Here is a 72,089-nt window from a genome sequence, read left to right as displayed (position 1 = left end):
TTGATCGGCGAGGTCCGTCTGTGAGTGCTAGGGCTGGATTCTGGAGACCTTTAATCTCTCTTTTTCTTATTTCCTTTTCTATTTTTATTTCCAATTTTTCTTTTTAATTCAACTGGTCATGCTCAAGTTGGTACCTTATTTTTTTTATATGCTAAACAACTGCAAGAATATTTATTAGGAGGCTGCACTCTACAAGCTCCGCTTTTTAGCAGCCTCCTCCATTCTCAACCTGATTTGTAATAATCTTGAATATAATTTTCTGTACAGGAATAATTGAAATATGTTTCGTTATTTATATATGTCAACATGTACAGAAGAAACTGTAATTGTTGAAAATGGAAATAAACGAATAAATGAATGAACTAACGTTGATATACAGTGCGTCCCAGAAAAAAAACCCCGGGATTTATCGATGATTTATCATAGCTTAAAGCCTGTGTATAGCTTTGGTAAAGGGTCAATAATGTGATTGATAATCGAATATCATCTAATATGACAGTCTTATTGAAGCGTAGAGACCGTTGGATATTTATCCAACTGCACTTCTCTGAGGAAATTTCAAATATTCAAATCTTTGATATATAGCGCCCTCTCTCGGCGATGCTTGTTTTAGATTAAAAAAATTGGCATTAGAGATAAATGGTTTATTAATAAAAATCAAGACATCATCGCGGCTAAGGCCGAATTGCGATGTATTTACAAGGTAATAAAGACACAAAAAATATTCAAACAATAACGCAGATAATTATAAAATAAATAATAGGATAAAGTATGGTATTGTGGAATTTGGAAAGGTAAGAGAGACTTGGGAAGGAGGAGAGGCAGATAGAGAGAGAGGGGGGTGGATGAGGATAGAGAGAGAGAGGGGGGGGAGAGGGGGTGAAGGGAAGGAGTAGAGTAGAAAGTCAGAAGAAAAGAAGGTACAAACATTATGAAAGAGGTAAAGACATGAAGTTATAAGGCTGTACATAAGAATAAACAAAGTTAGAAGAATTCGAAAGTAAAATATTATCCTTAACACGTATTGGTATAGTGGTCCATTATCATTTACCGAATTGTACATTAAAAGCAGTAGTATTTACAATTCAACATTTCGAAGAAAGAGAGGAAGAGGGATGGATAAAAAAGAGAGGGAGAAATATGGATAGAGAAAGACAAACAACAGGAAGAAAAGAGTCGCAAGGAAAGGAAAGGAATACAACAGAGATCATGCGAGTAGATCATTTGGTAAGTATATTGGAATGAAAGTGTCAAATTTAAGAGTTATGGATTTATATCCGCACATGTACATGTACATATGCGGAAGAAAAATTACCTTTAAAAAAACTTTCAATTCTTGTGCAATACAATAATACCTGACTTTCAAAGATCATACATTTTTAAGTGATAATTATGTATAAATTTGCTAATTCTAAAGCATTTCAAACAGTATATTTATGTTATCTACAATACTTAAAAACATAATGATTGTATACATGTACAAGTGGTGAAAATAACTGACTAATGTTCGTAATTCCAAGTAGAAATAGAGAACATATTATATGAATAATGTGACATACTAATGATTAAAAAAAAAAACCCATTGACAAAAGAAGCAGTCAGAGAAATACCATACTATGGATGTGGGTTATTTATGAGTCATGATTGAGAATTTAGGAGGTCAATCAAGTACGGGATGGGACTGTTCCGAAATCTATTAGTTCTACATTTTAATTGTTCTCTTGTGTTTGATTTGCGCAAAGTTCTGGTGTTCTTAAGAGGGGGTATAAGATATGATACCCTCTCATTTGAAATCAGTCTTTCGGCAAAAGTCAAACACAGTGCCTTTCTTCTGTCTGCAAGAGAGGGGAGGTCCAATACATTCAGAGCAGAATCATATGACTGAAAATTGTGTCCCAAGATTATTTTCAGGGATCTTTTCTGCACCCTCTCTAGACGAGTCACTTGTTGTTTAGTTAGTCCTCCATTCCACACTGGGCAGGCGTACTCTAATAGGGGTCTGAGGAAGCCCATGTAGATAGTACAAAGGTCCTCAGTTGGCAATCCGTGTCCTTTTAGGATTCTAATAATATGTATCCTTCCATTGGCACGTTTTATCATGAAGTCGACATGATCATTCCACTTCAAATCACTACGAATATGAACTCCCAGTAATTTGACAGACACAGATTGCTTCAATGGCTGGCCGTGTATTGCTAGTAAAGCTGGTTCGGGTGGCTTTTTCATAAAGCACACCTGCATACTTTCACATTTGGAAGGATTTAGAGACATTCCATTAGATGTGGACCATTCAGCAAAATTGTGCAGTGTCCTTTCCAAGACATCTGGAAGATCTCCTGCAAATCTTGTATCAACCACAGTCACATCATCAACATATTTCCAATATGCATTATCACTGTCATGTAGGGCATTATTGATAACGATTAGGAACACAATGGGCCCAAGTTTAGTTCCTTGAGGTACTCCTGCATTAAGGGTCACCCACTCTGACTTAACGCCCCTGTACCGAACACACTGAGTCCGTTCTGCAAGAAAATCGGCTATCCAGCGGATCAGTGTGGGTTTGATACCAAGTGAGATCATCTTTTGAATGGCAACCGTGTGATCTATGCGGTCAAAAGCCTTGCGGAAATCTGTCATCACAAGAGTAGACACTGCTTTACCCTTTTCTGCATGATGGAAGAGGCAGTGCAGCATATCTACTAAACAGTGTGTCGTTGATAACCCCTTTATATTACCAAATTGCTTACTGTCGAGTTCCTTTCCAATTGCTTGCATCAGCCATCTCGACACAAAACCTTCAAACACCTTAGCGAAGGTGTCAGTCAAGGAGATTGGACGGAGCTTGTCGATAGTAGCAGGGGATGTTTTAGGCACAGGGACAACTACAGCTCTCTTCCACAGCTTCGGAACGGCACCTTCAGCGAGTGAGGTATTGAAGATATGGGCCAAGGGGATACTGAGTTCACACGAAAATTCTCTGATGATCCGAGAAGGCATCATGTCGGGGCCAACAGCTTTACCAATCTTCACCTTCTTCAGCTGCTGGTAGACATGCCAAGGTTGGATGCTAGGTGGTGGAGAGGGATCAGGTAAGTATGCAGGTAGGTTCCCAACATTCAATGCCGGAACATCTTCAGACACAGACCTGAAGAAGTCATTGATCCTGTTCGCTATTGCGGGGATATCATCCTTATCGACACCAGGAACAGTGATAAAAGTATTACTATCCTTCATATTAGTCATGATTTTGATTTCCTTATACCACTCCGCGGGATTTGCTTTCTTATGCTTCCTGACACGATCATTGTAATAATCATGTTTGGCTTTTCGTATTTCCCTTTTGACACAATTTGCAAGCTTCCTTGCCATTTCCCGATTATTATCATTGAATGCAGCTTGTCTGTCCTTAATCAAGGATTTAATGTAAGGGGTAATCCATTTCTTGTCACGACAGTGCATTCTAATGGTCTTCGTTGCTAAGAAATTGTCAATTTGGGAATTCAATATGGTGTAGAAAGATTCTGTCTGTTCATCTGATGAAGTCCCAGTGATCACTGAACTCCAGTCATACTTAGTGATCCAGGACCCAAAACGTCTCATGTCGGAATCTCTCAGTGGCCTTGTTGTTCGTTTCAAAGTAGAATTTTTTAAACGAGTAGGGGCAACGGGTGACCAGATAACTGTATTGTGATCACTTGCTCCCAAAGGACAGCATATCAGTGGCCGATGGTAAAGATTAGAGAAGTTAGTCACAATTTTGTCTAGGATCCGATTCTCTCTTGTCGGCGAATCGACGACCTGTTTGATTAAAGTTGATTAAAGTCCCCCATGATTGCAATACCGACGTCTGGATGCTGACCCATGATTTGATCCATGGTGTCCTGCAGATGGTCTATCAGCATGTCTGTAAGCAGGCTGTCGGGTGGATGGTACACTACTGCTACAACCACATGTGATATTTCTCTAGGAAGCCGATCCGGTCGCATTTTAACCCAGAGAACTTCTAGCTGCGTAGGAACTTCAACTTTCATCTCCACTGGGTTGAATGCGTTCCGTACATAGAGTGCCACACCGCCACCTTGTCTAAGTAGACGCGACTTTGTGAACAGATTATAGTCAGTCATTGCTACAAGGTGTGTTGGCATATCAGATCTGAACCAAGTTTCTGTTACAGCTGCAACATCGATTTTCCTTTCTCTCAGAATGATTTCCATTTCATCTAATTTGTTGTTGAGGGATCTTGCGTTGCAAAGTAAAACAGATGGAAGATTCATACGTCTGTGTTGGCTATTTTGTCCACGATGGCTCTTAGTAATATTTACACTCACAAGATTGGCATGATTTGACATTTTCCTGTGTCCAGAGGGGTGCTGATCTCGCACACGCCTCACGACTTCAATTTCTGAATAATTCCACACCTCAAGATTTCTATCAGGAGAAACCGTTATGTGGCGAAGGTTGTTCATATTTGGTCCAGTTTGTCCAGGCATTGGCATCCGTTTGTTGACACATGGTGTAGTTAAAATTTGTATCTTCCTTTGTTTTCTCCTTCCACCTCTCTTTGTCCTCTTCTGATAAAAAGGACGAGATGGACAGATACCAAGTGCAGTAATATTCTTCCATGTCTGTTCTGTAATACTTCCTTTCTTTCCGGTCTTCCAAATTGGGTTGCATCTCAATAGGAAGGATCGGTCATACACTATCCGTTTAATTTCTCCATTCAACTGGCTGCCACTGTTTGAAGAATAATTACCATAGTTGGTTGGTCCTGGGTTTGGGTTCACATCTCCAGACACCAATAGTTGAGACTGAAATGTTGCACTAGAATTAGCATAGTAGGCTATCCTTGTATGTAGATATCTGCCTCCTTTCAAGGTATTAAAAGGTAGTACATGGTGTCTAGATAATGGTCCTGGTAGAACATGAAGAGGTATACTTGGGCTTTCAACATTCCCAGCATGATTCAAGCACTTATCTTATAAATTTAGTGATTAGATATCCAAAAGTTACAGACAAAGAACATATCTTGAAAGTTTCAGCCCATTCCATGATTTGGAATAGGATTTAATTGAAAGACAAAAACACACAGATATTTTAATTTGATCGGGTGACCCGATCAAGTTAAATTTCCATGTAAAATCGCAAAATTTATCCTGTAAAACACATTTTCATTTCATATCCTCCACATCATAACTGTTATAGGGCATATCCATTCATATTAGCTAGCAATGAATTGGAATAGTAATAGGTGCATTTTGGTGGATTTACCAAAACTATACACAAGCTTTAATAAAAAAAAAAAAAAATGGACAAATGACCTAGCATTGTGAAGCTTAGAATCTCCTCTTTCATTTAAAATTAGTTAGATTATTTCGCATTCACGCATGAGTGAGCAAGAACAATTTGAAGAGGGATACCAACAAGTCAGTTTGAATTTCAAACTCACTTGACACTCCGTTTGTTAACAATCAGTCATGCATAAAATCTTTTGTTAACCGTGGGATAGCTTCTGAGGAAAACCAGAGAAAACACATTTATTTAATAAAAGTATGGAAATACAAGCATTGTTTCGAGTGAACAAAACTTTTTTACTTCTTGACCATTTTTGGCGATTAAGGTATCAAATTAAAGAGCAAATATTGAACGTTTTAGACATTTGGTTTCCTTTTTGAAATTTAGATACCCCTGCCAAATGAGTTTTTGCTATCCTTTCTTCAAATTGGTTTTTCTCACTCATGCGTGAATGGGGAATAACAAAAGTGATATCACATGAAAGAGGAGATTCAACGCTTTAAACTGATAGGTAATTTGTCCATTGTTTTGGTGATTGAGTTATGATAAATCATAGCTAAATCTCGGGTTCGTTTTTTTGTGGGACGCACTGTATAAGGATGATGGTGACGGTCAATAAAATGTTCAATATAGCGATGATAATGATGATGGAGATGACACTTATGTTGATAAGGAAGGTGCAGCGGGTTTGCAATTGGGAAAATGCCCTTTTTATCACAATGAAAGGTTTTGGTCAAAAACTGGTTTTCCCGGGCCCCGTCTTACAAAGAGTTACGATTGATCCAATCAATCGTAACTCTATGGAAATCCATCGGTATCTTAATATTTTTTCTACAGAAAATGTGCAAATGTCCTTTGTAAACAAAGGAGATCCTCCCAATCTGTCAAGAAATCAACTAATTTATGGATATACATTCATATCTAGCACAAAAAATGAGCAAACATGCAATTTACATGTTGACGTTGCTGGCCGTCCATAGTTGTGATTTATTGGATCGATCGTAACTCTTTGTAAGACAGGGCCCTGGACAGCTTATCGCCGTGAGTTTCCTAGATGATAAAAAAATGCAAATGCGTCGCTTGTCCAAAGTTCAGGACGAAACCTTATTCATTGTTTTTTTGGCAAAGACAGGGCCTTTGACAATATAACTTCTATGTTGTAGCATCCGTCCCCGGATCGCGATTGCGAAGACTACCTGAAGATGTCGATGATGTGAAAGAATGAGTAATTCCTACATTAATAATGCGAACACAAAGTTGTTTATATTTTGATCTGAAGCTGGATAATGATTTATATGGAGAACAAGTTGAATATCTGAATAAATATGCGCGCACGCGTTTTATATTTAGACCTAGAATCTAGGCAACTATTTGATATTCCGATCTGAAAACAAGAGTCAATTTCAGCTCTATATTTTAAGCACTTTGTAAGAAAATTATAAGGTGGATATAGATCCCACTTAATAAAGAGCCAGTGGCGTAACTACGGGGGGGGGGGCATGGGGGGCACGTGCCCCCCCCAATCGGCTGACCAAAAAGAGGGGGGGGGGGAGGAGAAAAAGAGGGAGAAAGGAAGAGGAACGTAGTGGGAAAGAAGAAATTATTATTTATAATAATGGTATATTACATTATAATCATGTTATGTTACATTACATAGGATACATTTTTATCATAAGTTTATGAAACATAATTTGCTCAGGGTCTATGTTGTCATTGTTCCTGGTGCTCGCATTGTCTGTTTAAAGAGATATATAAACCTGAAAAACTCCCGTTTCAAGTCAATATACACCAAATATATTGTTTTATGTAGTGACATACGCTTCTTTTTTCATGACTTCTTAAAATGATTGCCCAAGGCCCATGTTAAGGTCTTAATATGAAACATTTCCTGTCCGTGATTACGTTCATCCTTGTTGGAGTGGTGAGATAATTCCTAAAATCAGTCTTTAAAATGTTCCCTTTTCTGATCTGAATATCAAAAATTTTCAGCTCGCGCTTCGCGCTCGCATCATTTGGTTAGTGAAATACGTATGGTCTTAGTGAATTCCTACTAGTAAGCCTTAGAATTCCCGCTTCATGTCTGAATTATCTAAATTTTCAGCTCGCGCTTCGCACTCGCAATATTTTGGTAGTGAGATGCGTATAGTAATCATGATTAAGATGACTTTAAAAAGTGCTTCATGTCTTCAGATGTAATTCTAACAAAATCAGCAAGCGCTTGGCACTCGCATTAGATGACTATGGTGAGATATGTATACTGTTAAGGGATTCCTAAAATATAGTCCTTAAGATCTCCCTGTTTGGGGTCAATATATACAAAAATTTCGGCTCGCGCTTCGCGCTCGCATTGTTTAGCGAGACAAGTACGTATCATGATTACAAAATCGATTATAATATCCCTATTTAGGTCTGAATATCAAATTTTCATTCATGATTACAATGACTATAAGTGCTTCCTTAAAATGTCTCTATTAGGTCAGCATACCTGACAACTGAGCGCGCTTCGCGCGCTCACTAAGTGACTCAAAATTTTTGCTGGTGCCCCCCCAATGCCGTGACCCACGGTACGCCTCTGTAAAGAGCTGTTTTTTTCATTATAATTACTTTGAGTTTGACATAGGACAAGTACATCCTTAGGACATGTAGGACATGTCATCATATGAAAATAATGACTGTCTTCGTATTCCTCTTGCTAGCGCGAGATGAAACAAAAGGGACTTTTCAATTATCAAATTAATATTTTATTCATTAATACCTAATGAGGGCGCGAAGTCTGATGATATTATGGCCTGAAAAGTGGATATTTCAAGAAGTTTATAATTGCATTTTAATAGCCACAGGCTTAAATTATTTACCAAACACGTTTAGGTTTATTCTATAAAGTGTCACTTTCTGTCATGATCACTTATAGGCCACATATATGTGGAAAGTGGGCATGGTTCGCGACGTCAGAAATAGAAATTACCAAAGGGAGAGGAGGTGGAACTCGTCAAATCCTTAATATACACACCCTCAACCAAACATGAGATATTCCACATTATATGTTGCATTACTCACATTTATGGCCCAGTTTGACCTTTTACAATCATTAAATTACCTCTAATTTTCCTGGAAAAGTTTGAAGGCCTATATAGTGATTGATATGTGTGGATTTATTTTGAATTTGATTTAATTCGATATTAGGAACTTAGGGCCTAATACTTTAGTAATAATAGGTCTATAATAATTGGTTTGTGTATATAATGTAGTTATTGCTGTCACTGGCTAGGTATAGGGTGTAAATTGCTTTAAACGAGCTATATTTCTAAATGCGAAACATTCCACCCTAACGTAGCTGCCGCCACTACGTGTGGCTGCCTTTGTCTTGTTTGAATAACCAATTGAATTCGGGCGTGACACACATGATTTGAACCTCGCGCCAGTGGTAAAAAAAACGCGGCTCGAATGATAGTTGTTGCCAATTTACAACTGGAGGCGAAGTTTAAATCTACTAAAAAAATTGCCCTTCCTCATATTAGCATCCTTTTAAATAAAATTCAATATTGGTCGAGTTATTTTAAATAACTTTCCCTTACTGTTGTCTATAAGTAAAAATAAAGGAGAACCCGTAGTTTAAATTTCTTATGCTTATTTAGGTACTTTGCTATCACAGGCGGTCCCATTTAGCATTTAATGTATTTTTAATTGTTGTATTTTTGCAATTAAATTTTGTGACCTAATTATTGTTTCCATTTACCAGTTAATGATATTTGCTCTTATTTTTTTAAATCAAATATTGTTGGATATATGATGTGAGAGTGAGGCACTTACTGAATAAATGCCCCTCCAAGGTGGATAATATCCCTCGGTAGTGCATGGTGTCCAGCGACGGTCTGAAGGTCCTGCCTGTTGCTGCTGAACACGTACTTGACTTGACCTTAACTCTCCAGACACACAACTCTCACTGATTAGCCTTGACACTGACTGACTCTTGGTCATCGGGGGTACATATTAGGGGGTATTGCGGGCGCGGCTATTGTCTAAATCGCCGGTTAAGTCCAGGCGACAATGTCTAATGACCCTTTATGCAACAATACAATATGTAGTTTAAGCCCCTTTTTACACCTTCACGGATGCAACACGGATCATCACGGATCTCAGTCCGTGATGATCCGGGGTGCCAAATTTGTATTTTCCGAGCATTCCCGGAGTGAGTACGGAGTTAACTGGTTATTAACACGGATATGTACGGAAAAGTAAGCAGTCTACAAGGATAGGCAAGGTAGCAGTAGGGATCCTGTTTGATATGCTCCCGCAGCCAACACGGAATACCCGGATGATCACGGATGTTACTGGGTCTTTACACGGACCTTCACGGTTGCTCACATTCTGTACTGGCTAGAATGAAGTTTCGTCCCTTTTTGCAGCATCTGGAGCATGCTCGTGATTGGTTATGAATACGGACTATTGTTCATGTACGCAAACAATACAAACATTTGACCCCGGATAAAGCCGGTATCAACAAGGATCACCCGGTTCTTACAAGGAGCCTCCCGGGTGCATTCGGTAGCTACACGGATGTACAAGGAGGCTACAAGGATGAACACGGATGATTATCAGTCCGTGTACTCCGGGATGAAAAATTGAACATGTTCAATTTTTCTCCCGGACATGCCGGTACATCAAGGATGGCGCCGGATGAGTAGCAGGAGTGTACACGGTAGTCCCGGACTGTACACGGATGACCCCGGATTAACAATCCGGGATGATCCGTGTTGCTTCCGTGAAGGTGTAAAAGGGGCTTAACAAAATGACATTGGCCGTAGAGGTAAAGCCACTTTTACACCTTCACGGAAGCAACACGGATCATCCCGGATTGTCAATCCGGGGTCATCCGTGTACAGTCCGGGACTACCGTGTACACTCCGGCTACTCATCCGGCGCCATCCTTGATGTACCGGCATGTCCGGGAGAAAAATTGAACATGTTCAATTTTTCATCCCGGAGTAAACGGACCGATAATCATCCGTGTTCATCCTTGTAGCCTCCTTGTACATCCGTGTAGCTACCGAATGCATCCGGGAGGCTCCTTGTAAGAACCGGGTGATCCTTGTTGATACCGGCTTTATCCGGGGTCAAATGTTTGTATTGTTTGCGTACATGAACAATAGTCCGTATTCATAACCAAGCACGAGCATGCTCCAGATGCTGCAAAAAGGGACGAAACTTCATTCTAGCCAGTACAGAATGTGAGCAACCGTGAAGGTCCGTGTAAAGACCCAGTAACATCCGTGATCATCCGGGTATTCCGTGTTGGCTGCGGGAGCATATCAAACAGGATCCCTATTGCTACCTTGCCTATCCTTGTAGACTCCGTACTTTTCCGTACATATCCGTGTTAATAACCAGTTAACTCCGTACTCACTCCGGGAATGCTAGGAAAATACAAATTTGGCACCCCGGATCATCACGGATCTCAGTCCGTGATGATCCGTGTTGCATCCGTGAAGGTGTAAAAGGGGCTTAACCCATAGCTCCCCCATACACACACAGGTAAATGCCTCTGACGAATCGAGGCTTTCTTCTCCCTAACGAGAAATAGCCACGCCTTACTATAGCGACGGCCATCTGTGAGAAACATGTAATGACATTAAACAATTATTTTATTATATATCTTTAGCAGTGCCCGACACCCCTCCCCCCAAAAAGAAAATCTTCTTCATCTTCTTCATCTACTGTGAGAAACATACACAGCAAAAACTGTGGTGTTAACCGGTGTATAGAAGACCACACCAGTTATTTTACACCGGTGTTAAATTGGTGGTGTTAGTTTTACACCTATAGGTGTTATTACAACACATTTTGTTGTTACATTTAAACTCTGTGGTGTTATGTTTAATGTCTAGGGTGTAATTTTAACACTTCAGGGTGTGGTCCTCTCAACGCCAATTGGTGTCAGTTTTAACACCGCAGTTTTACAGTGTATATAACGGCTGGAACCCTCAGAAGAACAGCCTGTGGCTGAACAGGGCCATCCAGCCTACGAGTGGAAAATAAATGAACAAATAAAATAAATGAATAAATGACATTAAACATTTCCTTTATTTTATTTTAAGCAGTGTCCGACACTCTAAAAAAAAAGAAAATCTTGTTCAGGTCTAACCCAACATCATCAATCTTCTTCTTTTCTTATTTTTACATTGGTTGTTACCAAAATGTGCAATTATCCAAATTGCGCCGGCACATCACCAATGATCACGTTATAACTGCACAATTTCGACAAAAAAAAATCCGATTAAGAGTTGGTGAACTATCGGCACGTTTTGGTAATTTATTAAATGTGCCGTAACACCTTTTTCGGTTTAATTCCAGTAAACTATTGTTTTCTTCCAATTGACGTTACAAAGATTACATCCACTTCATATGAGATAAACAAATCAATTGTTTAAGTTCAAGTTCGAGTTTTATTTTCGTTTTTATCATTAACGTAACAAATAAATACATCAGGCATACATCTTACAATGATTACAAATCAACTACGAATTCCAAAACATTTGAAAAATACATGTAGCTTTAACAAAAGATTGTATGTATTATGGCAATGAGTGTAAATACAATACATTTAAGTAATTTATGTTCATGGAAGAAGGCGTAAAAACCCAGAAAGCAACGTGTGCTTGTGTTGAGATACGCCTGTAAAGTATACAGCTAAACAACAAATATAAAGAGAAAGTAATAAGAGAAGGGGAAAGAAATGAAGAAAGGAGCCAAAGAGGCAAGAAAGTAGAAGAAAAGAGGGTATTAATTACCTCGCATGATACAAGATGTAAATACATGGTTAATTAGTACAACAGGCCTTTTTATTTTGATTATTATCATAAATGTCAATTTCATCCATTCATTCTATTCTTTTATTTTTTTTTATTATCTTTTTCTTTATTTTCTTATTTCATAAGGAATTAAGTCGAATCGATAAATTAACGTAAATGTGTAAGTTTTTTTATATACACACTAATGGAATTAAGACTTTATTCACGTTTCTTTTCATTTTTTCTTACCTTTTTGAATACATTAGTTGCATATTTGCTACTTATTCCGATATATCGGTGCCTTCGTTGCCTTGTTGCTTTTGCCTTTTCTTCATCATCATCATCTACTTCTCCTTCTACATACTTCTTCTTATCCGTCTTCTTGTTTCTTCTTTGTAGATATGAAGAGCTCAGTTGGAAAAGGGGTTGAATCCATCTATCATCAAATTAGATTTTTTGTCTTAATGTGTAGATTTTTAGTAGCTCTATTAAATGAAGTTGAATATGCCATTAAACAGTGAACAAAAATGGCAAAGAAAAATCACCTTTTTTTCAAAAAGGGTTAGGTCCACAAATATTCTGTATGCGAATATCAAAAAAAAATATGAAGACAGGTAGATTTCTTTTATACCCAAAGGTTATGTTCACATTCCTTTAGGGTATCATGAAAACTTAGTTTCGCATAAGAATATATTGGAAAACAAAATAAATTATTTTCTTGGAGTGGACTTAAGCCATTTTGCAACGAAACTTTTCTGCATAGCTTATTTCTCAAAAGGGGTTAGATCATTTTTTTAAAATAAATTTTATTGTTTTCTGTTTCAAACCCCATGGAATATTTGTCGCTCTAATGAAACCAAAGAAAATTTGAAATTCACATTAAATTGTGAATGAAATTGGCAAAGCTAAATCACTTTTTTAATCAAATTAGACTGGATTCATCGCATTTTGCTTGCAAAAGGGGTTAGGTCCACAATGATAACTAAAAAAATATATATATAGAAAAAAAATGAAGACAGGTAGATTTCTGTTATACCGCATTTAATGTTCACATGATAGGGTAGTACATCATGAAAATTTAGTTTCTCATAAGAATATTGCAAAGTGAGATTTAAAAAACATGATTTTTCTCGGAATGATCCAAATGGACATTTTGCAACCAAATTTTTTTTCATGTGTCGTTGTGTAGACTTTAAATAGTGTTGTAGTCTGTATACTCAAATGAAAAGGAAGATTATATATTTATAACGTTTTCATGAAAGTGGCCCCAATGAACGGATACGGTTGACACGGGTCAAATAAATTCCTAGTCACTGTATTTTATCGTCATTATAGTAATATGTATTTTTAATTCGTTGCTGCCTAAAATGTTTCGTTTTATTATCTGCAACTGCGTTAAAGGGTGATATAAGTTACATCAAAATGACCGGATTTTAAAGAAGAGAACGAAGGTTTTATTTTCTTGTTCGATTCAATGTACTAATAATGGATTAAGGGTAACGTTTTTATATCTATTTGGGTCAAAGATTGATTCTTTATTTCCATGCAAAAATATACTGCCAAATGTTCACGGTAAATAACAATAAACAATCATTGCATGGGAGAGGACAGTCATAAGCACAACGGCTTGAAAAAGGATGCCCCTCAAGAAAGGCTAAAAGAGGAGACACCACGCATTAATATCGACGATAATTTAACACGAAGAAGGGAACATTATGCAGCAAAAAATATTTATGTTTTTTTTTTTTGGGGGGGGCGGGGGTTACAAGAGTTTGAACAATAATTTAAAAAATCACACAGATATCTAATTCTTTCTCTTTTTTCCATCTTGTTCTTCGTCTTTTTTTCTTTTTGTCGTTCTTCTGCATGCTTCTTCTAATTCTTCCACTTCTTCTTTCCCTTCTTCTCCTTCTTCTTCATCAACTTATTTTAATGAAGGGCTTCTTCATTCAAACTTTATCATTCTTATTTCCTCTTAATTCAATTTTCTTTTGTTCTTTTTTTGGTTTACAAGAGTTTGAACAATAATTTGAAAATTCACACAGATATTTTGAGCAGTTCTTCTTCATTGTCTAATTCTTCCTCCTTTTTCCTTCTTTATTTCCTTCTTGTTCTACGTCTTTTTTTTTTTTTTGTCGTTCTTCTACATGTTTTTTCTTCTTCCTCTTCTTCTACTTCTCCTTCTTCTTCTTCATCAACTTTTTTGAATGAAGGGCTTCTTCATTCAACCTTTATAATTCTTATTTCCTCTTAATTGAATTTCCCTTTGTTCTTATTTTCATTCTTTCCCCATCCCATCTCATTTTTCATTTTCATTAAAAAAAATAGGCCTAATATAAGGCCTAGTAGAGTGAACAACATGCAATGCAATATATATTAAATTTCTACAACGTTCCGGTTCAAAAGTGGAAAAGAAAAGCATAAATAATATGAACAAACTGTATGTGTGATGGCCTTATGGGAATAGTACAAGAAACCATTATCCCAAATGAAAATTAAATAAATTGGAAATTAGACCAAGTTAATAAGTTTAACTTTATTTTTGTTATCACATTTTGATGAAATTTTCATCTATCTGCTAATTGAATTTTGCATGTTAATTTAAACATTATCGTAATCCTTGAAGACCCATTTAGTATCACCACTTCCCTAAAGCAACTACTTAATCATGGACATCATTGGGGAGTGAGGACAATTTCTACAGCATAGGAAATCTATTGACAAAACTCCTCCATGATAAAGCAGTCTTTGTCGAAAATTGGTGAATCAAATCGGTGGTTTCGTACAGGACCCTGGGAGCCGTTTCATAAAGCTGTTCGTAAGTTAAGAGCGACTTTAAGAACGACTGGTGATCCCTTCTTACGCGCTAAACCATCACCTATGGTGTATACAATTTACCAAAAGAAAAGATCACCAGTTGTTCTTAAAGTCGCTCTTATCTTACAAACAGCTTTAAGAAACACCCACCTGGACAGATGATATTTGCAGTTTTTTCATCAGCTTAGAATCTTACGAATAGCAGCTGTCCAGGTTCACCTGCTTTCGACAAAGACCACTGAGCTGTTCATTGTGTTTTTACAGGCATTTTCAATAGATTTTCTATGTTGTAAAATCCGTCCCTGTCTCGATTGTGAAAACTCGCTTCTCCCTTCTTCATCATTAGAATCATATTCCTCATCATTATCATCGCTTATATTATCATCATCACCATCATCATCATCACAATCACCATCATCACGATCATTATCCTCCATATTAAACGTCTTAATCACCCTCATTATCGACTTTATCATCACCATCAACTTTGTATATCAACGTTATTATCATTATCTTCATCACAGCATCTTTATCTTCACCATTATCCTATTTCTTTATCCTTATCCTCCTTCTTCATCATAGTTGTAAACATCGTTATAATCAAAGCCATTCAATATTTATCATCATCATCTTCATTCTAATTATCATCACCACTTTCATTATCATCACTTATATTATCATCATCACCATCATCACAATCATCATCACCATCATCACGATCATTATCCTCACTACCAGCATCTCCATCTTAAACATCATCGTCATCATCATAAACATCATCATCATCACCACCACCATCATTACAATAATAATCACCTCCATTAACATCATCATCACCACCAGCATCTTCATCTTAAACATCATCATCATCATATTCATCATCATCATTATCATAATCACCACAATCATCATGATCATAATCTTTCTCTGATTTCTTTCACTTCATTGTCATTACTTGTATTATCATCATCATTTTTATCTTCATCATCACCAGCATATCCATCTTCAACATCATCATCATCACCATCATCATCATTATTCCAGGGCGTAAGCGAGTCTAAGCATGGGGAGGGGCACATCCTGCATGGGAAGGTGGAACCGAAGTGGTATTGCGGGATGCACATCTTGGGGAGGTGGAACTAAAGTTTTGAAGGTCCGCTGTTGAAAGCAGAAGTAGGGGTAAAATTGTCTTTTTGCCAGTGTTGGATCTCATCTGTTCAAGCGGGAAGGTGCGCAAGCACCCCAGCCCACGCCCTAGTCATCTCAATCTTCGACATCATCATCACAATCACAACCATCATAATCATGATCATTATCACCTCCATCATGTCCGTTAACATCATCATCATCACCACCAGCATCTCCATCTTCAACATCTTCATCATCATAATCATCATCATCATCACAACTAGCATCTTCACGATCATTATCACCTCCATCAACATCACCATCACCAGTATCTCCATCTTCAACATCATCATCACCACCACCATCATCACGATCATTATCCCCTCCATTAACATCATCATCACCACCAGCATCTCCATCTTCAACAATATCATCATTATCATCATCACAATCACCACCATCATCATCACGATCATTATCCCCTCCATTAACATTATCATCACCACCTGCATCTCCATCTTCAACATCATCATCATCACAATCACCACCATTATCATCATCATCACAGTCACGATTCATCATGATCAATATCTTCTCCATTAACATCATCATCACAACCAGCATCTCAGTCTTCAACAAGAACAACATAATGACTTATAATCACTAAGATTACACGCATCATTATCATAATCAAGTCGACTAACTGTATTTTGTTTTTACTGAAATCCCCCTTTCTGGCTGTGTAATCCGAATTAGTTATAATAACCGCCTTTAATATAGCGCTTTATCAATCTACGACTGCTCAAATCGGTTCACTATTATTAATTGTAATATAATAAATAATCATGTAAGATTACATACCCGGAAAATCCCTTCACTTTCATAACCGCTTTTTCATGCTTAGTTTAGTTTTTATACTTGGAAGGGAAATTCAACCTGACAAAAGTTTATCGTCAAAATACCAGATAAAACATTTTTAAAATGTTTGCGAAAAATAAGCCAAGAAAAAAAAAATTAGGATTTTGACTATTTAGTTTGTGACGTCATATGCGAGCAGCTTTCCTAAAAATTGTATGGTTAAAAAAATCAATGAAATTTAAATTTCACAGAAATTTGAAAAAAAAATGATTGTACCTTAACTATATCAAAATTCATATCATCGCATACCCACTCCTATAAATAAGAAGAAATGTCATCACAAACCAGTGACAAATGAAATTTATCCAGTTTAAATACATGAAAAATTTGGAACAGCTGCTCGTCCTTGACATCACACATTCTTATATCTTTCTTCGCCCCTGCATTGGTAGACATATATAGTATCCATCAGGTGTTGGGTATTCTCAGTCAAGTTCATAGGTGACATAATTTAAGTGTTTAATTAAATGTTCCAATTATCAATGTAGAGTTCAAAACCCGAAAGAGTTGAAAAATTGCTACAGATTTCTGAAAGTGGTTAACGTTTCTTTATTACAGTATAATAATACCATCCTCTACTGATTGACATACAATAAAAAGAAAGGAACAATAAGTGTTATTTTTCTTTTAATTTCTTTATTACGCTATCTACGTTCAATCAGATCCAAGATAATACCATCCATTGTGAAGAAGTCAAACACGATTACTGGAACACAGTATAGAAGCAAAGAATATTTAGCTATGTGTGCTTTTCAGCTTTTAAGCAATATTTTGGATAGTGTTACGGCAAACTCAAACTCATTTACTTATTGATATAGTGTGCCCCAAAAAATACAGTACATACACATGTATCAATTGAATGTATGTATATATATATATATATATATATATATATATATATATATATATATATATATATATATATATATATATATATATATATATATATATATATATATATATCATCATCATCACAGTCACGATTCATCATGATCAATATCTTCTCCATTAACATCATCATCACAACCAGCATCTCAGTCTTCAACAAGAACAACATAATGACTTATAATCACTAAGATTACACGCATCATTATCATAATCAAGTCGACTAACTGTATTTTGTTTTTACTGAAATCCCCCTTTCTGGCTGTGTAATCCGAATTAGTTATAATAACCGCCTTTAATATAGCGCTTTATCAATCTACGACTGCTCAAATCGGTTCACTATTATTAATTGTAATATAATAAATAATCATGTAAGATTACATACCCGGAAAATCCCTTCACTTTCATAACCGCTTTTTCATGCTTAGTTTAGTTTTTATACTTGGAAGGGAAATTCAACCTGACAAAAGTTTATCGTCAAAATACCAGATAAAACATTTTTAAAATGTTTGCGAAAAATAAGCCAAGAAAAAAAAAATTAGGATTTTGACTATTTAGTTTGTGACGTCATATGCGAGCAGCTTTCCTAAAAATTGTATGGTTAAAAAAATCAATGAAATTTAAATTTCACAGAAATTTGAAAAAAAAATGATTGTACCTTAACTATATCAAAATTCATATCATCGCATACCCACTCCTATAAATAAGAAGAAATGTCATCACAAACCAGTGACAAATGAAATTTATCCAGTTTAAATACATGAAAAATTTGGAACAGCTGCTCGTCCTTGACATCACACATTCTTATATCTTTCTTCGCCCCTGCATTGGTAGACATATATAGTATCCATCAGGTGTTGGGTATTCTCAGTCAAGTTCATAGGTGACATAATTTAAGTGTTTAATTAAATGTTCCAATTATCAATGTAGAGTTCAAAACCCGAAAGAGTTGAAAAATTGCTACAGATTTCTGAAAGTGGTTAACGTTTCTTTATTACAGTATAATAATACCATCCTCTACTGATTGACATACAATAAAAAGAAAGGAACAATAAGTGTTATTTTTCTTTTAATTTCTTTATTACGCTATCTACGTTCAATCAGATCCAAGATAATACCATCCATTGTGAAGAAGTCAAACACGATTACTGGAACACAGTATAGAAGCAAAGAATATTTAGCTATGTGTGCTTTTCAGCTTTTAAGCAATATTTTGGATAGTGTTACGGCAAACTCAAACTCATTTACTTATTGATATAGTGTGCCCCAAAAAATACAGTACATACACATGTATCAATTGAATGTATGTATATATATATATATACATTCATTCAATATATGTATGTATATATATATATATATATGTAGATACACAGACACACTTACACACACACACACACACACACACACACACATATATATATATATATATATTGTAAAGAAATGAATGAAGAGAACAATGGTAGGCGTAGCTTAAATCAAGGTTCCCCAGAGCTATCTACCCTTAGGAAAAATTGGTGATGCCGAAAAAATGTCTCCGCCGGGAATCGAACCCGGGCCCCCAGCTTTGAACGCCGGTGCCTTAACCACTAGACCACAGAGACGGGATAGTGACTAGGGCGAACCCAATCCGATTGACCGTCAGATAGACAGATTTTCGACACTATACCAATTATAATTTCCTTTGTCGGGTGAAGGTGGGTTTAGAACAATGACAAGACATTTTTTCGGCATCACCAATTTTTCCTAAGGGTAGATAGCTCTGGGGAACCTTGATTTAAGCTACGCCTACCATTGTTCTCTTCATTCATTTCTTTACAATATTTAAATAAAAAGAGTTGTCAAAAGCTGTTGTACATGTATAACTTCACACACACACACACACACACACACACACATATATATATATATATATATATATATATATATATATATATATATATATATACACACATACACGGTTTATTTATAAGTTATATGATAATATGTATTATCAGAACTTATATGACACCATGCAAGATACTTGAAGTGGCATCAATCAGTCAATTTGTTTCTGTATTCTTTAAAAGCAAGTGATCATAATTACATAATCTTCGCAAGGGTATAAACGCAATTTTCCTGTCACCTTTCTTCCAATATCTAATGGTTACTTCCCTCTCAATGACCAAGTGACAACACGGGCCTGTTCCAATTTTTTTTACCTGAAAAAAAAATTGGTAAAAACTGAAAACTACAGGTAGTCTGGGCAAAAACTCCGGTAAAAACAACCTGAGTTTTCTCAGGTAAAAAGTTTTATGCAACGTGCCCATATCTATCAAGCTTCATGGGTAAGTATCGGGTGTCCAATTACAGGCGATATGGGGGGGGGGGATTGAATACGTTGCGAAACCAGGTACGATATCTTTTTTTAGTTCTTCTTGATATGGGATGAAAGAATTACTATGTAGACCTTTATCGTATAGAATCTTATCAAATATACAACTCCCTTTATATCGAATAAGCTTATTATTAAAAATCACCACTTTCCCAAACTCTGTACTTCTAATATGTCTTATATTTACCCACTCTTCTAATAAGTCCATGTAAAATTTGGAAGCTGTTACTTTCAATAAACCTGGTATATAGTCACATGAAAATAACAAATCTCCACCCAAATGTTTAGTGTCAAAATTAAAGTACCGTTTCCATTTCATATCTTCATCTTTATTTAAAAGTCTTTTAATCCACATTATTCACTGTGCCTTTACCTGTACAAAGAGGTTTAACATCTTTAATCCTCCTTGCTTATAGTCTAAAAACATTGTATTCCTATTAATTTTGTCTTTCTTACCTTTCCATAGAAAATCAAAAGTTAATTCATCCGATGATTCATAAACCCACTTAGGAACAGGAGTAAGAGACGCTCGGAAGAGGACTTTAGAATAGATATGCACCTTCAATAGTTGAATTTTCCCCATGAGCGTTATATCCCTTAGCTTCCAAAAGTTCAAGAGTGTTTTAATTTTGCTTAAGATTTCTTTGTTTGCTTAATATTTCTTTGCTATATCTTATAAGTAATCGATATCAAATGAAAGTAATAGCATGTTATAGACACTACATCTTCTACAAGAAAGCCATATTTATAGGGAAGGATATCATATACACGAGTTCGACCTAACCAGTTTAGGTTATACACACTACATCTCAGAAGCAATCAATATTATGTAAACAGGTTAGTATAATAATATCTATAGACAAGCATTTATGTGAACGCAATAACATATCATATACACTGTCATTTTAAAGGAAACAATGTGTAATGAGCACTATATATAAGAAATTGATATATGTAAGAACAATTTCATCTTATTTAGGCACTATATCTTATAAGTAATCGATATCAGATGAAGGTAATTACGTGTTATAGACACTCCATCTTTTACAAGAAAGCAATATGAGGGAAGGATATCATTATAATATGCACGAGTTTAACCAGACCAATTAAGGTAATGCACACTACATGTAATAATATCTACAGACAAGCATTTATGTGAACGCAATAAAATTCAATATACACAGCCATTTCAAAGGATGCCAATATCATGAATATGGAAGCTCCTTGCCAATATGTGAAGGTAATACCATCTTAATGGACATTGCATTTTTGGAGAAATCACTTCTTTGTACATCATATTTACATTATACCAACGTATTTATCATGTGAAATCAATAAACCTCATACATGCAAAGAAATCGATGTTTGCGAAACAGTTATCATCTTGTGGAAATAGATCTATAACGGAACCAATATGTCAATGTACTAACATTATATATAGTCATTATATATTTCTAAATATCAACATTAAAAATAACCCCGATGTTTAAATGTACACAATAAATTGGGTTTTGTACTTTACATGATTTACATAATATTTGTCAAGTTTACCTTTCGGATTACATAAAAGTTCTGGAGTTCCTATTCAATATCACTTTTTACATAATTTATGTTAAATATTTAAGTTGGGTAATATTTACACAATAAATTAGTTTTTGTAGTTTACGTAATGATTTACATAATATTTGTGAAATTTACTGTTAGGTAAATTTACACGGACGTTGTGGAGTCCCTATTTTACATCACTTTTTACATTATTTCTGTAAACATTTCTCTCTGTGTAACAACATCTTACAGACATTACGTCATTGAACAAACCAACACAATTCAATCTATTAATTTCTTACATACATCACAACTTTTGACAAAACAATAATGCAATATCATATTATCAATATTACACCCATCTGTGTGTTACATCTTAGAAGAAGTGTAAAGATAATTACATATTATGGATATTTCACCATTTTCACCGTCGAAGAAACCAATGTGAATATAAATATCCTCTTTCAGGCATACATATTAGAAAAAAAACCATGTGATGTGAATATGATATGTTATAGACAATACACCTTATATAAAACCATATATGTGAATATAGTGATGACATCATATAGACACTACATCTTATAAGAAACCATTGCATGTAAACGTCTTATAAATACTATATCGTTGAAAAACCAGTATATAGGCAATATCATCTTGTAGACATAGGCGGCGGAAGCTGGGGGGGGGGACGTGTCCCCCCTTAATTTGAGGAGGGGGGGGGACGGTCCCCCCCCCCCCAAATTTGTAGTTGATGACCTTTTTTTTTTTTTTGCTTGTCAAATTTTTTTCTTGGGTTGTCCCCTCCTAAAATTGTTGGGTTCCGCCGCCAATGCTTGTAGACAATAGATGGAAACCTTTACATATGAAGGCAGTAATATCTCTTACAGACAATACCTCGTTGAGTAATCCAATACATTCGAAAGTGATACCACCCTTTGACCATTTAATCTCTTAACAAATTATGTGAGTCAAATATAACCAATTTAAGTCAATATCATATAACATCAGTGGCGTAACTACGGGGGGGGCATGGGGGGGCACGTGCCCCCCAATCGGCTGGCCAAAAAAAAAAAAAAAAAAAACGGGGAAAGGGAGAAAAGAGGGAGAAAGGAAGGGAAACGTAGTGGGAAAGAAGATATGATCAATTTTATATTATATCATAATTATGTTATATTACTGTATATTACATTAACTTTTTTTGTAATATCTTTATGAAACATGATTCGCTCAGGGCTCATGACTTTTTTCGGAATACTATAGTTTTCAAGTATATTAGAGAGATGTGACGTTGTCAAATCCAGTCAGTATACACCAAATAGGTTTCCTCGCACTTTGAGCTATTATTGTTTTATGTAGTGACATATGCTTCTTTTTCATGACTACTTAAAGTGATCGCCCCATTTTAAGGTCTTAATATAAAACATTTCCTGTCCTTTTTTCTGATCTGAATATCAAAAATTTTCAGCTCGCGCTTCGCGCTCGCATCAATTGGTTAGTGAAATACGTACTATGGTCTTAGTGAATTCCTACAAACAAGCCTTAGAATATACCTCCTCAGGTCTGAATTACTTATATTTTCAGCTCGCGCTTTGTGCTCGCAATATTTCATTAGTGAGATGCGTATAATAATTATGATTACACTGACTACAAAAAGTGCTTCATGTGTTTAGATGTAATTCTCACCAAATCAGCAAGCGCTTGGCACTCGCATTAGATGACTATGGTGAGATATGTATACTCTTAATGGATTCCTTAAAAATAGTTCTCAAAATATCATTTTTTCTTATCTCAATTTCAAAAATTTGCAGCTCGCGCTTCGCGCTCGCATCATTTGGTTAGTGAAATACGTAAGGTCTTAGTTAAACAAGCCTTAGAATGCCCCACTTCAGGTCCGAATTTCCTAAATTTCAGCTCGCGTTTCGCGCTCGCAATATTTGATTAGTGAAATGCGTATGTGAATCATGATTACAATGATTGCAAGTGCTTCCTGTGTTTAGATATAATTCTAACAAAATCAGCAAGCGCTTGGCACTCGCATTAGATGAATATGGTGAGATATGTTAAAGTCCTTAAAATGTCCCTGTTTGGGGTCAATTCAAGCTTGTGCTCGATCGCGCTCGTATTGTTTGTTTAGCGAGACAGGTATGTAACATGATAACAAAAATTTGCTTATAATGTCCCTTCCTAGGTCAAAATGTCAAAAATTTTCAGCTCGCGCTTCGCGCTCGCATGATCAGTGAGATACATATCCGTTTAATGGCACTGTCCTTCAAATATCACTATACCTGGCAACTGAGCGCGCTTTGCGCGCTCACTAGGTGACTCAAAATTTTTGATGGTGCCCCCCCAATGCCGTGACCCACGGTACGCCACTGTATTACATTACATCTATAAAGAAACGAATTTGTATACGTGACGATAATATACATACCATCTTTAAAGAAACATTCATTTTAATGCATGCAGTCATTATATTCGTGAAGAAATGTCAATATGTGAATGCAATATCATTTTGGAGACCTTACACAATTTAAGAAGAAAATGTATATACCTGAAGTTAATAACATACTTTTCAAAAACAATTTTGGAATAAAGCAATATGTACACTCAGTAGCGTAACTACGGGGGGGGGGCATGGGGGGCACGTGCCCCCCCAATCGGCTGGCCAAAAAAAAAAAAAAACGGGGAAAAGGAGAAAAAGAGGGAAAAAGGAAGAGAAACGTATAGTGGGGGAAAGAAGAAATTGTTATTTATCATAGTGTTATATTATGTTATATAACATAAGAAGCATTTTTTCACAACTTTATTTGCTTAATTGTGTCTTCATTGTTCCTGGTGCTCACATAGACTTTTTAACGAGATATATAAAACTGCTGTACTAAAGCCTCCGGTTTTCAAATCAATATACAACAAAATAATATATTTCCTCGCAATTAGAGTCATTATTGTTTTAAGTAGTGATATATTCTTCTTTTTCATGACTACTGAAAGTTATTGCCCTATTTTAAGGTCTTGATATAAAACATTTCCTGTCCGTGCTAACGTTCGCATTACTAGTGGATTGGTGAGATTTCTGCTCTTCATGAACTCCTGAAATCAGTCCTTAACCCTAAAAAGACTGGGCTATTTTGGAGGCTAGAAAAACTGGGGGGGGGGGCCTTTTGGCCCCCCCTAAGATCTCGGCCGTTGGTCGTCCGATCGCAACCAAATTTGGCACACACATCCTTTGTCATGTCCTCTAAAAGAAAACATAGTCAAAATACTGATATTCATTGTATTTTTTAATATATGCATAATTAATTATGCGAATATGCAAATTTTTATCAAAAAATTGAATTTTTCATACTTTGGTACCTATTGCGGTCCATAAATTCCCGTTTCAAGGTTTTCAGCTGTAAGAAGAGGTTGTTTATCATGGAATTGTGTTATTTCGTGCTTGAATTATTAGATATGCTTATGCAAATTAGTAATTACTAAATATGCAAATAAGTACTCTGCACGCGTTATGTAGAGAAATACAACATTTGGCATGTTTTATTGCATTACACTCTCTTGCAATGAGCCAAAGCAATCTTGGAAGATAAACAAGTGATGTGTTACATGTACACTAGCTGGTGAAAACAAAGCATAAGAGATATCACATAATTTATGCAAATTATATTCATAATTATGTGAATATGCAAATTTTTATCAAAAAACTTTAGGACATTAGATATTGCATATTGCAAATTCTTGAGTATTCTAGATACACTGTATATTTTGGGTTTGTGTAATATATAACTTATTCAATATCAATTATAGCATAATCAACTAAAGTGTGACATTACTTGTCTATTCAGTGTTTCCTGCACCCAAGAATATAGTTGTGCAAGCGATTCTGGTATTTTGCACTACTTTTCTTATGTTTTTCTTTGATTTTAATTTCTTATGTATTTCTTTATTTTGCATTTCTTATGTATTTCTTTATTTTTTATGCAATTGTTTTCATTATTTTCATATCCTAGAACTGCTACTTGAATTCACAAGTGACATAATATAGAAAGAAACAAATGAAAATGTAGTTAGAAAACAATGTGTATAACATTCATTCAAATACCATACACTTTACACACAAACGAATACAAATTTCAATTTCTTACGTGACATGTAATACGAAAATGTTACGTAACTCCGCAACCGCGGCATGGGGGTATACAAATTTGGTATCAAAAATTGCGCAAAACTCAAGAAAAAAAAGTTATGAAATGGCGGCGCGAACGCTTCATGCGAAAAAAGTTATCGCGATTTATGTACAGGGGGGGGGGGCTTAAAGGCCCCCCAGTCTTTTTAGGGTAAAAATGTCAATTTTTCTGATCTGAATATCAGAAAATTTTAGCTCGCGCTTCGCGCTCGCAGTGTTTCATTAGTGAGATGCGTATGATAATCATGATTACAATGACTTCAAAAAGTGCTCCATGTGTTTAGATGTAATTCTAACAAAATCAGCAAGCGCTTGGCACTCGCATTAGATTACTCTGATGAGATATGTTATATGTATACTCTGACTTAATGGATTTGTAACTATAGTCCTTAAAATATCCATGTTTGGGGTCAATATATACAAAAATTTCAGCTCGCGCTTCGCGCTCGCATCATTTGGTTAGTCAAATACGTAGGGTCTTAGAGAATTCCTACAAACAACTCTTACAATGCCCCTCTTCAGGTCTATATTTCCTAAATTTTCAGCTCGCGCTTTCGCGCTTGCAGTATTTGATTAGTAAGATACGTATGATAATCATGATTACATGACTACAAAAGGTGCTTCATGGCTGTGTTTAGATGTAATTCTAACAAAATCAGCAAAGGATGGCACTAGCATTAGATGACTATGGTGAGATATTTATACTCTTAATGGATTCTAAAATATAATCCTTAAAATTTCCTTGTTTAGGGTCAGTATATACAAAAGTTTTAGCTCGCGCTTTGCGCTCGCATTGTTTGTTTAACGAGACAGTTAAGTATCATGATCACAAAACAATTTGCTTATAATGTCAATTTTAGCCCTCAATATCACAAATTTTCAGCTCGCGCTTCGCGCTCGCATTATTTAATCAGTGAGATACATATTCGTTTGATGGCACTGCATGTCCTTAAAATATCTCTATTAGGTCAGTATAACAACTGAGCGCGCTTCGCGCGCTCCCTAAGTGACTCGAAATTTTTGCTGGTGCCCCCCCAATGCCGTGACCCACGGCACGCCACTGTGTACACTGATTGACATCTTACAGATATTTCGTCTTTAAAGAAGTCAATTACGTAAATTCAATACCGTCTCATGCATGTATAAAGCATTACATATTTTGACAAGTCAATACAAGTAATATTGCCTTAGGAAAAGCTTGGAAGGCTTGATATACCATTTAACCTATTATATAAAAGTACAAACAGTATAAATGACATCTTAAAGTCATTTCAATGACAAAGAAACCAATTATGTACAGGTAATTAAATATTATGCATGTATGGACTATTTTTTGAATAAAAATCAATACGTGATATTGATCTTATTATCATTAGCCTGTGACATATATATGTACAGTGCGTCCCAGAATAAACGAAACCGAGATTTAGCGATCATTTATCATAACTTAATCATAAATAAAATAGACAAATGACCTACCAATTTAAAGCTTAGAATCTCCTCCTTTATCTGATATTACTTAGGTTATTTCTTATTCACGCATGAGTGAGCAAAACATTTTGAAGAAAGGATACAAAAAAACTCATTTGGTGGGGGTATCTAGGTTTCAAAAAGAAAACCACAGAAAAGTTCAATATCTACTCTTTAATTTGATACCAAAATTACAGAAAATGGTCAAGAAATATAAAAGTTCTGGTCATTTGAAATAAGGCTTGTATTTCCATAATTTCATGAGAAAAAGAAGCTTTCGCATGGTGAACAAAAGATTTAATGCATGGCTGATCGTCAACAAAACAGAGTGTCGAGAGAGTTAGAAAGCCAGCCTGGAGAACCTCTTCATTTTTATGAGATTATTGAAATTCAAGCCTTATTTCAAATGACCAGAACTTTGTTATTTCTTGTCTATTTTCTGTAATTTAGTTATCAAATTAAAGAGTAGATATTGAATTTTTCAAAAATGTGTTTTTCTTTTTGAAACCCATATACCCCCGCCAAATGAGTATTTGATATCCTTTCTTCAAATTGCATTTGCTCACTCATGCGTGAATTTGAAATAATCTAAGTAATATCAGATGAAAGAGGATATTCTAAGCTTTAAATTGGTTGGTCATTTGTCTATTTTATTTATGATTAAATAATGATAAATGATCGCTAAGTCTCGGTTTCGTTTTTTCTGGGACGCACTGTATATATAATATAGATTTAAACACCAAACAAGGTATGCATATGCGTACTGACTATTGAACGTAGCCAAATTGAAATAGCAGGCATCCTAACAATAATATAATACATATCTCTAACGCACATTTTCAGATAAATCATCACTCAGTGCTGTAAGAAAGGGTCTGTATACAAGAAACACTTAAGAAGAAATCAATATAATGACGGTAATAACACCTTATATCTTCGTAGGAACCAACATATGTAACAAGATAAAAATTACCTTATAACTAAAAGGAAAACAATGTGGATGAAAGTATATATAAGATCGCTTTGTGCACCAAACATAGCAGGCATGTGTGCAGCCATATGGGCCTATCATCATTATACGAATAGCAAATGTAGATTTCACCTCATCTTGTACACACTGCATCTTGCATTATGTTTCGGTAAACCATATATAAATGTCACATCTTCATGACATAGTATTCGAAACCTATATTATGTCAATGCAGTAACGTCGTAAACATGTAGGTACTTACAATAATAATTAGTATCTCTAATACGGACTTTTGGGTGAATCACCATCGAACAATCCATATGGGACTCTGTATACAAGAAACAGGAATAAATCATAATGCATGTGGATATAATGATATCTACAGTATTTAAAGAAACCACTATATTATTTGAAGGTAGAATTCCCCTATACTTCGATATCTTTAAGGAAACAATGTGTGAGAAAGTATGTGACATCGCTTTAAGCATTCAACATGGTCCACGGCATGTGTGCAGCCCTATATGATCATCATTAACGAATGGTAAATATGTAATACGTAATATACCGTTGTCTTGGCTCAGTTGGTAGAGCGTCCGTCTCACAACCGGGAGGTCGGGGGTTCAAACCCCGGCCGCGTCAGACCAAAATACGTTAAAAGATTGAAGTTGCTGCTACCCTGTTTGACGTTCAATGATTAAAGGGATAGAGCCTCGTCGATCTGGTGCTGCACAGCGGCTGCCGGGCCCACGATCAATTGGGCAAAGCAAATTTTCTGAGTATTTAATTTCATGTCTATTTCGAACAATAAATTATGAATTTTCATTTTCATGTAAATTTCACATCATTATAATAATACCAACATGCTTATATAGCGCATATCACTGCCAAATGCGTCCCTATGCGCTTAATTGGATATTATTACCCTGGCTTTAGCCTCGCAGCCTTTTACAGCGCGATGGCATTTCAAGGAATAAATTCCTGCCAGGTACCCATTTACCTCACCTGGGTCGAGTGCAGCACAATGTGGATGAATTTCTTGCTGAAGGAAATTACGCCATGGCTGGGATTCAAACCCATGACCCTCTGTTTCAAAGTCCGGTGATTAATCCACTGGGCCACAACGCTCCACTAACTTATATAAACGCCTATATACAAAACCTACATGGATAAAGGTAATATCATCTTATAGACACTACAATAATAATAGCAAAGCGCAGTATAGAACGTTACATACAGTGGCTGCGTCACGAAATTATTTATATTATTACTTTCATATTTAAGTATCTCTAATATGCACTTTCTGATGGTTCACCACTCAATGCTATACACGGGGCTCTATGTACATGAAAGATCCTTGAATAAAGTAATACAATATAAGTGAAGGTAAAGATACCTAATATCTTTAAAGAAACTAATATATGCGAAGATAAAAACACTATGTAAAGGTAAGATACCTTATACATTGGAAGGAACCAATATATGCGATGGTAATAATGCCGCGTATCTTTGAAGAGACCAATATGTAAAGGTAACAATATCTTATAAATATTTAGGGAATAAGTATGATGTAAGAAATATAACATCGCTTTGAGTACCTAATAAGGTTGTACAACAATCATTCATAAATTATAAATTAACCAAACTATTGTCAAGTGAATAATAGGGAGATCTGGGCCCGGTTGTACAAAGAGTTACGATCGATCCTATAAATCGCAACTATTTCTAAGCCTTAGAAATTATATAATATGTAGTGTTTCCTTAACAGACCAGCAGGGGGGGGGTGTTTCACAAAGATTTAAGTATGACTTAAGTCGCACTTAAATGCCGACGCGTACAAGATATGCAACGCGCGATCTTATTGATAAATACGCATTAGTGCGCGTCCTCCTGAGACGATCTGACCAATGCGGTCAAGCCTTTCACACCGTACGCAAACTGGTATTTAAGTGCGACTCTAAGTCATACTTACATCTTTGTGAAACACCCCCCAGTTCGTAGTTACTTCATGGACAATTTTGGTCAAATGACCTTTCATTTCTTTCATTATGAAAGGCATATTTCAAAGCAAGTTATTACGTAAGCATGCCTTAGATAGCAGTATGAAGAAATTGAATAGACCAGGGCCCGTATTCCATAAACGAGATAAGCATGCTTAAGTCAAAAATCTAAGCATTTTGTCTTATTTTTTGTCTAAGACAAAATTCTTAGCCAAAACGCGTATTCCATAAAGAATTGGCTAAGAATTTTGTCTAAGAATTTGGCTAAGAATTTTTGCGCGACTAAGACAGATTTAGGATGAATGGCTAAGTAACTTTTCTTAAATATGCAGAGTCTGTATTCCATAAATTCTACATGGCTAAGAATTTTGCCCTAACTTTAAGACAGCTGTGAGCTGTCTTAAATTTGGTTGCCGTATAGCATAAACAGTAAAGATGGCAGCTTTCATCCACCGCCTGCACCACAACCAGCATGAAATGAGACGGTATTTGGCAGACAGACGAGTTCATCCCTTGAATACATACACCAATGCTGAACTTATCCAACGCTATCGATTCGACAGGGAAGGTATTCTTTACATCACCAATCTCATCTACGATGACATTGCCCCTAGAGCGAATCGAAACTTTCCTATTGAACCCATAGATAAGATATGCACAGCTTTGCATTTCTATGCCACTGGCTGTTTCCAGCGGACTGATGGCGACACACTTTGTATCTCTCAACCATCTGTGTCAAAGATAATCACGCAGGTTACCGACGCCTTACTGACCAAACTGCATCAATTCGTGCATCTGCCAAATGATGTGGAAAGGCGGCAAAACATGGACAGATTTTTTGGTATCGCTAACTTTCCTGGCATTGTTGGCCTTATTGACGGCACCCATGTGAGGATACAAGAACCAACGGAGAACGAAGATCAGTTCGTCAACAGAAAGAGGTACCACAGCATCAATGTTCAAATTGTGGTTGACGCAAGTTACAGGATCATCAACATAGATGCCCAGTGGCCTGGAAGTGTGCACGATTCACGTATTTTGAGACAAAGTGGACTGGGTGAGATCCTCAACAATGGAGACGGTCATCTCTTTGGAGACAGTGGGTATCCTTCTCGACGATGGTTGGTCACTCCATTTCTCAGGCCACAGACTCCTGCTGAGGAACGGTTCAACAGGGCTCACAAGCTCACTCGAAGTATGGTGGAAAGAGCCATCGGTCAGCTGAAACGACGTTTCCACTGTTTACATGGAGAGCTGAGAGTATCCCCCTCGAAGGCAAGTCGGATCATCGGATGCTGTTGTATCTTGCACAACATTGCCAAGATGCTTAATATACCAGACGTGGAAGGAGAAGATGAGGAGGTTGACTTTAACCAACCGCCACAAGACAATGCCGAGCAACATGGGTTAGGTGGCCAAGCATATCGGCAACAAATTGTCAATAATCACTTCACACGGTATGTTGCCTTTCGCTACATCACTATAATCATTATTAATCAATATGTGGAATGATTTTAATATTAAACAAAGAAAAAATGTGAGGAAGCGTAGCGACTGACTCCGGGGGCTTGACTCTGGGGGCCATGTTTGTTTTAATTTTTTTCTTAAATGAAATTGAAGGATTTCGTGGATACTTGATTTTTTTGTTTTTATTTTCAAGTATATAAATGTAAATGTATGAATGGGGGATGGGGGCAACAGCCCCTGCCCCCCTCCCTATTCTGCATACGACCATGCAAGGGGGTGGTGAGGATAAAAATCATCAACATTGCTTTATTTTCTTTCTCAATAATTTCAAAACATTTCATGAATTTACATAATTGTTTCTCACATTACACTGTAGGCTTACTAATTTTTTCTCGTCATAAATATAAAACATCAATCCCCCCAAAATAGAGTGACGGCATAAAAATGGATATTTCTCAATATTCTTTCTAAATTAGGTAGGAGAATCATAATTGGTTAAAATAGCCCACCAAAAAAAATTGAAGAAAAATTTGTTATGCCAGAACTCCTCACTAATCGGTCACTTCAACCAAAATCGTGAAAGGCAATCGGGGGGGGGGGGGGCGGGGGCTGCCACCTTGATTTCATCTTGAGGGATTGTGCCCCGCCCCCTAATCCCTTTTAATTTATTCAATTGATTGCAAACAATCTTAGGGATGAATCTGATGAAAATGGGCAATTAATCATTACAGGGCAAGAGTCTACCTCAACAAAATGTCCTTTCAAAAAGAGAAAATCCAAACAAGCATAACACTAAAAATTTCATCAAAATGTGAAGTAAATAAGAAGTTTATGGCGTTTTAAAGTATGGTTTCACAAAACAGTTTAATATCTGCATATCCTGGTTAGTGATGTGATCGATGTCATCCACTCTATTTCTTTTGTATTTTTTATACATGAAATATTTTCATTTTTCCTCATTAAAATGTGAAATAAAGTTTTAATTCCTCCCATTTAACTTTATTATAGTAGAATTTCAAAAATTATATATTCTCCAATTCAAAGAAATTATAATAGCAATTGTAATTTTAATAGCAGTAGTAGATAATTGTAACATGATCGAATCTCTCATTTGCATATCATCCATCATACTGATATGCATGTTGTAACTGTTTTAATTATTCAAATAAGCGAAAATATGAAATCTCATAACTATCTTATTTTACATCAGATTTGTAAAAAACTTAGCATTATTCTTGTTTGATTTTTCTTTATAAAAATCAACTTTTGTTGGGGTGAACATGCCCTTTAAATATGACAGTGATAGAGTTTCAAACACAATTCCTCTTCTTGATGAAACAATATGTATATAAAGGTTATTGGAAAATTTACCCATTCAAGATGGTATTTTTTTAATTTTTGTATTGCCTTTAGGATTTCATCCTCCCTCCCCTACATCTTTCACATAAAATGTCCACTCCTGACCAAAATAATCAGTTTGAAAAAAGGAAATATGAATTTTTGCATACAATGTATTTTAATTATCAACCAATATACTGTATAATTAATTTATAACACATAAACATATTTGTATATATTCTGCATAACTTCTGTACAAATAATTTATAACACATAAATATAACTGTATATACATATATAAATATATATATATATATTCTCTTTTGCTTGCACAAGATTACATATATTTGAGGTAATTACCAACCAATATTGGGCGAATCCACACTGGAACTTCAAAAATATGAATTTCAACGTGCTTTCAATAAGTCATACGTAGTGTAATATTTTACTATGATACCTAAATTGTATGAAAATTATGAGTTTTAACCAAAAGTGAAGTCAGATATAGTTTTTTTTTTTTTTTTTTTTGGGGGGGAACAATGTAATTTTCATTTTTCAATAATTTTGGTAATCAAATAATCAAGTACAAACACTGCCCGGAATGATTATTGGCAAAGCACGAGAATATTGAAAATATTGCGGGTCAGTGGAATAATAGTTTCATTGATGGTTCCAAATAATATCTACATTTCATGATCCATAATAGGGGCAGCCCTGATTTTCAGAACCTCTTTTTGGCAATGTCCTGACTGACAAATGACAATGCAAAAGTTTTTCCTACAATTTCATTTTCAATGATGCAATCTTTCAATATCAGTTTCTCTATCTTTGACTCATGGGTGATCAAATTATCCTATAACGATCTCATTACTGCCCTTCATTTTTCAATAGTTGTACTATTAAAAGTTGTCTCGTACAATACAGTGTGTGTCATATGGGACATGTCCCATACAAAATACAATATATACTGCATTAAATTGCAGGATTTCGATTCAGAAACTATAAATAGTAGGCCTACTTTAATTTAAGTAATTGATTTGACATAAAGTAAACTGAAAAAAGTACTTTTTATCTCCATAGAACATGAAATAGGTGATTCTAACCATTTTTTACTTCATGCAAGCATATTCTTTTGTGAATCCCTACAGACAAACTAGTGATTTTCACTGGTTAGAGATGGTTAATTTATTTGTCATAGAGCATGAAACGAAATCCTTTATAAATACTACAGTGATAGATGACTCCCTCTTGCATGCTAATGTGAAATTATTATAAGATGTAAAACAAAATATTTACATACCAATCATCTATTTGGACTTCCGTGATTATCATTAATTTTTTTTGTATATAGAGTATTGAAAATCCTTTCTTTTTTTCAAGTTGTAAAAAAAATCAGGAAAATAAGACAAATCATGTTTTTCAAACAAAAATCTGGAAAAGAAGACAAACCATACAGTTTAATATAATGCAGAAAGGTTTGAAAAAGTAGAATTTCTTTTAAAAAAATATTTTGTGGAATTTCAAGTGACAGTTGTGCTATGTAAAATATACCGGTATATATTTCATACGAAAAATCATAACATTTTAACCCCATCATTTACACAAGCAGTTTCATTCATTCATTGTTAAAATAGTGTATTGGAAATCATCATTACCAATATATTGAAAATATCCCCACTTATTCTTTTGAATGTTCCTATATTCATATTTTGTTCAAGAATGAGAAAAAAATTTGGATTGGCAAATGATTTAATGCATAAGATATTCATTGCTGCAACTTATTTTATTACAAGGGAGACATATTATGCACACCTGTATGAAAATATGGGATTATGATTTCATGTAATAACATAAAAAAAAGTAAAGCTGGGACATGACATTGTCACTCCACCTAATAAATATTCATGACGGCATGCTTTTAAATGTTTTTACAAAATATTGTTAAACATTAAGAAGGGATGAGCTACTTAATTAGTGAAATTCACTAGAAAACAACTTGTATCTACATGCATACATATTCAAAGCAAATACATTTCAGGCCAAGAAGTAAGATCAAAAACTTCCTGTTTGACTGGGCAATCAATTTCTTTCTTCAATTTTTGAATTTTCAAAGCAATCAACTCTTTCTCAAGGGCAATTTTGCTCATTTCTTCACGCAGCTTCTTGGAACTTAGCGCTACTCTTTCAATCTCCTTTTCCAGGTAAATCTCATAGAGATTGTCCGCTGTCCTCTTTGGTGCTCGCTTTGGTGCTGTATGAAACCCAGACTTCATGGACAAGCGAGATGTTGACGCATGGCTGTCCCCATCAACAGAATTTGGACCCATGTCAGATGAACTGTGAAATGAAGAACAAGAACTTATATCTAAATATATATAGCCATTATTAGGTTGAGGTGAAGTGGAAAAGAAGTACTACATGTATATCTATTGATAATTCAACTTGATTATTCAAAGAAATGTAGAGATAAAGGTTATCCAAAAGCAACTTATATAAAGTTCCATAAATCAATTTTATTAGCCTGATTTGCTGGTTTTATTTTGTGCTTAGTGCGGACCAGTCCACAATATTGTGATAACGGTTGTGGCAAAATACCAGAAATAAAAAAAAAAAAGTCGGATCATCAACATTTTAAGGACTGGAGGAACTTTACTAAAATATATATGACAATATATCACGATACTATAGAAATAACTATAGAAATAACACAGAAAATATTAAATAGTGCTAAAGGAGAGATGAACAAAATTTGTTATAACTTGAATTTGAAAATTACAGTTGATTTTCAGGTAATAGATGTTATCACCATTTCAGTCTATCATTGTCTGTCATCATTTGAGTTGAGCGAAAATACTTAATAGCTCCAATAAAATCAACTGAATTTTACAATTCATGTTTTAGAAAAATGTATTGGATTGTTTTATTTGTTACACCTAGATATTTAAGGTCAAGTCTAACCAAGAAAAATGCTGATTCAAAGAGAGAACATTCAAACTAGTATAACACTGATTTTTTTTATTTTTAAAGCCATAAAGTTTCGCTTATATTTCACATAACAGTGATATGCACCATTCAGTGACATGCAAATGACAGTTGATGATGGATAGCCTTCACTCTATTAGTTTTGTTTTTTATTGTTTGAATCATACAATATTTTATTTTTTACGTATTTAACAATAAGGACCAACTTGACTGAACTGTATGCTAATTCTACATGTTCAGGGAGGAATAAATCGTTGTTTCACTCCACAATGGGAATATTTCATATTTTATGTAACAAAATACAAAGAAATAGTGGATGATGTCATTGCTCTCCTCATTTGCATACTGAGCACGATGTGCATTTAACTGTTTTGTGAAATATTAAGCAAAACTTTAAAATGCCCCAACTGAAATTTCTAATGTCATGCTTCTTGGACTTCTCTTTTTAATCAAATCAACTTTTGTTGGGGGTGGATTTGTCATTTAAATAATACTTCAATCAGGTTATCACTAAAGTATTAATACAACATTTATAAATTTGGGTGAAAATGAGTTTTGTTGGTGATGAGATGGTGAAAACTCTTATTCTTTTCTTACCTGTTTGTTGACATCAACGAATTTGGGGCATCCTTGATGCCTGCAATGACAGGGGTCTCCTCCCCGATAATTGAGAGTATCGGATTGTCTACATCTGTTAAAACAGATGCTGATGGTCCAGCACCTGCAAAATTTGGATCAATGGAAAGAGAAAGGGATCAGAAAATGTAGAATGAGCCTGAGCATTATAACATTAACCAGGCCAGGGTTGTATTCTGAAAATTCTTGTAATTTTTCTTGTATTCAATAACAGCTCGCTAAAATTCTCTCTAATCAGTAATCTGAAAATTGTCTTATCTCTGTATGGACATCCCCTATCTTATCTCTGAAAACGCTAAATATTTTTGGTCAACAAGTCATTAACTGTATTACATGATAAAATCAACCATTAAAGCATCTCTTCTATAAAAAAAACTGAACCCTAAATAGACTGGGCTATTTCGATGCCCAAGAAGACTGGGGGGGGGGGGGGGTGATTCAGCCCCCCCCCCCCCTATGATCTCGGCCGTCGATTGCATTCCGATGAAACTTGGCACGTACATTACCCATGGCATAATCTACAAAACTACTAGATCAATTTCTGCGAAAAATCTCATTGCTAATTGATTATGCTAATTTATGCATAAAATCAAAATTTTGCTGTAATTAACTAAATAATGCCCCTACAATGCAAATTTTTGGTACACAAACACTCTGATCAAGTGTACAAAAAAAATTCAAAATCACATTTATTTTCTTATGTATTCTATTGTTTTCTAAATTTCTTATATATTTCTTTGTTTTTCGACTTTTTGTTTTTTGAATGGAAATTGTTGGGGACTCCATTTGGAGCATAAATAATATGAATTAATGGATTTCAATCAGTAAAAGGAAAAATGATGAAACATTCATAAATTTTTGATACAAACTCCATTTGCATTAGATTTGTAAACAAATTCACGTTTTTGTGCAATTTTGGGTGTGCATGCAGTTAAGAAATGTTGCGTAATTTCCGAACCGCGTACCCGGGGGTCGCAAATTTGGTCTCAATAGTTGCGCGAGACTTGAATGTAAACACTCAGTGATCGACGCGTCAAAAAATTTCGCACGGCGGATTTATCACGAAAAATGTCGAGGGGGGGGGGGGGGCTGAATAACCCCCCAGTCTTTTTAGGATAATGTGCTGAAAATACACTTGGCTGTTCCGCCGAGGCATTTTTATTTGAAAAATTTCATCATCTTGAATAAGATCTTTAAATTGCTAAAAAGTCTGCAAATTCATCTCTTTAATGTCTTTGATAGTAAAACAATTTGCGGGATGGTAGCAAAACATAATTGTTGACAGATATCGCATGCAACATTAAGTTACAATAGCCCCCCACCTCTTGTAATTTTATTGTATTTTCCAACGAAGCTAACATAGAGAAAGATAAGACTTTTCAGAATACCTTGTATCTCGATATGTTACCCATAGATATTTAGGCACCATTTTAAGCTTTACGCATATTTCAGCTCCGACATCATACGTGCTCAGTGAAAGATACAAGATATAAGAATTTTCAGAATACAGATTTAATTGCTACTCTGAAGAAAAAGAAGAAGTTCACAGGAAGGGTGTTACTCCAATTTTTTTAATGATTTTTTTTTCTTATAGAGGTACATTGTTTTGTATGAAAATACATGTTAATTATTCCCTTTTTGTCAAAGCTCATTACACGCTAAGAAATGTACGTCTGTATTTATGGGATTGCCCGGATATTTTGACGGCCTGCCCCCTCTTGTCAATAGTGGATGAGTCCATGTATAGTTTAGATAGTATTATAAATATACAAGTGGAGGGCCTTTGGTTGAATCCCCCCCCCACAAAAAATAATAATAATGAAAACTATGGCAAGATATCAATATTAAGAATGGAGGAAAAATTACAATGATAGCGCATGATATTATGTCGAAATATATCGCAAAATTAGTTTTTCATTTTAAAGGACACCAAAATACAATCTTATCAGAAAGAATAACATGAGAGGAGCATTCTAAAACTTGTTTAATCAAAATCGGTTATATAAGCGAGTTATGCAAGTTTGAAAAGTCTTGTACTTTCTATGGGGATCCTCAAATTGGTGAATGTGCTTCAAAATTGATGATTTTGTGGACAACCCTCCATTTGTTTTGTACACATATTTTCTGATTTTACTCATTCTTTCAAATTGCATCTTGCCTCCTGAGCACAACATCTTTCACACCACACATGTCAAGGTAGGGAGGAGATAATGTGAAATATCTCCAATGGGAAAATTCCTGCTAGTTTTGAAAGCTTTTCCTCTATCATTACATCAGTGAACATCTATTGCAATGGCAGCTTATATGAGATATGAAGGGGGGGGGGCTATCTGTCCTTAGATAGTGGGTTGGAATGAGAACTCACCAGAGATGGGGGGGGGGGTAAATTTACTCATTGAGCAGTACATGTTCATGTTCTGGATTTAGGGGGATTTCCAAGGCAGAAAAATCTGGTGACAGGGGGTTCAGAAATTTTGGCAGATATGAGATATGGGGGGGGGGGTGCTTTCAAATGGTGGGAATGAGAATATGCGTGTACCCTAAATAACTGAATGGGGGGCAGGGACCGGGGTGCGAAGACAATCATACATGCCACAGCGCACATAAAAATCAAGCCATAGAAGTAGTGTCATGTGTGTTGTGGACGCCAGAAGTGGCATCTCAGCAAGTGCAACCCACTTGTTACTTTCGAAAATCCACAGCCAAACGCTCACTAGTTGTTGTTCGTTTGTTAACGTTACTAAATTCCACTCATATCTGGGAACGAAGTAATATTATAGCCAATATAAATAATGCTAAATTTTAACGTTAGATGTGAGTTTTTAATATGCCAGAGCTAGGCATGGAAGAGGGTCTAATCATTTTAAGTCTAACAACGAACTACGTTATCCAGTCAAACTAACCATCATGAGATACCTCAGGCTACTCAGGCTCAAGCGATGTTCGTGCAGGCTCCACTCTACTACTGCTACACTTCGCTCCACCTACCCAAACATCAAGTCCATGAACTTGCTCTGATATTACGTGTGACACAAGTGGGATTTTATGGGTGAAAATACAAAAATTTAAAATTCATGCAACATCACGATGTGTAAAATAAGATTAAGAATGACGCTAGGGCCTATAGTCTATACCGGTATTCTTGGACTTGATTGCAACTTGCATGAATTTTATATTTCCCCCCCATAAAATCGCACATTTGGCCTTTGTGACTGTCACTCAGAATTAGAGTAAGTTCACAGACTCAATGTTCGGGTAGATGGAGCAGAGTGCAGCAGTAGTGAGGTGGAGCCTGCATGAACGAACACCGCAAGTTGAGTATAATTATAACTTACCGTATTCATAATTCATTCTCTCATTTGATGTGTGACCAAGGGTGATCTACGGGCTGCGGCATGTATTTTTACCAATGAACTGATTTACCAGTCTAAAATAATAAACATTATCATATCAAATTGATCTTTATAAGTGTGTGATGCAGATCTAGAATAGATCTAACGTTTTGTAACTTGCAAGTTGCAAATGCCTTGCAAGACAAGCATGGTGAAGGAAGGCCCTACGCGAAAAACAAAACATGGGACTAAAATTTAAATACACGTCGGTAGTACCGTACGGTACCGTACTTATACCTTGGTCACATATGCTCTACGGCGGCCGTAGATACATGAATTCGAGAGATTTCTGCGGCGGCCGCAGAAAATCTGCGGTGGCCGCAGGGTCGACGTACGGCGGATTCCTACTTTTTACAGGCCGTAGGGGTGGCCGTAGAATTTTAACTCGGAGTTATAACATTTTTTCTTTTCTACGCTCGCCGTAGAAATTAGACTAGCCGTAGGCATGGCGTAGAACGGTCTACGGCGGCCGTACGTTGAGCGTACGGTGGCCGTGCGGCTGCCCTCGTGTTTTTCTTCCCTCCTTTCCCCTTCTCCTATTGTGTTATCTGCTCGAAAGCCACCAGGCGCGTATTCAGAATTTTGCACCTCGGGGGCCCGCCCTATAATTTTGGCCCATATGCATGTGTACTTTTCGGAAAAAAATGGTGACCCCTCCTCGTCAGGCAAACAGGTGCCTTAAATGCATGTTGAATATCTTATTTCATAATCACATGAAAAGGACAACTGCAGACAACTTTTTTAATTATGACTTAATAAAAAGCAAACTATCCATGAATATGATATACTGTAATACCACTTTAAAAAAAAATGTGACCAGGAAGCACAGATATAGCCCTTTCACTAGCGGCTCACTTGGGTAAAATATGATGTTATTATCATTATCATTATTATTATTACTACCATGGAGAGTTAAATGCTGATTTTTGTTGTTGTTTCCTAGGGTGTAGTTCTTACTTAAGACTAACGTCTTTATTAACATCTTAACTTTATTCATACAAACAAGTTAACATGGTTAAGGGAGATTTATTTCATAAGTCCAAATAAATAATGCGAACTTGATTTTTGATAGCTTGTGTATAGACCTGAAAATAGAATATTCAGAGAAGTTTTGTAAGCATGAGCAAGATGGGTATCTATCTATCTGTCAGGGCGAGCTGATGATTGTCTATATTCCAAAATGACCCAAAGTTTGGAAATTCTAAGCATTATTGGTAATCATTATCAGGATGGGCACTTAAAAATTATTCGATTATATTCTGTTCCAAAACTAGACATTCTACGCAATTGAGGTAATCATTAGGTAATCATTAACAGGATGTCATCTAAATAACCATTCGATGCGAGCGCGAATCACCACAAAGGTCGAATTGCCCCCCCCCCCCTTCCTAGGTCGAACATTACTGATCGCATAATATTCAGATCAGTATCAAACATTAATTTGGCGACCCCCCCTTCCTAAGTCGAACATCAATTTGGCGCCCCGGCACTTTTATTACTCCTCCCCCTTTCCCCTTTTCTCTTCTCAGGCTCCTTTTCCCTTCTTCTTGTTTCCTTCTCTCTTTCTTTTCTCCATTTTCTCTTTCTCTTCTTTCCCCCTCCTTTTTATCTCCCTTTTCTTTCCCTTTCTTTCCTCCCTCTTATGGCGCCCCCTTTTCGCCTACCCGGGGCTGGGCCCCGAACCCCCCCTCCCTCCCGCCCAGAATACGCGCATGGGCATGGTGCGACACTTTGAAAAATTTCTGAAATGAAATGTCTATTGTAAAATATCATGATGGTATTTCTCACTGTATAGTCCCCCTGCGGCCGCCGTGAGGGCGCCTTGCGGCCACCTTGCGTCTGCCGTAGTATTTGTCAAAAACCTACGGCCAGCGCAGGGTCGCCATAGGGCGACCGTACGTCATGATTTCAAGGACATACGTCAGCCGCAGATTTCTTTTCTCCATAAATTAAAAAATACGCCGTGCGGCGACCGTAACATATGTGACCGCTATAGTAAGTTGCCGTGGAAATTCTGAGGCGACCGTAGAATTGCTACTCGCCGTAGAAATTTTAGAATCTACGGCGGCCGTAGCAAATGTGACCATGGTATTACTGTCATGTCATGACTGTATTTTTCGCTTCGCTGTGTTCGATAGGAGTGCAGACACAATTGAAGCTTCGGCATTATCGTGCTTTCTGACTCCGGAGACAAAAAAAATCTGGGGTCCAAAATTTCTAATAACAACCGCTTAGTCTCGATACCGCACCGGGTAAAGGTCTAAAGACGAAAGCTATTTTATTATACAAGCCTGCGTAGCGCAATCGCATATCGCCGAGCCTACGCGCGCGAAACCATGGATCCCCTCCCCCCCTCTCTCCCTCTTCCTCTTCTCTTCGCTTTCAGGTTTCATACTAAATAAATTACAAATTGTAAAACAATTTCAACAAGCTTATTATTTATCTTCCTTTTTGACTCCAGCGCGTGTTATTAAGTAGACAAAACCCATTGACGGAGCCAAAAAGAACGATAAAATTAACCTAGAATCTTAGTTTTATCGTTCTTTTTGGCTCCGTCTATGGGTTTTGGCCACGCGATAACACGCGATGGAGTCAAAAAGGAAGATAAATAATAAGCTTGTTGAACTTGTAGTGGATGGATAGCCAACTGTCTAAAAGTGGCAGAGTGGTTTTGAAGAGAAGGGAAAAGAGGGGTTGATGGAATATATACAGGTTAATTACCGTGCGTATCGTTAAAAAAGTGGAGTCAAAAAGGAGGATAAAGATATAGACAGTTTGAATTGATTTATTTAGTGGATAGCCTACTGTCTAAAAGTGGCAGAGTGGTTTTGAAGAGAAGGGAAAAGAGGGGTTGATGGAATATATACAGGTTAATTACCGTGCGTATCGTTAAAAAAGTGGAGTCAAAAAAGAGGATAAAGATATAGACAGTTTGAATTGATTTATTTAGTTGATATAGCAAACTAGCTAAAAGTTGCAGAGTGGTTTTGAAAAGAATTGAAAGAAGGATTGATGAAAAATCATTGATAAGTTCAAAATGCAAAAAATGTTTTATGCGGATGACACACAACTGTATGTTACCCTTAAAAAGTTTAAGGATTCTGACCCCACTGCTGAAATTACACAATGTATTCAAGAGATTAAAGAATGGTCACAGATCAATAGCCTCAAACTAAACGGTGAAAAAACAGAGTTTTTACACATTTCCTCACGTTTCCGAGAAACAGAATCAATCCAGATGTTAAAACTTGGTGGAATGGACATACGCGCAAGTACTTCTTGTAGAAATCTAGGAGTTATATTTGATGATAAATTGACATTCGATGAATTTATATCCCAAAAATGTCGCTCTGCATCATATGCCTTATACAAAATTGGTAAACTTCGTGAATTCTTGGATAAACCCACCACTGAAAAATTGGTACATGCTTTTGTTTTATGTCACATTGATTTCTGCAATAGTCTCCTTTCAGGATTACCTATTAAACAAATTAAAAAACTGCAAACCATTCAAAATTCAGCTGCGAGATTAGTAACACGAACACGCAAGTATGAAGCAATTACTCCAGTTCTCAGAGAATTACATTGGCTCCCTGTCCGTTCCCGGATTGTATTCAAACTTCTAGTTTTTGCACACAACTGTTTTTTATAAAATTGCCCCGTCCTATTTACTCGATTTAGTTTCATATTACCAGCCATCCCGAAATCTTAGATCAAGCTCAAAAGCATTATTTGTTGTTCCCTCTGTCTTTACAAAGTCATATGGTGAGCGTGCTTTTACTTATGCCTCTGCTGTCCTCTGGAATGCTTTACCGAATTCAATGAGATATCAAAGTGATTTATGTACATTCAGGAGATCCCTCAAGACATATCTTTGCAATGCATAAAAAACTAACTTTGAACTAATGGTCCAATCTAAATATCTCGATTACTTTATTCTTATATACCTTTCACTATTTCTTCTCTAAGCGCATAGGGACATGCTATGCTATGTGTGATGCGCTATACAAGAATTGAGCATTATTATTATTATTATTAAAATTACAGGTTAATTACTGTGTGTAAATTCGCTAAAAATTTGAGTAAAAAGACGCTAAATATAATATATTGATATATTCAGTAGAATAAAGGAAGAGTAAAAAAAAATATTCAGAATCAACGTCAGGCCTATTCTGACTAAATAAACAATACACTTAGACAATTCGCATATAGGAATATGCCAAAATAAAAAAAATGTCAATTCATTCATGTAGATGACAAAATAAATACAGATATCGCAAAGTGAACATGTTGGGAAATAATAAAGGTCTACTTCTGAGTCATTAAATAGCTCGAGTTTGGGCTCCTGACGTCATAATAGAGCCAGCCACTACTCCCATGAAGCTATTTTATGCCCCCTCCAAAATGACATCTACATGATATCGTATGTTACATATGTGCAGGTATGCCTAATTCAATGGAGATGTAAATTTCTAGGCCCGTTATAATGATTGACGGAATAAATTACGGTTTTAATCGATCGAGAGGCGCGTGTCGCGTGCCATGCTTGTGAATTTCAAGCCTAATGATTGACATAAAATGCTGCTAATTATTTCTTGGCACGTGCATCTCACTCTCGTAGTGTTTGCCCACGTGGTTTGGAGAGGATGTGTTGGATACATGGCGAAAATGTATTGGCCTCGTGAAAGACCACTCCAATCCCTCCCCCCCCCCATTTAAGATCCAAAAACTCAATCAAATATCTTGTCGCTTTTCCTATCACTTAAAGTTTTAATACATTAATGAATCACAGGCATTGGGAGTTCACTTCGCTATACTTTTGATTTAAAATTGGAAATGTTATACACCTGCATTCAAACTCACATGACTTTTATTCATTATAAATCGTATTATAATGGAGAACTAAATAAATAACTATTCGTGAATATACCTATATGTTGTAGTATAAATAAGGTAAACTGATTCTTTGATGAAAAGTGAGTAAATGCAGATTTGAACAAGTTGAGTGTTGGATATGTGAACATCTTGCGGGGGGGGGGGGACCAGTTGCCGCCAAAATTGTATGGAAGCAAGAGCATCGCACAGGTGCAGTTCTGCAGGAATATTTTCATTCATGAAAAATTATGTATATTACATCACTGGGTCGCGGAAGTGTGTGTGCCTGTTCATTTTCAGTTACACACTGTTTGTGGGAAATGAATAAGCTGTGTGATTGGTCCATTCTGCGCATGATTAGAAGATGGAAAATACTGCACTTTGATTCGTCCATTACGCGCAAGCGCATACTCAGTAACTATTTTGACCAATGAAAAGCTGTAATAGCGTGACGACAAAACTGATTCACTAAGCTCATGATTATTCATAAGAATCTCGATAACCTTATCTGGCGTGTGGTTCACCTGTAGCTACTATCTTTCTGAATCTTTCAACTGCCAAAAAATGTCATCCAGGAATCGACAAATATATATACTTTGGAGAGATATTCAGGATATCATCGGAGAAGCAAATTTATGGCCGAGAAGAATTAGACGATGTTTTTGGACTAAGAATCTAAGACATTGGGAAAGGTGTTTAGTTTCAGCTTTTGTTTTTGTCAACGGCCTGAATCCCACAGTGTTCATGGAATGGGCTAACCTGTATGGATTATGCCGAGATAGAGCAGCTATTTCGCATTTTGAAGCTCTGTTTCGCCTATACGAAGGAGGAAGGAACTATCGGATATATGCATGGAATATCTCGACAAAGCGGTATGAATACCTAAATGGTCAACCTAAATACTACTAAATAAAGGTAAGTTTTATTCTGCAAATCTATTTCATGCATTCATATGAATATTCATAAGCCCCATTTATTTTATTGGGTATAGGTAGGCGTTGTCATATTATGTAGATCTTTGCCTGAATTAGTGATATTGATTACAGCTCCCGCCAATTTGAGTCACTCCACACTAAGTCGTCGATGAAGAAGTATATCAACATGTCTTGGTCAAAGCGAGAGCGAGATCCATCCAACATCGGATTGCCTCATTTTCGCAACCCGTTTTCCTTTCATCTGCTTTTAGCCCAGAGTGATGACGTCTTGTATAAATGGCTAGAGGACAATCGTTTCATCGCATCGCAGATATTTTGCGAAGTTTGCAAAAGGCCTTGCAAGGCAATTAAGAAAGTTGGAAGGAGAGGAGGCAGAATCTGGAGGTGCCGAGGAACTGTGAGATGGCCTCATGAGAAGAGTTATTCGGGCCACTCGTTTTCCCTTTTTGAGGGAACTCATTTTGACGTCCGGGAGATACTCATCTTTTTAAGAGAGTGGATCTTAGGATCTACGCTTCACCGCTGTGCTGTGGAATCCGGGATGGATTATAAGAATTCCGCCGTGGACTGGGCGAATTTTTTGCGCGATCATTGTCGTAAATTCGTCCATGACTTGTATTACGAGTTGGGGGAAAAGCTTCGAGGAGAAGTCGAGATTGATGAGAGTCTATTTGGGAGGAGGACCAAGTACCACAGGGGAGATCCTCGCAATGGTCGAAAGATCTACCAACAGGATTGTACTCTACCCGTTGAGAGAAGAGATGAAAACACTCTGCTTCCATTAATCGAAAGGCATGTGGAAAAGGGGTCGACGATCTATTCGGATGGATGGCGTGCCTATTACAGGCTGAATGAGATAGGATATCGCCATTTCACTGTTGAGCACTCCGACACATTTGTGCAGAAATATCGAGATACGACAACGGGAGAGGCAACCACTGTTCACACCAACACAATTGAAGGTGCCTGGAAGAGTGGAAAAGATCACTTCAGGAGAATGAATGGCTGCAAAGCATCGACATTCGAGTCACATCTCTGTGAAGTAATATGGAGAAATAGGAATGCGGCAAGCAAACGCCCGCTGATCCCTGCGTTCATGGATTTGATAAGGGATCATTATCATCTCAGAGGAAAGCCCAATCTATGCATGAAAGTTCCTCTCTTCGACACATGGCACGCAGACAAGAAAGACAAGCTAATGAGAGAGGAATTAACAGGCGACACCCCTGTCAGGATAGATTCTCCTCCAAGAGCATCGCCCCCGTTGTCTCCCAGAGACGTCCCCGGACCGTCAGGCATCCATCCACAAGCCGCATCATCCGTGCCTTCGTCACCCTCGATTCCCACCGTCAAGCGCGTCCTCTCGCCGAGTTCTAGCATCGCCAGTCCATTCCGTGCAACATCGCCATCTTACGGCCGAAGCAAGAAAGGCAAGGGGAAGAAGAAGCGTAAGAGTGACACGGTTACTGGCACACTGCATCATCCTCCCGGCTTTGTACCGATTGACAAGAAAGGGAAAGCAAAACTTCAGAAGGACAAGAGTGTCAATGTGTATGATAGGCAAAACTTCGTCGCAGATTGGGGATCAGACGACGATGATTTCCAGTAAATGAGTTCCAGAAAACAAAAAAACAGTGTTCGTGTTTTTAACAGTTAAATGGAGTTTTAATTCAGACTGGTTTTTACAACTTTCTAGTTACAGGCCTAATTTTGTGGCAATTGGAGTTTGGAAACTTTGTATTAATGACTTTGAAGAAATGAATTGTTGGATTTTACTACTCTCATGATCATATGGATATAAATTTGGATCTAATTCACATTTCGGTAAGACCATAGTTATAGTTACTGTCAATGATGTAAATTATTTTTGAAGAAGATGTGTACTAATGCTTGGTTATATTAGCTTGTGAAAGGGACTTGTGCATTTTAAAACATTTTATTCATGAAAAGTGTCATTTTAGATTTAAGTCCATCTTTTCTGATCTATATCACATTTCAATTTATTTAGTAAAATAATCAACCATTGAGACATATCGGCAAAGGGCCTATCACTATATATTTGAATTAATCAATTTTGTAAAACTTTTATTTTCCAGGATCTCTTTTGGCAACACCCTGGTTAATGACATGCTCTACATTCTTCCCCTCAACTTGATATGACAGCAACAAATTTTCAGAAAAGCTAATCATCCGGAATAGCCTATTTCCTGGTAAGTTGGTAACGAAACTCCTTACATTAATGGCAGTGACTCTCACGCTCACTTTTCAATGAGTTTCAGTTAGATTACTAGTTAGACAAATATGATCGAGGCCTTGATTATTTTATTTTGTCAGCAAAATTAAAATGTAATTATGAATATGGATTTAGGCCCGAAACACCTAGAAAGCCCTATCCCTTTTCTACAATTTATTTAGTTTGTCAATCTGCATTATCTTGTCAGTTAAAGGAAAATGTGATAGTTTTGCGTATAGCTATGGGCGATCTACTAAAATGATATTACTTTTTTTAAATAGATATCCTCCGCCGGTTTGCCTGCAGGAACCTTGCTGACTTCGGCCGACAGCGAACAACGTGATCCCCTAACCGCCAAAACCTTCTCCGAACTGCCCTTCACCGACAAACGAGGAACCGGACCGAGGAAGAACGGTAAGAATTTTGTCCTCCTTTTTAATTAGACAATTTCAAAGTTGACTGGATTTATCGTTCTTTTTTCTCCACTTTTGTAACGATACGCACGCACGGTAATCAACCTTTTTTTCCGTCAACCCCTCTTTTCCCTTCTCTTCAAAACCACTCTGCCACTTTTAGACAGTAGGCTATCCACTAAATAAATCAATTCAAACTGTCTATATCTTTATCCTCCTTTTTGACTCCACTTTTTTAATGATACGCACGGTAATTAACCTGTATATATTCCATCAACCCCTCTTTTCCCTTCTCTTCAAAACCACTCTGCCACTTTTAGACAGTAGGCTATCCACTAAATAAATCAATTCAAACTGTCTATATCTTTATCCTCCTTTTTGACTCCACTTTTTTAATGATACGCACGGTAATTAACCTGTATATATTCCATCAACCCCTCTTTTCCCTTCTCTTCAAAACCACTCTGCCACTTTTAGACAGTAGGCTATCCACTAAATAAATCAATTCAAACTGTCTATATCTCAACCGCGTAGCCAGGATTTCATTTTGGAGGGGGCGGTAAATGCACGCGAAGCGTGCCAACACTTACAGAGCGCGCGAAGCGCGCTCCCTAGGGGGTGGGTGCAGGGAGGGGGAGTTTCCCCCTCCCGCGCGAAGCGCGAAGCTTTTAGTGTTTCATAAATTAAAATGAAAAGGAGCAGTTTCTCTTGTCTCTGGTACCTCCAATTCGGTTGACTATATTGCGATTTTGAACCTTGTTTTCAAAAGTGATTGTGAACGCACAAAAGAGGTATACAATGGAGGAAATTAAAATGATAATAACTCCGCGCGTAGCGCGGAAGCTAAAGTGTTTTATCAATTTTTCTTGCCATAAAAAGGGTCCCGAGAAAAGGGTATTCTTAAAGATATATTGAAACTTTCTTTAGAAAGATCAGATTTGATTACAAACAATTCAGCATCAGTGCATATTTTTAACTCCCAAAACAGAGGAGAAGATTGGTAGAGGAAGATATTCCTCCCCGTGCAGAGCAATGAAACTCTGAAATTTCAAAGGGCGGACGTTTCATCAAATGTAGATATCTCTAATACCCAATCGTCTCTAATTCAATTGATTTTCTAAGATTATTGAACTTCATTACAAGGAAAATAGTGCGCATAAAGTTGAAACTTCTGTGATTTATTGAAATTATCTATCTATATAATAAAGGATGATTAATTTTTTTGACTTATCCTGAAGCGCTTCATTTTGAATATAAAGAAACTTAAGTGTCATTCAAAATTTCAAACTGAGGGCGCAAAACAGGACAGGAGATGAATGTATACAGGGAAATGACATGAAGTTTAATACAATTTGATAAAAAATATTGTACTTTTTTATTTAATACGACACGAATTCCATACCTTCCTCTTTTTAAATTAGGAACCTGTTTGCCCCCAAATTATGGTTGTTTATAGTAATGAGCTGAAAAGCGGGAGAAGCTGACTTTATGGAGGTGACGGCAGAAACTGATATAAAGATTTTACCCGCTCGGAGCCGACCAGACCCGAAGTTGCGCGATCAATTGAAAAAAAAGATAACTTCATATATTTACTTCAGCCTAACCTTACTCAAATTCATGCCCTAATGTATACAATTTTAACTTTAACTGGCAAGAAACACATAGCTGAGGTGGAAAAACAGAGTTAGAGAAAAGATGGGGAACAATGGAGAACTTCAATATTGTCATTTAACCGCGCGCAGCGCGGAAGCAAAATTCATATATGAATTTAGAGCAAGAAGAGTGAAGGAGTTTCTCTTTTGAGAAAAAAATAAAGAATAAAAAGAAAAAAAAAACACAAAGCTACCTTTCTTCCCTTTCCTCCCTTCCCTTTTCCTTTTCTCCTCTCTTTTTTCCCTTCTTTTTTTTTCTTTTTGGGGACGTTTTGGGGGGGGCGACCGCCCCCACCGCCCCCCCCTGGCTACGCGCCTGCTATATCTTTATCCTCCTTTTTGACTCCGCTTTTTTAATGATACGCACGGTAATTAACCTGTATATATTCCATCAACCCCTCTTTTCCCTTCTCTTCAAAACCACTCTGCCACTTTTAGACAGTAGGCTATCCACTAAATAAATCAATTCAAACTGTCTATATCTTTATCCTCCTTTTTGACTCCACTTTTTTAATGATACGCACGGTTATTAACCTGTATATATTCCATCAACCCCTCTTTTCCCTTCTCTTCAAAACCACTCTGCCACTTTTAGACAGTAGGCTATCCACTAAACAAATCAATTCAAACTGTCTATATCTTTATCCGCCTTTTTGACTCCACTTTTTTAATGATACGCACGGTAATTAACCTGTATATATTCCATCAACCCCTCTTTTCCCTTCTCTTCAAAACCACTCTGCCACTTTTAGACAGTTGGCTATCCATCCACTACAATTTTAACAAGCTTATTATTTATCTTCCTTTTTGACTCCAGCGCGTGTTATCGCGTGGCCAAAACCCATAGACGGAGCCAAAAAGAACGATAAAACTAAGATTCTAGGTTTTATCCTCCTTTTTGGCTCCGTCAATGGGTTTTGGCAACACAATAACACGCGCTGGAGTCAAAAAGGAAGATAAAGTAATAGTACGCTGAAAATTATTGTGTGTGACTGTGTATGATATCATATCATCTGGGATGATCCATTATGATTTGGGAGTGTGATGATGCGAGAGTTATCATGCAATGCAATGTCGTGTCAACGGAGAAATTGTCCCACGTGCGAGAGTCTTGTCCGCGGAGAGCGAGCCGAGTGAGCTTGCATTGAACGAAATAAATCTATTGAAAGTCAACGAGGCGTAGTCGTGCTTAGTGAAATTCAGGTACTGTATACTTTATGGCTCCAGAGTCAGTATTCACGATATGGCCGAAGCTTGCCTTAATCAAATATGCTGGACAAATTGTGAGCTGATTGTCGCTGTAAGGAGTAGAAAATGTTCCACGCCAGTCGCTCATAGTTGTCTTGTCTTTCCGTTATTTTTCATGCATGAGTGACGCCACGCCGGTCGAGATTATCGGTATGTTAACGTTAGAGATCGGCCGATCGGCCGCCGATATCTGACTTCACTTCTTGTTGTGTTTGTTTTCTTTGTTCGAGACCGAGTGTGTGATTAATAATCACTTAAGATGTTTCACATTTTAATTCACGTTTATCTGATTTAAACTAATAAAGCTCACAATTTTTCAGTCAAAATCTGACCAGAAACATTTTATGTTTGGCCTGCCGATCGAATCTCGATTTCATTCAATTATTGAACCCCCAGGACGGCTGGATAGACTCTAACTGTTTTGTTTTGTTTTGTTACGGGGTGGATATTGACTATGATGTACATTAACCGGATTTTTTAAGTCGATATGTCAAAAGAAAGAAAAGAGAAACAGTTCCTTACCTGTCCGATCCATTGCACGTTTATCTTGATGTAGATTGTCCTTCATTGTGCTGGTTAGGTTATGCCATTTCTTCTTGATCTCATGCACCGATCTTTTCACACTTGGGTTTGCAGCATTTAGTTTAAGGGCAATTTCGGCCCACGCTCTTTCCTTCTCTTGGAAAGTGACCCTTGAGTTCAATTTTGGGCGGAGGATGTCTTCCCTTTCTCTAATTTCAATTATTAACGTTGCTTTCTCCTCCTCGGTGAAATTCGCTTTCCTCGACTTTACCTCCATCTTGAGATCGTTATGCGATTTTTGCTTTAACACGTAAAACGCATAGACTACTATATTTACCGCGGAGCAGCCGTTCGCAACAAAAGTTGCGTGACGTCACATCATTTCCTCGTGACGTCATATAATTTGAGACTTAATTTGGCTTAGCCATATCGTCTGACTTGAGACAAACGTCTTAAGTTTATGGAATATCGCTAGGAAAGATTTCTTAGACGAGCAAAATGCTAAGACAAATTGCTAAGACTTAAGCAAAAATCTTATCTCGTTTATGGAATACGGGCCCAGGGCCCGTATAAACGAGATAAGCATGCTTAAGTAAAAAATCTAAGCATTTTGTCTTATTTTCTGTCTAAGATAAAATTCTTAGCCAAAACGCATATTCCATAAAGAATTGGCTAAGAATTTTGTCTTAGAATTTGGCTAAGATGTTTTGCGCAACTAAGACAGATATAGGATGAATGGCTAAGTATCTTTTCTTAAAACTGCAGATTCTGTATTTCATAAATACAACATGGCTAAGAATTTAGCCCTAACTTTAACACAGCTGTGAGTTGTCTTAATTGTATTTAGTTTCAAGGTAATTCAGCCAACAAAATTTTAGAATTTATACCTATATTGCATTTCGAGCTCCTGCCTCATTTTTTAAACCGATTTTCATAAAATTTTGAACACACATTGGTCTTAAGGGAAGGAGGTGGAAGATGTTTTTCTTTTTCAGAAATTGTGTTGCCATGGTAACAATATATTATGGCCAAAATTTGGCCGTTTTAAATACTTCATTAATTTTTTACCAATTCTCATGAAAGTTGGCTCACACATTGGATTTGAGGAAAAGATGTTCAAGACACATTTATACATGTGTTGGAAATTGTGTTGCCATGGTAACGGTATATATTGGCAAAAATTATGTATAAATCTTGCTGTTCCAACTACTTCCTCAGTTCTTAACCAATTTTCATTAAATGTGGCACAAACATTAGTCTTGATGTGAAGATGTGCAAAACATATTTTATGCGTATATGAAAAAATTGTGTTGCCATGGTAACGAAATATTATTTAAAGAAAATCTTGTAGTTCGAACTCCTTCATCTTTTTCAACCAATGCTCATGAAATTTGGCACACACATTGATTTTGAGGTATAGATCTGCAAGACATAGTCTAAATTGGAAAATTTGTTGCGTGAACAAATTTTTCTGTGGCCGGTCCAGACAAGTATTTCCTAATAAACAAATATTTCGCAATTGGTAGCGAACTGATATAACAAATGTGATTAGACATGTTTAGAATCAAAAATATACCGAGATTACGACAAGAACTTGACAGATTTACAGTGAGGTCAGAAAATGAGATTGAGTCGATGTGGATTTTACTAAGATGTACCGGTACTTTGGAGCCAAAAAGAAGAAATTCGCATAGGCCTAGATCTACTTAGAATCTACATAGATGTCTAGGTCAGGACTAGGCCTACATGTTAGGAGGCTGCACTATACAAGCTCCGCTTTTTAGCAGCCTCCTCCATTCTCAACCTGATTTGTAATAATCTTGAATATAATTTTCTGTACAGGAATAATTGAAATATGTTTTGTTATTTATATATGTCAACATGTACAGAAGAAACTGTAATTGTTGAAAATGGAAATAAACGAATGAATGAATGAATGTAGATCTAAGTTTAGGCGTAGGCCTAGTAGTTGGCAAGCAATGCATAGCGATAGGCCTAGCAGTAGCACTGTATACAGGAATAACCCTCGTTTCTGGGAATTTATTTAAAAGTTTCTGACATTTACTGTCATATCATTGGTGAGATTCGGGTCTAGGCCAACGTAATATTGTTAGACTGTCGAGTTTCGTACTCGTAGTTTAGCTGAAAAACCAAAATACAGTCGGAGACAGAAGCTTTTGGTTTTGGTCTCGGGCTAGGCCTAACTCTAAGTCAGATCTATTCTAGTATATGTAAGCTATCCCTGTCCTAAGTAAGGCTAAGCCAGGCTAAGTCCTGAATGTTGTTCTAGGCCTAGACCAATACTAATATAGGTCAAGGCCTATATGATGTATTAGTATACTATTAGGCCTAGGCCTATATCATATAGCTTCAGTCTCGGTTGCTCCACTGTCTATGGCATGCCACTACTAGAGTCTAGACTTTACGTTTTGCAGCCTTCATGAAACTAGGCCCTAGTAAAAGTAGTAAAAAAAGGAGGCCCTAGCTAGGCCTAAAACACAATGTTTAATTCTCCTCCAAACAGAAGGATATTATAAATCTGATTGGGCCTAGGCTAGATCTAGGCCTAATGTTAGACCCAAGACTAGTCTCAAAAGTTACAAAAGTTTTCCCATAGGGGGCCTAGGTATAGGCCTACTTAGACTGAAGTTAGAGTAAAGATGTCGAGAAGGATATATTCAATTTATATTTTGACAAACAATACATGAAAAGTAATATATGGGACTGATACACAAAAAACTGTGCAAGTCACTCGGTTTGGGATTGAAATATTTTGGTAATTAACAAAAATATAGATAAGTAGAATTAAAAATTCTTACCATATATGTGTCATGAATGTTCTTCTCTTACTAAAATAGTAATTAGTTCCAGTAAAATCCAAATTTTTAAGAAAAAACAACTTTAGTCACACTTTTGCAAGTTTGTTGCAGTGACCTCTGCAGCAATTTATCATTAAGAAGGTTACTGAAGTTCATAAAATTTGAGACTTTTGCTTAGCTATATCGCCTGACTTGAGAGAAATGTCTTAAAGTTTAAAGAATATCGTTAGGGAAGATTTCTTAGACAAGCAAAATGCTGAGACAAATTGCTAAGACTTAAGCAAAAAGCTTATCTTGTTTATGGAATACGGGCCCAGGGCCCGTATTCCATAAACAAGATAAGGTTTTTGCTTAAAAGGGAAGTTCACCCTGAAGAAAACTTTGTTCTAAAAATAGCAGAAAAAATAGTAAAAACATTGGTGAAGGTTTGAGGAAAATCAGTTAAAGTGTAAGAAAATTATCAGTGTTCAAACTTTTGGATTTGTGACGTCATAAACGAGCAGCTGCCCCATGTGTTATGTAATATAAAATGCATGAATTTCCAATTTTGTATGGTTCCTGATGACTTAATTTTGATTTCTATTCATGATCGGGTGTGAAATGGTTTGTCTATTGATATAAAAAAAGGTATAGTGAAAACCATTTTCAATTTTCTGAGAAAATTGCATTTCATTGATTTTTTTTACCATTCGTCATGTAGGAATGCTGCTCCCATATGACGTCACAAATCAAATAATTGAATTTCTAATAACTTTTTAATTATTTGATGAATTTTTATCAAACCTAGCTTCGGCAATATTTTTTATTATTTTTTCTGCTATTTTTACAGTAATTTTTTGTCAGGATGAACTTCCCCTTTAAGTCTTAGCAATTTGTCTTAGCATTTTGCTTGTCTATCTTCCCTAACGATATTCTATAAACCTTAAGACATTTGTCTCAAGTCAGGCGATATATGGCTAAGCCAAAGTCTCAAATTCTATGACCTTCAGTGACCTTAATGATAAATTGCTGCAGAGGTCTAAGCAACAAACTTGCAAAAATGTGACTAAAGTTGTTTTTTCTTAAAAATTTGAATTTTATTGAAACTATTTACAACTATTGTAGTAAGAGAAGAGCATTCATCACACATATATGGTAAGAATGTTTAATTCAACTTATCTATATTTTTGTTAATTACCAAAACATTTCAATCCCAAACCTGGTGACTTGCACAGTTTTTTTGTGTATCAGTCCCATATATTACTTTTCATGTATTGTTTGTCAAAATATGAATTGAATTTATTCCTCTCGACATCTTTAAGTTTAGGCCTAGTCTATCTTCAGTTTAAGTAGACCTAGGCCCCCTAAGGGAAAACTTTTTTAACTTTTGAGACTAGTCTTGGGTCTAACATTAGGCCTAGATCTAGCCTAGGCCCAATTAGATCTATAATATCCATCTGTTTGGAGGAGAATTAAACATTGTTTTTTACTTTAATACTAGTTTCATGAAGGCTGCAAAACGTAACTTTGTTTGTCTAGTAGTGGCATGCCATATAGTGGAGCAACCGTGACTGAAGCTATATAATAGTAAAATAATACATCATATAGACCTATAGACCTAGTATTGGCCTAGAACAACATTCAGGACTTAGCCTGGCTTTGCCTTACCAAGGACAGGGATAGATTTACATGTAGGACTACAATAGATCTGACTTCTTAGAATTAGGCCTAGTCCTAGATTCATGACCAAAAAGCTTCTGTCTCCGACTGTATTTTGGTTTTTCTGCTAAACTACGAGTACGACACTCGACAGTCTAACAACATTACGTTGGCCTAGACCCTAATCTCACCAATGTGATATGACAGTAAATGTCAGAAACTTTTAAATAAATTCCCACAAACGACGGTTATTCCTGTCTACATTGCTACTGCTAGGCCTATCGCTATGCATTGCTTGCCAACTACGCCTAACTTAGATCTAGGCCTAGTCCTGACCTAGAGTCTAGACATCTATGTAGATTCTAAGTAGATCTACTAGGCCTAGGCCTAGGTCTACTTCTGTTTTAGGTCCATATGTTTGTTTGGAGGAGTTCTTAATTTATAAATTTTGGGGAGTTTGTTTAGATCTAGGTTTCTAGAAAATAGGCCTAAAGTAAAGCCTAGTAGACCAACGGCTCAGTCAAGACTGGGGCCTAGATTTATATAAAAATTTACTTCAGGTCTAAGCGGCCTAGCCTTTTATGGCTATACTTTTTTCTATTCATTCTAGATTCTATTTCTAGCCTAGCCGGTAGCCCTAACGTTAGGACTGGCTGATGTAGTCAGACTAGTCTACTGTTTGATCTAGAATCTCTAACGTAGGCCTAGATCTAGACGAAAAATAAGACTAAAAGCTAGACCCTATCTAGATCTAGTACAAGTAGAACTATAACTATCTAGGTGTTAATAGTTATAGGTCGAGAGGTCATGAGAATTGGTAAAAAATTAATGAAGTATTTTAAACGGCCAAATTTTGGCCATAATATATTGTAACCATGGCAACACAATTTCTGAAAAATAAAAACATCTTCCACCTCTTTACCTTAAGACCAATGTGTGTTCAAAATTTTATGAAAATCGGTTTAAAAATGAGGCAGGAGCTCGAAATGCAATATAGGTATAAATTCTAAAATTTTGTTGGCTGAATTACCTTGAAACTAAATACAATTAAGACAACTCACAGCTGTCTTTAAGTTAGGGCTAAATTCTTAGCCATGTTGTATTTATGAAATACAGAATCTGCAGTTTTAAGAAAAGATACTTAGCCATTCATCCTATATCTGTCTTAGTTGCGCAAAACCTCTTAGCCAAATTCTAAGACAAAATTCTTAGCCAATTCTTTATGGAATATGCGTTTTGGCTAAGAATTTTATCTTAGACAGAAAATAAGACAAAATGCTTAGATTTTTTACTTAAGCATGCTTATCTCGTTTATGGAATACGGGCCCAGGTGACTAGAATAGCACATCAACGAACACTGTATGAAGGTATTGTTACATTTTTCCTTTGAATGCATTTTATAGCATGTTGTACAATGTACTTGGCAAACTGTGAAATACCAGTCGTTCGTGGACGCATTGCTCCTTTTTGTGGATATAAAGGAAAAACACAATGCAAAAGAATATATGAATAATCAGGACATCGAAGTTGGTGCTTATCTCATTAAACTTTAAAGCACCATGTCATTCTGATCATGCGCAGAGAGGAACTAAAAACTGGCTTATATAATCAACATGCCAACTGATGGCACCTTCATCTAATACAGATTTATACGATTTATTGTACGTTACTTAATTCAATTTATGATAGAAAATCCTGAATGCAACCAAACTGGTCATTGATCACTTAATTCTTGGATACCTATTTTTTCCAAGAATAAAAGATAAAGATAAATGACTGTTGACAAATAAATCAAAATCAAAATCACCTGAGTCAGCCCATACGATTGTAGGTCAAACACCGATAATGGTAATTTCACGAGGCTATGATGTGTGATTTATGACATGTCTAACATATTTTTTTATTTCATTCTATTTTTCAGTCCTCTTTACAGGTTATGTTTTATCCTAAACATATTTTCTTTCCTTGTGCATCACACAATTTTTTTTTGCTTCAAAGGTCCTTAGTTTCTACGTTCTTGGGAATTCAAACGTTCACCTTTGCATTGTACCATAAATTGGATGTCAGGTTTGGCATGACCTTTACGAACAAAAATATTGTGATTCTTTCCTTTTCTAGATTTTTTTTTTAAATTGATGAACTTTGGATTCCTTTTGATAGCAAGAAAATTAACTTGGGTATTCGCAGCTACCATAGTATTTCACAAAACTTGTTAGTAAAGCATCGCAAGTTCAACATCCACTAGCGAGATTAGCTCCTCAGCCTTATCGAAAAATCATTTTAGTTTTAGCACGAGTAAATATTTTACCTGTGTTACAATATGTGTCGACTTGGAATTGGGTGTTCTGAAAAATCATCTTCAACAAAAATGACATCACTTTCATATCTTGACAGACTGTCATAGGCCTACACAGTCATGAAAGAACAGAGTTCTGTTCAAAAGTAATCACTCCTTCTCTTTCTGATTAAATTATATCAATCAGAACTTTTCCGCACAGAACGGATAGCTAGGATTTCTTATACTCATCCTACAAATGTTGAGGGTTCACTTTTCTGGTTCAGTGAGCACATTATCTTAAAAATAACCAAACGTCAAAACCCTTTGAAGTATTCTTCAAATTTGCCCAAGAAGAGTAATTTGTTGAAAGACAATGATGATTTCTAATGGTGGATTTTACGCAGGTCAGCCAAGGCCTCCTCCTTTGATATTTTCGTCCAATCCTCTGGTATATCAGGTAATTTTGCGTTGTACATATCCTTTAGTTGGTGTTGGTAGGTTGCCATAAACCACATCCAATATCTAGACACGTCATTTGTGGGATTAGGAGCTATGTCCCAGTCAGGTATGTAAGTCTTGTATCTTTTGTATTCGTGGTAAGCGACTTCGTCCCCAGTGGTTGTACAGTGTCCTGACTGTCTGCATTTGCATTTACAGGCATGGCAATTGAACGATACGTTCCGCTGTATATCGTAGTTGCACGTTTCGTGTTTCAGCTGCTTTTTACAGTAACTCACCCCTTCGATATTACCGTCCTCCTTCCACTTTACTCCTCCGATTCCCTTTGGTCTGTGCTGTACACACATGTGACTTCTCCCAGACAAAGCATAATGGTCAGGTGTGGTGTCTGCACAGGGCTCCTTACATAACGGGCACTGTTCTTGACAACCCCAGATCTTGTCTATGATTTGATGAGATGGATGGGGCCCATCCCATTCAACACAGTGTGCTGTTTTTAGGGCAAAGAACTCTTCCAATTTTTTCTGAACTTCATCAAGCAGGTCCAGAATGATCCTTTGCAGATTGTTGAAATCAATCACTGATCGATCTTTTACAAACGTAAGGGTACTGACTGGTACCGCTATTTCCTCCGAGACTCTGTCACAGAACTGTTCAATCCACAGTGTCATCCTCATGCCTCTATGCCCATCGACCTCATTGGTTGCATGAGAGACACTATTGGCAATACAAAGCATGATCCTTGCAATATGGATCCTGCTTATTTCTGCATACCTGGACATACCACTTGACTCTTTTCTCGAAAACATCTTTTCATCTGTATATTGGGTAATCCACTGTAAAGCAAACCCACTGGCATCCTCAATGTACGCTTTGTAGTCCTTGAAGTTGCCTTTAACTGCCAGGTCATCCATCATTTTGACCATTAGGTAGTATTTTGTCATCTGGAAGTCTCTTAGAACTTCTTCCGTGCATTTTCTAGGAATCGCCTTCGTTACTCGTTACTGTATCCTGAACGATTGTCTTCAAATGTGTAGTTAGGAGGTCACCAGCAAACACTTCTTCTGTACTCTGTTTCACCTTGTTCTTGAAAAGGCTCCAGGCGGCGTTCCTGTAGTTTTGTAGCTTGGCCTTCACGCCATGCTTTTTGTGATACTCTGATTGCATCTCGGTAAACACATGGACACAATGTCGGCTTACATGAACTGCTAGTTTCACAGCATACTGAGGGAGAATCGTAAAATTACAGTCTGCAGATGAATGTGCATTCTGGTTGTGAACGTCAATTTTCGCCATTAGTTTTTGAATGATCTCTGTGGCATAGGACTTACTGAATTTCACGTCGTGTTTAGATAAGCCTTTTAGATCAGTGCTTATCTCTTTCAAGATGGTTTTTGTCAGTGCCGCTGTCTTATTTCTGGCCTCCAGTTCTCCTCTATCGACACGAACCACGTTCTTGATGGGTTTTGCAACATTTTCAAGGAAGATTCTTTTAACACTGATGTGTTCATTTTCCACAAAATCTACTGTGATACTGCTTTCTAAGGATGTGTGCTGAATTGCAAATTTCAAAGGATTTTTCTCCAGCTCCTTTCTAAGAACGCTTCCATGGGCATGAAATCTTTGATGAAGAATCTCATCCATCACTTCATCCATTCTCAAATTTTTATCTGCACTCTTTGTTGCAAGTTCGTTAACCATATGCGTCCACATCAATTCAAACTTCCGTTCCAGTTCAAGATCACTCGCTTCTTTGCCTCTTAGTTCGTCTGCCAGTTCTACTGCTTTGTCCATTATGTATTTCTCGTGGTTCGACCACTTTTTAGCCTGCAAGATTTCTACTCGGCGTGCTTCTTTGATTGAAAGCAGATCTGCCCGGCCCTCGTATTGTTGTTGTTCAACAGCAAAGTTCCATTGGTTCAACTTGGTCCCCTGCCACTGGATGACTATTTCTTGTTGTTCGCAGTTCTCGAAATATTCTATTAGGCAAGTCTTGATTCCCTCAGCCTTTTCTGTCAAAACTTTCGAAAGTTTACCAATGAGGGACTGATACGATTTTTCTAAGTCATCGGAAGTTTCACACCTCTTCAATTCGATCTCTGCGGTGTGTAGCCAGGATTTCATTTTGTCTTGTAACTCCCATTCCAATGCATAGTATTTTGATTGCAAGCCGTTGTAGGCTTTTACTTCAAGGCTATTGCGAAAGCTAAACACAAAATCATCCGCGAGGATTCCATTCCATAGATCAGAAAGACGAATGGACAGATCAGAGGCTGTCAGAAATGTTTTCTGTTCCAGCGCAATTTTTTCTAACAGTTGCAATCTTACTGACCTCACCTTTTCACTGTAGCCAGGATTTGCAGGGGCCATAGGGGGATCACCATGCCACAGATCAGAAAAATACCAGACGTGTTTTTGCACATCAAAGTTTATAATCTGGGAAAAACTGTGGATATCCGCTATGCTCTCACTTAGGGCGGCTTCTTTTGCCATATGATCCAAGCTCTCCTGTAGCTTCTGGCATCCATGCATCATCAGTTCTTCTGCATTAGCTGCTGGGACATTCTGATGAACAAATATGCATGTTCTATTGTCTTGGATGTTTTTCCTTACAAGATTCATCCTTAAGAAGGCATGAACTACGATTTGCAAAATGTCTTTCATTTCAGCTGTGTTTTCTCCTTTAATGTTTATCATGGTCACATCTCCCAGACCAATTACGAGGGTGGCAAGTTCATTGTCATGCTCGTGCTTAAGTTGTCCTAGTTCTGGTGCCCGAAGTCCCTCTGTATCTACAACAGCAACATAATCAAATGGCATATTAGTGTCTCCATCGACTGGGATGAGTTGCATGTATGCTCCCCTAGTGCATCTGCCTGCACTGACAGCAAACTGCAACCCAAACATAGTGTTCAGAAGTGTAGATTTCCCAGAACCCTGGATGCCCAGGACAGAGAGAACAAAGAGCTTCTTTTTACCAATAATGTTCTCAAGTTTATTTAGCACCGCACTCACCCATCCAATAGGTACACTTGATGCATCTCCATCTACTAACTCCATGGGGGTGCCATTCAAAAGCAGTTCAGCAGCTCTTTCTGGCAGGTATTCCACACCCGCCCTAGTGGCTTTTCCTGTTCCGCCGCTCTCTTTTACAGCCTCATAAATTTGTCCCAATTCTCTGAAAAGATTTTCAAGCCCAAGTGATGCTTTGGATAACTGATTTTCTTTCTCATCAACCTGTAATTTCACGTGATGCAATTTTCCCTTGTCCTGTTCCTTCTTGGTCTCTTGAAACTCAGTCCAGACCATGTGATACTGTTTGTGCAGATCTGGCAAGGTACCTCTCGAGTTTGCATCGAGTAAGAGGTTCATCCACTTCAAGAAATACATGACAACATCTCGGTTGTTCTGCAGAGCTGACATAAAGTATCTGATGAAGGGAGTAAGTCTGTTGCATATCTCCACCTGTTTATCACGAAGCCGGTCCATTTTCTGTTTCACTATATTCGCTTCATACGCTGTTAAATGTGAGCCCTTCCCATCTGCTCTGTGTTGCTTCTTTAGCAGCTTGCAGTATTCAATCCATTCAATACCTTGCATCGGAAGGAGGAGCGCTTTACAATCGACGATTTGTCTGTCGTCCATGTAGCTGACAACTTTCCCAGCAGAGATCTTTCCTTCTTGGCAAGCTTTATCATCACACTCATCAATGATAATCCCCATATCCCTTGCTCGTTTAGCACAGTCTTCTATCAAGGTACCAGAACACCCAGCAAGAACCTTTGACAGCTCTGTTCTAGCTTCAGTCTTGACCTCACTCGCATTCTTCTGAACACCTTCCTTCGTTTTAGATGATATGGTAGGAACCCCTTTCAGAATATCCTTGCCAACTGCTTCATAAAATGCTCGTAGGTCCCGTGCGCTCTGTTGGCCATCTCCTCTGACCACAAAAAGCATGGTTTTTCTAGCAGTTTGCAAAATTTGTTGGCAAGTCTTGGTGTTAGGGGCTCTTGCTAAGTCTTGAGCAGTGACTATAATGAACAAAACAGACGATATTTCCTGTAAAATCTTCATCTGTTTGTTCAATAATGATGCATCGCCTCTAAGATTTAGGAGCATTGTTGTGCATGGTAGGTGGTCCTTTTCTCTGCCTCCTGTTATGAACCAGGAACATTCCACAAGTCCATCTGCAATCCTTCTTTCTACAACACCATTGTTGCAATCATTGTGGAAGAAGGTGTCGTGACTTTCGTCCCTAAGAATATCGTTGATCAGCTTGGACTTAGATAGCGGTGGTCTGCCCAATCTGACAAACGAAACCAACGGGAAAGGCCTATCTGTCACTGGCGTCTCTGAAGCTTCATTTAGATTGCTATGCCAATGAACATTAATCGTTCTGAGTGCCCATACTGACATACCAACGTTGTCTTCGGACCCTATGGGGTACAAAAATGGAATAGCAAGTTTGCAAACAAAAAGCTTCTGAGCTAGTGTTTGTTTCAGAAAGTTATCGCAACATGTAAATATGGCAACCATGGCATCTAGTGTGTTGATTTTTGCTGGCTTGTCTTCATCGTCACTATCATTGTCCATTTCAAGAAGAGCCTCAAAGTCAAAGTTACCTCCGTTATCAGACCTCTCTTCTCTTAATGATTTATTTACCACTGAGAGATGATGGTCTCTTGCATGAAAATCAATCATAAGAAGTTTGTGTATAATCGTCCAGGGAATGTCAACCAGCTTGAGTGGCCCAGTGGTCCTTTTAATTGCCATGGCATCTAAAAGAGAAATCAGAGATGGAAAGTACTGGTCTAAACCTAGGGCCTTCAGGGTATCTGAAAATGCACTTTGTGCTGTCATACCAGCATTGGTCGTTATAACTTGCTGTTGTTCTTGCTCAGTTTTTTCTTTGGAGCTAGCCATGTTTTCAAGATCAACGATATTCACTTCTTTTTCTTCGGAAGCGGACATGTTGCCGCTCGCTAGTTCGCCAGTGACATTGGCCATGTTAACCCAATTAAAGGGTGAACGGGTGGCATACCTGTTCAAGACCTCGTTTAATTGAGGTGATAAAACTTGCCTAAGTTCTTTTATTGTCTCGGAAAATTCATTCTCTGATGATTCTCTTCCTTCGTCAAAGTGCCCAGAGGACAGTGAGTTATGGATAAGAAATGCCTCCAACTGGATTATCCCTTTCTCTTTATGGACTTGAAACTCATTCCAAGACACTTCAATCGATTGGACGAAATCCTGTAGCTTCTCCATCGTAAGAAGCGTCTCAAACTTCCTTGTAGGCCAATGGTAGTAAAGAGGCAACAGGGCAACTTTCAAAAAGAACATTTCATGTTCTTCCCCAGATGACTGTAAGTCCTTTAGAAGCTGACCAACACAAAGTGCCATATCAACTGTTGCTCCTGCATTGATACCATCTATTACCTCCACACTTTTCTCGGTATTATTTGCGTGTTCTATTTGCAACGCTGGTATGAATTTCTCCTTCAGATTCCTCATCAGATCAGGTATGTTCTTAACACGAACTTCAGCTAGTAAAGACGGGATGTCCTCGGTTTTTGTGATCACAGCCCATTTCATGATCATCTGTTTGGCTGGAAACTCTCTAAATCCAACAGGATTGACCAGTTTCCTTATCAAAAACTTTATCATGGATACATTCTTTGGGTCAAGCTTATCTCTCAGTTCCACGACCTTTGCCAATAGGCTACTTATGTTCACTTCTGTGCATAACTTGTTCGCCCAGTACTTGTTTGTGCTTGTATGTGCCTCCACCTCTTTGACCGTTTTCAGCATCTCTTGGAGATATTCCATACACTTTTCTGGTAGTATTGGACAAGAATTCCACTTGGCAATCTTCTCAATTAACAGGTCAATTTTTTCACGTCCTTTCATGAAAGTTCGTTCTTGGTCATTGGATCCAAGGTAGCCACTCATCCTTTCCCAGGCTGTCGTCAAGACCGTTTCAAGTCGATATGGCTCCTCGAACTCATCTTTGTGGTTAGGAATCAGCTTCCAGATCCCAACAAAGTCTGTGGACAATGACCTTCCTCTATCTATGAGAGCCCAGGTGCTATTGCATGTCACAAGCCCTATCTTCCAAAGTTGCAAGGCATTTACCTCTTGTGGCCCACCATTCCTGGTAGTGTGCAAGAGAGTTTTAGCCTGCTCTAATTTTTCATATTCATCTGTGAAGCTGGCATGCGTGTTTATTTGATCGGCACTCACTGAGCCACCAACACTGAATCCAAGGCCAGAATAGCTGGCTGAAACATAAGCACTGAGTGCATCCCGAACCATATATTTAATTTGATCAGATTTAGATTCGGTTTCGCTAGTGTATGTTGCTACAAATTTGTTAACCCCACCAAAATGGAGAACCCCAACATTGATATGTGACCCATATGCTGCAAGAAAGTCCTCACATTTTTTGTTCACAAGTTCTAAGCTTTCGCTTCCCCCAAAAAGTGTGTCAATGGACTTGAGTTCCTGCAGAGCTTGTTGGGAGAGTTTCAAGCTGAATTTATTCAGCTCACATGCAGCAGTTGGAACAATCGAGTACACTACCCTTGATTCAAAATGGACCTTTCTGTGACATGTTGATTCTAATTCATCTTCCTCCTCGTAATTCTGTGAAAAATCAGCCACAGCATTAAACCCAAAACGCCCTCCTTTTATAGTTACAGCAGCACTGTACCCCATTGTATCAAGAGAACGATGAAAATGGTCAGACTGCGATTTAGAAGAGAAATTCTCAACCTTGTCAACTTGCGTCATTAAAGGATTCATCAGTTTAACATCAGTTGGTGCGCTCAGCACGATGCGTTTTACGCAATCATCACTGAAGGTTTCACCTACTGAAATACCTCTCAATGCTAACCCTCCTGAAGCATTTTCCAGAATTTCTGTTGCGGTATTTACTGGTCTGCCTTCGAGTAACTTGTCCAGACATTGTAGTTCAGAGTTTAACTTGCTAATCATACGATCAAGGCTTTCATCGTCATACTCTGCAATTACTTGTTCTTCTGAAACTGTCATCAACTGTCTCAACTGTTCCAGTTTATTGTTCATTGATTCATCAGTACGTTGTTTGCCCTTCTTTCTCAGTTCGTCAAGATCATTCCGAAGACTTTTGAATTCTTCTAGTTTTTCCTTGTATTGTTTCTCAAGGTCTGCCATGATTTTTTTTTTATATTTTCGCCCACCTGTAATTCCGCGCCTGGTGATGCAGATGCTAAGCCTCTACCTGAAAGTAGAAATATGGGCCCTGTCATTCATAGAGTTTAGTTGGATCCGATCAAACTCAACTACTATCGTGGCCCTGAAGGGAAATCGCAAATAGACCAAAACTCGAATATTCACGACGAAATTAGCGACGAAATTCACGACGTCGCCAATTCGTCCTCAATTTGAATAATCACGACGAAATTGGCGACGAAATTCACGATATCGTGAATTTCGTCGCGAATTATTCACGACAAAATTCACGACGCCCCCAATTTTGTCGCCAATTTGAATATTGACGACAAAATTCATCGTGAATTTCGTCGCGAATTATTCACGATGTCCCCAATTTTGCCGCCAATTTGAATATTGACGACGCAATTCACATTGGTTGAAACCAATTCGTCTGCTGCTAATTCCTCTACTCACAACAAGGTTTACATTCATTTAGTCTTATGCAATTCTGTCAATTAACTTTTCTGCCTAAAAACCGTAATGGTCCAATAACCATTTGGTCCAGTCATCACTTCGTCCAATCACCAGTTCGTCTATGACCATCTCATAACTAGTTGGTCTAATATCAATTTTATTTTCCATAATTTCGCCCAATTAACAATTAGTTCAATTAGACCAAATGGCATTTCCATTCTTTAGGTAAAAGTGTCAAATGAAATTCATATCGCGCTCGTATTATTTGATTTTTAAAATATATAACGTCTTCATGACTATCTGCATTCAGGTACCTTTTCCACCAGCTCATTTCTGCTCGCGCTTCGCGTTCGTAGTTATCATATATTTGCATACACATTTTTTTGGGGGAAAACAAACATTGCCCAGAATGTTCAAATTTTAGAAAAAAAATACAGATTTCCAAAAAAATAATAGCTCGCGCTTCGCGCTCACATTATATAGTAAGGATTATGATATTACATATTTATATTGATTTATAAGAATAAAGCTGAAAAGAATACCCCTTCACAGAGACCAAAAATCATTTTCGAGCGGCCGATCGGGGAAAATGTGACTGAAAAATAATTTCGCCCCCCCTCTATTGGCGAAGGCTGGATCCGCCCCTGGAACACCTTACAGGCAATGCGAGTGCAAAGCGCAAGCGAAAATTTTATATAGTGACATGAAAGATTCTTTTTATTTCCATGTCTTCCCTTCATATTTTTTTTCTCACTCATCTTTCTCCTCTCTTTTCCTTCCTTTTTTTCTTTCTTCCCATTTTCCCTTCTTTTTGCTTGGCCAATATGGGGGGCGAGCCCCTCCGCCCCCACTGGGTCCGCCTATGCATAAGGATAGCAGTTGACATCGTTCTGTCGTTTCAATGGTTTATTTTCAGTTGGTCTAATGCCAACTCGTCTGCTATCATTTGTTCTACCATCAGTTCGTCCACTATCCACATGGTCTAACTGCCATTTCGTCTAATAACCGGTTGGTCCAATTGCCATTTATTCCATATGCCATTTGGTCTAATTGAACTAAGTGTTAATTGGGCGAAATTAAGGAAAATAAAATTGATATTAGACCAACTAGTTATGAGATGCTCATAAACGAACTGGTGAATAGACGAAGTGATGACTGGACCAAATGGTTATTGGACCATTACGGTTGTTAGGCGGAAAAGTTAATTGACAGAAATTGCATTAGACTATGGAGACTCAGTTATGCAGTGGCGTAGCTAGGATTGTTTTCCCGGGGGGGCACTGGGGGTCCTTGCTTTTTCAGGGGGGCACCGGCCATTTTTCCGGTGTGTGTGTATGTGTCCACAAGGGCAGATCCGACTTTCGCCAATAGGGGACGGGGCCCGAAATTATCTTCACCTATATCAGTCACTTCTTAGTTTTATTCTTATAAAACAACATAAACATAAAATAATCTCATAAGCCTTATAAAAAGTGCGAGCGCGAAGCGCGAGCGATTTTTTTTTACTTTAATGTATTTTTTCCTGAAAATTTTATTTTCTGGGCAATGTTATGTGTGATCCTGAACAAGATTCGTATGTACCCCCAAGCGCGAACAGAAATTTTTATCAACTGTTCTAGCATTATCGAAAAGGGACCTGTTAAGGACTGCTTACAGTTACCCACGAAGACGGTATATATTTTAATAATGCGAGCGCGAAGCGCGAGCAAATTTTTTGACATTCCGACCTAAAATAAAATGGTCATTCTAAGCACTTTTTGTATTAATTAATGGGATAGGTATGTAACTAAACAATTGATGCGAGCGCGAAGAGTAAGAGGAAGAAAACTGAGATTTTAGACCTAAAAGCAGGACACTTTATTCATATTTTGTAAGTCATTAATAGGATATAGTCCATTGGGTATGCGATCGTGAAGCGTGAGCAGACAATTATTGATATTCTGATGTAAAACTGCATGGATAATATAAAGAACATGCAGGCGATCGCGCATGTTTTATATTTATACGTCAAATCTGGGCATTCTGAATACATTTGTTTAACGGAACATTATGGAATACACGTAGACAATATAAACTTGGCAAATCAAACAATGTGACCACGCAGCGTGAGCTTAAAATGCTCATATGTAGATCATAAAATGGACATTTTACAGAGCACTTAAATTTGTAAATAAAAAAAAATAATGAAAGCTCGATGCCCGAGCTGAAATATGTTTTGAATATTGACTCCAAAACTTGCGCCACATCAGCCTTTTGAGCAAGATATGAGTCCCATCGAACAGGCATTTATGGCGCGAAGCGACAGAAAATTTTTTATATAGTAACATGAAAAGATTTTTTTTTTAAACTGCAAGTCTTCCCCTCACATTATGTCATTCACTCTCGTCTTCCCCTCTTCTTTTTTCTTCTTTCTTTCTTCTTCTTTTCCTTTCTTCTTTCTCCTTTTATTCTTTTCTTTTTTTTTTGCTCTGCCAATTTTTTCTGGGGGGGGGGGGGGGCACACCAAATCTCAGTAGCTACGCCACTGCAGTTGTGGAGGAATTAGCAGCTAGCAGACGAATTAGTTTCAACCCGCATACTGCCCGGGCAAGAAAAACGAATTCACGAGGAAATTGGCGACGAAGTTCACGATGTCGTGAGTTTTGTCGTCAATATTCAAATTGGCGACGAAATTTGGGACTGACTTCGTGAATAATTCGCGACAAAATCCACGATGTCGTGAAATTCGTCGTGAATATTCGCGATTTGGTCTATTTGCGATGTCCCTTCAGGTCCACCATAAACTACTGCAAATGGAAATTCATCAATGTCAAAATTTGTTTCTGCAGGAAATTCTTACGATGTCCTTGGAACAAATTTTCAAAAACACACATTGAATTTTCAAGAAAATGGTGAATATGATGGGTATATGATAAACATCCTATCCAGAAAATATTTTTAACAAATGTGTATGCTGTATTTTAGAAGCAGTGGCGACACCAAGGTTTTTAAACTAGGAGGAGGGGACAATGGGGGAAAAAATGACATTTTTTGGAGGGGAACATAGGTGGACATGAAATATTCTGCCCGCTTCATGAAATTGAGCGGAAAAGGCGAGCTATTTTTAGAAAATTAATATAGGCCCTACCGACTCTAAAAAGGACCTGATTATGTCTGTTTACAGTGACTCGTGAGGTGATATCCCACAGATAGATATTGAGAGCGCGAAGCGCAAGCTGAAAATTTGTAATACCCTGAGATGGTAACTGTAAATTCTAAGCACGTTTTGTAAGCGTAAACAAGATAGAAATCTTACTAAACAATTGATGCGAGTGCGAAGCGCGAGGTCACAATTTTTTACATTCAGCTTTTATTATTATATATGAACAAGATCTCGCTAAAACAAATAGTGGAAACTCGCACCACGATAAAATAATATGCGTTAATTTACTTGGACATTGGATTTTAATGCCCCATATTTTATCCTATTGAACTAATTTATCTCATTTAAGTACGATTTTGAGTGTGAAGTGCGCGCGAAACTATAAATTTTGTACGATGACTTGAACGATTTAACTACTATTTTTTTAGCTAACGGTGCCTGGATAAGACTTTTTTAATTTGAAGAGTGAAAAATGCTGTTTTTGAAAACTTTACGACTTGAAGACGATGTTATGGCAGCATAACATACTGTTTCAATACACACTTTTTTGGGGGTTTTCTGAGGGGGGGGGGCAACGGTTCTGTGCCCCCATCCCCATTGGTGCCGCCACTGTTTAGATGCTAATGTTGCTGGCTTTCAATAATTGTGGTTAATCGGATTATGGGAAATGGAACTGCGTGGAATTTGCAAATAAATGTATTTGTATTAAGTACATGTATGAATTACATGTACAACATCTCATATTTATATAATTTGTTTACACTTATACTACAGTGCATTTAAAAAACCGTGAAAGATTTGAAAAGTCTTCAAAAAAAATTGTTTCAAATTATGATGTCTATATTTTGGTGTTAATAGGTGCTCTAAAATCTTATCTTTCAAATGCCATTTAAAAAAAGTTTTGTTCATGCCTGAGCGAACATGGAATGTTTTTGTCCGGGGTTAAAAAGAAGGCTTATGCCAAAGTGGCACAAAATTAATAATATGATGATCGGACTTCGCACTAATCAGCAGACTTCCTCTTAACTGTTTCATTATCTTTGCCATAATTTTCAAATTATGCGGTCAAAATTAATTTTCAAATCTATTTATTTGCTTGATTTTTTTTTAACATGTTCTTCTTTAGCTTTGAATATTCCTTCTTCAAGCAAAACATTTTTATTAACCGAAGTATGGGAGAGCCTGTATTTTCTTTTTTTTTAATCCTTTCATTGTGTACTACCAAGGTTAGGGGCATTTTGAACAGTGCCATAGAGATGGGCGGGTCCTCGGGGAGGTAACCCGACACATGCTCCGGCGACGATTGCTCCGGTAACAAATGCTCCCCAAAATGCGACATCTGCTCCGCAACATTTGCTCCTCGACATTTGCTCCTCCGACATTTGCTCCGCCGACATTTGCTCCGCCGATATTTGCTCCGCCGACTGTTGCTCCGCCGACAGTTGCTCCGCCGACTGTTGCTCCGCCGACAGTTGCTCCGCCGACTGTTGCTCCGCGGACAGTTGCTCCGCCGACAATTGCTCCGCCGACAGTTATTCCGCCGACAGTTGCTCCGCCGACAATCGCTCCACATTTAGCGACAAATGCTCCGGCGACAAATGCTACCCGAACGTCACATGCTCCGGCGACTATTGCTCCGCCAATATTTGCTCCGCACGTAGGGACAGTTGCTCCGCCGAAATTTGCTCCGCATGTAGGGACAAATGCTCCGCTGATAATAGCTCCGCCGAATAATTATTGTTTTTTGTGTCAAACTAACAACGCTTCTTCAAAGCTGTGTGGTCATTATCATTATTCTATATATTTTTAACATTCCTTATTGAATTGCTCAGCGGAAAGAAATAGTTTGGCTCAAATTAAATTTCCCATCAGCGCTTTTATCTCGATTATTTCTCCCTTTCTTTCCTTGAAAACCACCTTGATTTGATTTTATTGATGTCCGTTTCACAACATAAGAATGATAAATATAACATGATAAGGTCGAAAATACTTCAAAACATAATAGATATATATAACATAATCTTA

The 72,089-nt window shown here is 37.2% G+C and overlaps 3 protein-coding genes across 3 annotated transcripts; 2 read left to right on the top strand and 1 right to left on the bottom strand.

Moving 5' to 3' along the window:
* The first annotated feature begins 30,805 nt into the window (after positions 1–30,805).
* LOC121421860 (putative nuclease HARBI1) lies at positions 30,806–35,651 on the top strand. Its single transcript, XM_041616661.1, has 2 exons — positions 30,806–31,827; positions 35,377–35,651. The coding sequence occupies exons 1-2, from the start codon at positions 30,806–30,808 to the stop codon at positions 35,378–35,380; spliced, it is 1,026 nt and encodes a 341-aa protein (XP_041472595.1). The 3' UTR covers positions 35,381–35,651.
* Positions 35,652–46,536: 10,885 nt separating this feature from the next.
* On the top strand, positions 46,537–48,601 carry LOC121421858. Its single transcript, XM_041616660.1, has 2 exons — positions 46,537–48,205; positions 48,510–48,601. The coding sequence occupies exon 1, from the start codon at positions 46,537–46,539 to the stop codon at positions 47,602–47,604; it is 1,068 nt and encodes a 355-aa protein (XP_041472594.1). The 3' UTR covers positions 47,605–48,205; positions 48,510–48,601.
* Positions 48,602–60,235: 11,634 nt separating this feature from the next.
* On the bottom strand, positions 60,236–66,448 carry LOC121421857 (interferon-induced very large GTPase 1-like). Its single transcript, XM_041616659.1, has one exon. The coding sequence runs from the start codon at positions 66,446–66,448 to the stop codon at positions 60,236–60,238; it is 6,213 nt and encodes a 2,070-aa protein (XP_041472593.1).
* Positions 66,449–72,089: the final 5,641 nt, after the last annotated feature.

The sequence above is a fragment of the Lytechinus variegatus genome, chromosome 9 (assembly GCF_018143015.1).
Source record: "Lytechinus variegatus isolate NC3 chromosome 9, Lvar_3.0, whole genome shotgun sequence".
Classification (NCBI taxonomy): domain Eukaryota; kingdom Metazoa; phylum Echinodermata; class Echinoidea; order Temnopleuroida; family Toxopneustidae; genus Lytechinus; species Lytechinus variegatus.
Note: the sequence above shows the minus strand (reverse complement) of the source record. Positions and strands in the feature narration are given on the sequence as shown.

Excerpts from the sequence above, each read along its gene's own strand:
- LOC121421860 (XM_041616661.1), top strand. The coding sequence starts at position 30,806 with ATGGCAGCTTTCATCCACCGCCTGCACCACAACCAGCATGAAATGAGA.
- LOC121421857 (XM_041616659.1), bottom strand. The coding sequence starts at position 66,448 with ATGGCAGACCTTGAGAAACAATACAAGGAAAAACTAGAAGAATTCAAA.
- LOC121421858 (XM_041616660.1), top strand. The coding sequence starts at position 46,537 with ATGGATTATAAGAATTCCGCCGTGGACTGGGCGAATTTTTTGCGCGAT.